At 35.4% G+C, this 72089-nt stretch overlaps 1 protein-coding gene and 1 long non-coding RNA gene across 2 annotated transcripts; one reads left to right on the top strand and one right to left on the bottom strand.

Moving 5' to 3' along the window:
- The first annotated feature begins 44276 nt into the window (after window positions 1–44276).
- Window positions 44277–44837, top strand: LOC131614017 (uncharacterized). The gene has a single exon (XM_058885647.1). It carries the CDS (start codon window positions 44277–44279, stop codon window positions 44835–44837), a length of 561 nt encoding a protein of 186 aa, XP_058741630.1.
- Window positions 44838–60679: 15842 nt separating this feature from the next.
- On the bottom strand, window positions 60680–61165 carry LOC131611786 (uncharacterized). Its single transcript, XR_009287136.1, has 2 exons — window positions 61061–61165; window positions 60680–60912 (listed from the first exon to the last, which is right to left on the bottom strand). It is a non-coding gene; the product is annotated as an uncharacterized LOC131611786 (long non-coding RNA).
- Between the last annotated feature and the right edge of the window lie 10924 nt (window positions 61166–72089).

The raw sequence follows: 72089 nt of genomic DNA, 5'->3' as shown, positions 1-72089 counted from the left end.
CTTAGTCGCGGACTAAGTGGAAAACCATTGTAATCTGTTGCAATTAGTGGATTAAATCCTCAGGTTAGGTAAATCACTCAGTGAGGGTGGACTGGAGTAGTTTAGTTAACAGCGAACCAGGATAAAAATAATTGTGCATATTGTTTTTATCGTTCAAGTTTTTAGACTACACTTATTCAAACCCCCCGTTTCTAAGTGTTTTTCTATCCTTCAATTGGCATCAGAGCGCCGGTTCTAAGGTGCAAGCACTTAACCGTGTTTAGAAAAGATTCAGGAAGAGAAAAACGCTTCAGTAAATGATGGTCGGTGAAGATCCATCAAATCCAACTCCATCTACATCTGGCTCTGCTGAGCAATACAATGGTAACAATGGTTATACTAGACCACCAATATTCGATGGTGAAAACTTTGAATATTGGAAAAATAAACTGGAAAGTTACTTTCTTGGTCTAGATGCTGATCTATGGGATCTTCTGCTGGATGGTTACAAACATCCTATTAAAGCTACTGGTGTAAGGCTCACAAGAAGCGAAATGACTGATGATCAAAAGAAAGATTTCAAGAATCATCACAAATGCAGGACTGTTTTGCTGAATGCTATCTCTCATGCTGAGTATGAGAAGATATCTAACAGGGAAACTGCCCATGATATATATGAGTCATTGAAAATGACCCATGAGGGAAATGCTCAAGTCAAGGAGACTAAAGCTCTTGCTCTAATCCAGAAGTATGAAGCCTTCAAGATGGAGGATGATGAAGACATTGAAAAGATGTTTTCAAGATTTCAAACTCTGACTGCTGGATTGAGAGTTCTGGATAAAGGCTACACCAAGGATGATCATGTAAAGAAGATTATCAGAAGCTTACCTAGAAGATGGGGCCCAATGGTGACTGCATTCGAGATTGCGAAGAATCTGAATGAAGTTTCTTTGGAAGAGCTTATCAGTGCGTTGAGAAGCCATGAAATAGAGCTGGATGCAAACGAGCCTCAGAAGAAAGGTAAGTCTATTGCATTAAAATCTAATGTTAAAAAATGCACTAACGCTTTTCAGGCTAGAGAAGAAGATCCTGAAGAATCAGAATCTGAAGAAGAAGATGAACTGTCCATGATCTCCAGAAGGGTGAACCAACTCTGGAAGAGCAAGCAAAGGAAGTTCAGAGGCTTCAGAAGTTCAAAGAGATTTGAACGTGGAGAATCTTCTGGTGACAAAAGATCTGACAAGAAGAAGGCTGTCTGCTATGAGTGCAATGAGCCTAGACATTACAAGAATGAGTGTCCGAAACTTCAGAAGGAGAATCCCAAGAAGAAGTTTCATAAGAAGAAAGGTCTTATGGCAACATGGGATGATTCTGAATCAGAATCAGGATCAGACTCTGAAGGAGAGCAGGCAAACTTTGCGCTGATGGCGACAGAAGATGATGGATCAGAATCTACATCAGAATCAGATTCTGAAGAGGTATTTTCTGAACTATCTAGAGAAGAGTTAGTTTCCAGTCTAACAGAACTTCTTGAATTAAAAGCTCATCTCAGTATCAAATACAAAAAGCTGAAAAAGCAATTTGAATTTGAAACTAAGAAGCTTGAGTTGGAAAATTCTGAATTAAAAGAAAAAGTTTTAAAATTATCCAATAATGTTGGATCTCCTTCTGATTCAGAAAAATCCACTCCCAGTCTGAATCATATTCTGAAAGAATATGATTTAAGTTTCAGGAAGTTCTTATCTAGAAGTATTGGCAGAAGTCAGCTAGCTTCTATGATATATGCTGTGTCTGGAAACAAGAGAGTTGGCATTGGTTATGAGGTTGAAATCCCATACAAGCTTGAATCTGTGGATGATATGAAAGTATCATACAAGCCTCTATATAACCAATTTAAATTTGGCCACTCCCATGATATTAGGCACACATCACATGCTCAAAGCTTTCACATAACACACACCAAGAAGCATGTGACACAACCTAAGAAATATCATGGAACTCAGAATAAGGAATATCATGCTGTTCCTCCCGTTAAATATTTTGCTAAACCCAAGTTCAATCAGAACTTGAGGAGAACTAACAAGAAAGGACCCAAGAAATTGTGGGTACCTAAGGAAAAGATTATTCCTATTGCAGATATCCTTGGCGGCAAAGAGGACAGAAAGCAAAATGTCATGGTACCTGGACTCTGGGTGCTCGCGACACATGACGGGAATAAGGTCTACATTCCAAGACCTGGTGCTTAAACCAGGTGGAGAAGTCAAGTTTGGAGGAGATCAGAAGGGCAAAATCATTGGCTCTGGAACCATAAGTCTTGGTAACTCTCCTTCCATAACTAATGTACTTCTTGTAGAAGGATTAGCTCATAACTTATTATCCATAAGTCAATTAAGTGACAATGGTTATGACATAATCTTCAATCAAAAGTCTTGCAAGGCTGTAAGTCAGAAGGATGGCTCAATCCTATTTACAGGCAAGAGGAAGAACAACATTTATAAGATTGATCTTTCTGATCTTGAGATGCAGAAGGTGACTTGTCTTATGTCTGTTTCTGAAGAGCAATGGGTCTGGCATAGAAGATTAGGTCATGCTAGTTTGAGAAAGATTTCTCAGATTAACAAACTAAATCTGGTCAGAGGACTCCCAAATCTGAAATTCAAATCAGATGCTCTTTGTGAAGCATGTCAGAAGGGAAAGTTCTCCAGAACTGCATTCAAGTCTAAGAATGTTGTTTCTTCCTCAAGGCCGTTAGAACTCTTGCACATTGATCTGTTTGGTCCAGTCAAAACATCATCTGTCAGAGGGAAGAAATATGGATTAGTTACCGTTGATGATTATAGCCGCTGGACATGGGTAAAGTTCTTGAAACACAAGGATGAGTCTCATTCAGTGTTCTTTGAATTCTGCACTCAGATCCAATCTGAGAAGGAGTGCAAAATCATAAAGGTCAGAAGTGATCATGGTGGCGAATTTGAGAACAGATTCTTTGAGAAGTTCTTCAAAGAAAATGGTATTGCCCATGATTTCTCTTGTCCTAGAACTCCACAGCAAAATGGAGTTGTAGAGCGAAAGAATAGGACTCTACAAGAAATGGCCAGAACCATGATCAATGAAACCAATATGGCTAAGCACTTCTGGGCAGAAGCAATTAACACTGCATGTTATATTCAGAATAGAATCTCTATCAGACCTGTTCTAAATAAGACTCCTTATGAATTGTGGAAGAACAGAAATCCCAACATTTCATATTTCCATCCTTTTGGATGTGTATGTTTTATTCTGAATACTAAAGATCATCTTGGTAAGTTTGATTCTAAAGCACAAAAGTGTTTCCTTCTTGGATATTCTGAACGCTCTAAAGGCTACAGAGTATACAATACTGAAACATTGACTGTAGAAGAGTCAATCAATATCAGGTTTGATGATAAGCTTGGTCTTGAAAAACCAAAGCAGTTTGAGAATTTTGCAGATTTTGATATTGATATATCAGAAGCAGTAGAACCAAGAAGCAAAGCTGCAGAAGCTGGCAGTCTCAGGAGCAATGGATCAGAAGATCAAGTTGCTGCATCTTTAGAGAATCTCAGGATTTCTGAAGAACCAACTATCAGAAGATCACCTAGACTTGCTTCAGCTCATTCAGAAGATGTGATTCTTGGAAAGAAAGATGATCCTATCAGAACCAGACCATTTCTTAAGAATGACAATCAAAAGCAATGATCAGAATCAGAGGGCGTAAAGTCTATTGAATATTTTACAGCTGTCATCTATTATCTGATGGTAAACACGTGTCTGTGCAGTTAGTACAAAGCGTGCAGTTGAAAAGACGCCGACCTAGGTAACTGTGTTAAATCATTTCATTTACCATGTTCTCTCTCCTAATGTCATTTCTCATTAAATGCATATTGATTTCTTTATTTTCAAATCTTTTAAATAACGCGCTTCATCTTCATTCCCTCTTTTTCTCTTTTTCTCTCTCTCTTGTGCATCCCCTTCGTTGCATTTTTTTTCAAACCCTAGTTTTTGATTTGATCTCAAAGCATCATCATCATGAACTCATCTCCCTGTTCATCGAACTCAAAAGAAAAGCTCACCTCTACACAGATCCTTCTAAGCAAATATGAGTATGCTCCATTGAAAACATGCTTAATACCCACGAAAGAACTGGAAGTTCTATGTGAATCTGCTGTGGACATCAACAACCTAAAAGCAAATGGCTTTAAGTGTGATGCAAGAATCTTTGAGCAAGGATGGTCTAAGTATCTTGGTAGATTGGTTGGTCCAATTTATCCTGAACTTGTGAAGGATTTCTGGGTACATGCAACGGTTACCCCAACTGCCATCATTTCATTCGTGCTAGGGCATGAAGTGGTTATCACTGAAAAGCTCATCAGGAAGTTGTACAATTTGAATGATGAAGAAGGCTGGACTGGTTTTCGACATGCATCAGTTGATTGGTCTAAAGTTGAACAACAAATATCTCAGACTTTTGGAATTGACTCTAATAACACAGGCACCTTAAGGCCATTTTATAAAGTATGGGCTGAGATTATTCTGGGTTCCCTTCACCATAGAAAGAGGATGCTCTCCTCCTCCTACATCAGTCCAGATCACAAGTATACTCTTTTCTGCATTGGCAAAAAGACTGAGATCAACATCTCCCATATTTTGTTTGAAAATCTGAAGACTTCTATCTTTGAGTCAAGAGAAGACGAAAGGGCGAAGTACCCTCATATTTCAAGAACGACTATTCCTTTTGGAAGAATGATTTCAGACATTCTGATTGAAAGCAAAGTGCTGGACTCCATCAGAAAACTCAATGCGTCCCACTTTCTTGGAGTAGTTCAAGGTCCCATTTTCAATGGTGTGGATTTGTTCAGACTGGAACTCATTCAAAATGTACCTTCTGTGTGCACAAGCTTTCTTGACATTCTGTCAAGAAGAGTTGCTGTTGAAAGTTTTGCATCTTTGTTTCAAAAAGAACTGCATCAGGTGGTCAAGCTTTACCTGGAAGATTGTGTTAGGAAGCAATCAGATATTGATCCTACTTGGATCCGTGGCAGAGTACTTCCGTCCAAAGCTGATCTTCTGAAGAAGGATCAAAAGGAACTAAAGGCTAGGCTAAAAAGAAAAGCACAAGAAGATGAGGCTAAGAAAGCCAAGAAGTTGAGAGTCACCTATGATCCTGACAAGGTGGATTCTGAAGAACGAAGAGATAAAAGGATCAGAGATTCCTTTCGCAGAACCAGATCTTCTTCTGTACAAACCTCCAGACAGGTTTTTACTCCACCTCCTTCTGTCCCTAAACCATATTTCCAATCACCTCCATCTGAACCTAAAGTAAACTTCACCTTACCTAATCCTTCTCCATCATCCTTCTCCTCACCCATTCTAAACCCCACACCTTTAAGTATTCTTCCCCCAACTCCTTCTGATAAATCTTTCTCACCAATTCCCTTTACAAATACTCCATCCTCTTCTCAATCTATCATTTCTGATGTTCCATCTTCATCAATCATTCTCTCAGATATCCCTTCTTCCTCATCCACCGCACCTCCACCTTCTATATCCCATCCCTTACCTACCAGAAAATCCAAACCTTAATGTCTTCTCTACCCTGACTACAAATTCACCTTCAATCCGCCTGAACCTGAACCCTATACCTACCTGGAACTTTTCAGACATGAGGTGATTAGCAGTCTAGACCTTCTGAAGGATGCAGTTCTAAATGGTCTGGATGATGTTTCTATAAGAAATCTCTGGAGAAGATTTCGCAAGGATTTTCGAGTAGAAGCAATGGGAGTACAGAAAAGACTAGTGGCTGCTGCTCCTGGTTACCCTGGTTACCTTCTGGAGGGTGATAATGGTATATACTACCATCCTCTCAGAAATTGTGTTGCTGTTGAGGAGAAGCCCTTTGTGGATGAATTGGAACAAGCAAGACTTGTTGCTGCAATGGAAGCTAACCCTTGCAGGGATATTGTTATCTGGATTCCTGATTATCCAGTTCTGCTCGGGGATTTCAAGACCCTCTTTGACTTTTTGAGGGAAAACCCTTCTGAGAAAGACCCAAGCCTGGTCATTCCAGAAGTTGTTGACCCACCAGAAGTTGAAGGTCCTTCTGCTCCCAGGAATCTTGCTGCCATTCTTCAGGCTCTTGAGAATGGAGATTCTGAGATTCCAGCTGCAGATTATGGAGATGCTTCTATGCAAGAAGCAGATGTAGAAGATCATGTTGCTAAATCAGTTCTTGTTGAGGAAATCCCTGCAAATGATCTATCTATGGAAGCTACAGATCACAATGCTATTCCTGTGGTTAGAAGCGGTGAAGCTTCTTCTGATGAATCTTCACGTCTTGCAAGAACTCTGGAAGATATTCAGAAGAACCAGGATGAGTTTAGAACTTTCATAGAGAAGCAGAATGAGTACAACAATGGGGTTCAAGAGATGCTGGCCAAGATCCTGTCAAGGCTAGGGCCGTCTTAGATTGAGTCTATGTTGTTGTTGTTTTTGCTGCATCTGTTTTGTGCATCTTGTCTTACTTCTCTTCGAGTACTTCTGTACCTGTTGTTTGAACTTCAATGAAATCATCGTTTTCCTCCGTGTGTCTCCTTTTGTTTTTATCTGAATCTTTTATGTTTTTGATGATATGACAAAAAGGGGGAGAAATATGTGATAAATGATTTGATTTAATCAGTTGCTTTACTAACAGAACTTGCAAAGTTCTATGTTTTTAAGTTGTGTTGTTGCAGGAATCGAAGATTGCAGGAATCAAAGATTCAAGATCAACATAAGAAGCAACAAGATAAATCAATCTCTTGGATTCTTGAAGCAAGCTGAGTGCTATGAGGCTTCAGAATCAGAAGCAAAAAGCAAAAATGATCAGAAATTTTGATAATAGAATATGATCCAAATCATTGTCTATTTGCTCTGATACATTGTCTATTGGATCTGATATATTCTATGTGGCTTATATGGCTCTGATACATATTTTGTGTTCTGATACACACTTTATGTTCTAACTCATTCATGCTGACTTTTGTCGTTTAGTTTTGTTCTGTAACATTTCAGGATGTAGAGATGCTCTGATGATGCTCTGGTACATTCAACAATGTTCTGATACAATCTAGCATGAAGTGATGTAAGAAGAAATTCAAAGCTCTGAAGCTATCCGAGGGAAGCAGAAATCAGAAGCTGTGAATGTTCTAAAGATCCAGAAAACTCAAGTTCTGAAGTTGTCCTTAATGGAAGCAGGAATCAGAAGCTGTGAATGTTCTGAAGATCAAAGAAATTCAAGTTCTGAAGCTGTCCTAAATGGAAGCAGGAATCAGAAGCTGTGAATGTTCTGAAGATCAAAGAAATTCAAGTTCTGAAGCTGTCCTAAATGGAAGCAGCAATCATAAGCTGTGAGTGTTCTAGGGATCTAAAGAAATTCAAGTTCTGAAGCTGTCCAATGGAAGCAGAAGTCAGAAGCTATGAATTATCAGAAGCAAAAAGCTTATGTGAACGTCTCTACCGAAATAATCAGGGAAGTCTTTTATTATTAAAGTTCTTCGAGTATTTATTTCAGGGGGAGATTATTCATCTCAGGGGGAGATAGTTAATCTCAGGGGGAGACATATTCACATGCTTATGCTATAGCTGTGTAATTTGTCTTTAGCCGTCTGCTCTTTCTGATCGCAAATTCATATCATTTATATATGTTTTTGTCATCATCAAAAAGGGGGAGATTGTTAGAACAAGATTTGTTCTGATCAATATTCTTAGTTTTGATGATAACAAGGATATGAATTTTGTGTGAGATAATGTGGTACTCTAATACATTGCAATTTCCCTTTCAGGAAATATATAAAGAGTATGCACAAATCAACGCTCAGAAGCTTTGTCTCAGAAGGTTCAGCATGCAACATTAGAACATGGTCTGGCAAGACATCAGAAGATGGTCAAGGCAGAATCAGAACATGGGTCTATGGATGCATCAGAAGAACTTGAGGTCAGAAGCAGAAGCACTGAAGTTCTCATGGTATCACGCTCAGAAGTACTTCAAGGTCAGAAGACAAGAAGATGCTATGCACCAAGCTGTTTGACTCTGATGATATTCAAATATTTTATTCAAACATCAGATCAGAAGAAAGTACAAGTGGCAGGCTACGCTGACTGACAAAAGGAACGTTGGAAGCTATTAAAGGCAACGTCAGTAGACACAGCGTGAACAAGGCTCGAGGTAGTTGACAAAAGCGTGAAACATTAAATGCAAAGCTGTACGGAACACGCAATGCATTAAATGCGCTCAACGGTCATCTTCTCAAACGCCTATAAATATGAAGTTCTGATGAGAAGCAAGGTTAACCAATTCTGAACGAAATTATTCTGAAAGACTTGCTGAAACGCTGTTCAATTCAAAGCTCAGAAACTTCATCTTCATCAAAGCTCACTACATTGCTGTTGTAATATATTAGTGAGATTAAGCTTAAACGTTAAGAGAAATATCACTGTTGTGATTATAGCTTTTCAGAAGCATTTGTAATACTCTTAGAATTGATTACATTAATTTGTAAGTAACTAGAGTGATCAAGTATTGATCAGGATACTCTAGGAAGTCTTAGCTTGTGTCTAAGCAGTTGTAATTAGAGTGATCACGTGGTGGTCAGGATACTCTAAGAAAGTCTTAGCTTGTGTCTAAGCATTTGTTCCTGGAGTGATCAGGTTGTGATCAGGAGACTCTAGAAGACTTAGTCGCGGACTAAGTGGAAAACCATTGTAATCTGTTGCGATTAGTGGATTAAATCCTCAGGTGAGGTAAATCACTCCGTGGGGGTGGACTGGAGTAGTTTAGTTAACAACGAACCAGGATAAAAATAACTGTGCATATTGTTTTTATCGTTCAAGTTTTTAGACTACACTTATTCAAACCCCCCCTTTCTAAGTGTTTTTCTATCCTTCATCACTTAGCGAAGATGTCAGTCCAAAGTGAGTCATTTCGAATCGATTTTTTGACAAAGTTTTATTTTGGAAAATGTTTAGTACTATTAGATACCGATTAGCACTGTTTGGCTGTGTTTAATATTGATTGAGGAGTTTTAATTATTTTACATAATTTTACTAATTAATGTTGAGTTTCATAGTGAGTGGCCGTAAACGGGTGAATTATTGAGATGTGTTGAGTCTAGTTCAAAGAGGAATCAGTAGTGGTTATTACACATGTATGGTGTTGTTGTATAACGTGCATCGTGTGTGTCGGTGATCGATTTACAAACTTCGGTCCGGTGACAAGTCACTGGTTTAGAAGGCGAATCAGTAATGCGTTTGAGTTCGAAGAGGAACCATTGGTGAGTGGACGGAATCAATAATATAAAATTGATGTCCATGATTGGTACCACATGCATTAGAGTCGAGATTTTTACCGCATTCCACGCATATTTGCATTGTGAATTGATTGTTGTTCTAGGGATGATTCATACATTGATGATTAATATTAATGATGTCACCCTTGCTATCTTTTACACCGCTAACATATTTTGATCTTATTCTCACCCATGTTTGATTTATTTGTGGTGACCATACTCTCTTGGCTTACATATAACCAGGTAAAGGAGTAGTTGATGTTTGAGCTGGAGGATGGCGTTGAGTCCTCTTTATTTATTTAAAATTTTCGGTGTTACTTAGTATCGTTGAAGCTTTGATCTATAATATTGGAATATGAATACTTGTTATTTAATTTATGTTTTTCATAAATGAGTTATTAAATTATATGAAGAACTTTATTTTATTAATTAAAATATGACTAATCTTTAAATTCCGCTGCTATTTCATATGGTGATGTGTTGAAAATGTATGTTGAACATGTGTAACATCTTAATGAAAAAAATATTTCGCATGATTTAGACATATGACATGCATTCAAAAATTACTGGTAGATATTAGGTAGCATCCCACAGGTTATGTCAAATTTGATGATCGTTTAAAGGTGAAATCTAGAGAGTAGGAAAGTTTATGTGTATTGGATATCCAAAGTTAGAAGATGTTCTACTTGTAAAAGGACTATCATCTAATCTTATTAGCATTAGTCAGCTATGTGATCAACGGTTGTTGGTAAATTTCTCCAAATCAAAATGCTTAGTCAAAGATGAGAAAGATGTCGTTTTTATGAAGGGTATCAAAACATTTTTCATCAAAATTAACTAATAAACAAACCGTTGCTACAAATAACTATGTAGCTTCGAGTTCCCCATCGCACCAAGGGGTACGTAGGAGCCAGATTCTTCATCTTGTTAAGCACCCTAAAAAAAGTCTTTATTAAGTCGTTTCTTATTTTTTTCTTGTTAATACTTTTAATGATGAAAAAAACCAAATACTGTAAGCTAACATTTCTTCCAAAACTCATTAAGCAGTTCCCATTGATTACAACGGATGTCACGGGATGCTAATATCTTTTACGTGCATAATTGACCCTTGAATCTAAATTTGGTTGCCATGAACTTATTTAAGTTGTTCAAGGGTTTTATCGAAGTTTTCCTTTAAAAAAAAATCGGTGGCGACTTTATGACTTTTGAGTGTTTATTCGCTTAGGTATTTTTCGCGTTGTGACAACTGCTTCAATTAAAGTTGTATTGTCTCAAAATTGTTAGATTTTCTAATTGCTTGTCAAAGCAACTTAAAATTCCCTTGTTGTCCATGACATTAAATTATAAATATGTTAACCAACATTTACACTTCATTAACCAACTTTATTTTAGTATTTAATATTTTTTTATCTTTGATAACTCATTAACCAAATTATGAATTGTATTAATCAATTTTATAAATATGATTAACCAAATTATATACCGTGTATTTTAATTTTTTATGTCAAAATATATATTAATCAAACTTTGAACAGTATTAACCAAGTTTTAACATTTCATTAACAAAACTAGTTTCAGAAAAATATATACTAAAAGAAAATATTAAAATTAAAATATTATTCACGTATTTGTGAACAGTATTTAAGATGTAGGTGTAGGATTTAGTGTAAGAATAACATTTTTCTAAACTTAATTAACTAGCTATATTTCAAACATCTATTTTATTGATTTATTTTAGATTTAAATGCAATATTTCCCTATTTTTATTTGTTTTAATTTTTAAATTTTGATCTCCTATTTTTAAAACTCAATGTTTGGTTCCTCTGTTTTTTTTATAGGCAAATATTATTGAAGGGAATACATCTCTTTTTACTCTTACTTACTTGCCTCTCCATCTTTGTTCCGTCTATATTAATTTTGTAAGGATAATGTGTCATGACTTAAATGGCATAGTTATATTAATTATATTTTTCAAAAAAAAATTGAAACCTATTCGAAAAATATTTGAAACAATTCACTAACCACTGCTTCACCAAAGAAAAATATTCTCCAACGTTTTATGCTTGATAGAGTCGTAAATTTTTTGTGCAATATCCCAAGCCATTGCACCGATGAACTCGTGTGAATATTGAGATGTTAAATTTTTTGTGCATTAATTTGATAAGGATGTGGAGATGTATAAAAACTAAATAATAGAATTAGATTGATATGTCTATGATAAATGTTCATAAATAAATGAGGTTTTGTTTTTTTTTAATGTGAGTGATAAATAATTTTTGAATTTTTTTTACATATATTGAAGAATGAAGACTGTTGATCTATATTGAAGAATGAAGATTCAAAAACTAGAATGAAGAATTAAGACTTGTCAATATATTGTTCATGGATTGATGATTGTTGAATATCAGTAATTTTTGACTCGGGTACATATTATTTTTATTTGAAACAACTTTTACTAACACTTTTTGCTTGCATAATTTCTTTTTTTAGCTTCTCATAGATCCTGGCTCTTTGAAGTATTCTTCAATACTTTGTTTGTCTTAATTGCATAATATCTATAACTTGTCACAACAACATATCGTTCCATAACAATGTCCACCAAAATATCCCTTAAGCTTGCACATATCGTTACAATTTGCAGTACATATAATCCCAATGCATAAAAAACCCCTACTAGTAGGATCCTTCAAATCTCGTGTTGCTCCTGCTACAAAAAGTTAAATTCACAAAATTAAAACTTCTTTTATGCTATATATTTATATGTTAACAGTGATGTACAGAATTATAAAAAACTTTTGAGCTATGCTAATATTTTCCTTAAGACATGTAAAAAAACTTAAAATATACAAGGAAAATAAAATAAAAAATAATTTTCTTAAAGATTAATTTTTGTTAATTTTCATACCCGAAGCTAGAACTAACATAATGCATAAAAGTCCCAATAGAAGAGATTGACAAATCAGCATTGCCATTTTTCTTTTAAGATTTTCTTACAACTCTAGCAATCTGCATAACAATCTTCGAGTTCTTTATATAGTTCTTATTTGGCAAGAATATTGAAAATTAAATGGTATTTTTTATTTATATATTACGTAATACTTTAATATAGATATTATAATTTGTTAACTTATACTTCTTTGGAATATACATATCACATAAAAACCCCAAAAGTAGAGAAAGAAGATGGAAAAAGATAGAGGCAGATTTTTAAACTACATGTCTAGAAGAAGTATTATTATCCCTCAATGGATGATATTATAAGTAATGTAATTTACTTAACATAGAAAAGTGACAATATCATTACTGCAAGTGTATGGTTTTTCATTTTTTTTAGAAGTAAAAAGTAATCGCTACAGAAATAAATATTTTTGACATAAAAAAGTCATACTCGTACACTTTTTTTTTTATATTCAAATAACTTTATTCTTTGTCTAAAACAAAAAATATAAATATTTATTATTTTAATAATGAAAAATATAACTATTCTTATTTGCTGTATTATATAACTAGTGATGGTGCTATATGGAAGTTAGACAATAATAATGGATTTCTATCTATACTTGTTATATATATATATATATATATATATATATATATATATATATATATATATATATATATATATATATATATATATATATATATATATATATATATATATATATATATATATATATATATATATATATATATATATATATATATATATATATATATATATATATATATATATATATATATATATGAAGTTAATCCATTGAGTCATACTAGCAAGATCAAACTTTTCTTCTTTTTATAATTAATGATAATTTCTTATATAACAAAGAGAAACTTTTGCCCAATTGGATTGGATTGTGTTTCATCTCGAAACGAGAGATTGATCAAATGAAGGGACTCCATCCGATCGATATGGTGACAAGAATCTTCGATGTAGTAAAGTGTGGCAAATTTGCAAAGTATTCTAACGTCCAAGTAAGTGAGGTAATAGCAGACTAACTTGTGCTTTCAACTTTGAAGACAAGGTTTTGACTCTCAAGACTCTGTTACTCTTGGATCTCTCATATAACGTGATCTCTTATATACTCTAACTATTTCAAATCATAAGTATATCATTAAAAAGAAAAGATCAGAAGCTTACAGAAGAAGATAATAGTACAATAGTACAATACCCATTCCCCTATTGTGATAACGTATGTACGAATTGTGTGCACTTGTCTCCCACGATCTCTTGAAGTTGTTATGGCAGCTGGCATGAAAGTGACGTTTTGTCCTTCTCAACGGTCTACTTTTTGAGCATATATAAAGGAGCTTTACCTCATGAAGAAAAAAGATGAACAACATTGAATATATCAACGTGAAATAAAAACCAAGAGAAAGAATTTTGAGAGTTACTGTGCAAAAAACTCACAAAAAGAAATATTCATTCTAGAGAATCTCAAACACAAAGAATTGTTGCTCATTATTTGTGTAAACATTTGTTCTTAAACTTTATTTCATTTGTTTATCTAGAAGCGCTATTTGTAAACACTTTTTAATGTAAATATTGAGATTTATTTTTTCCTCAAGTGACTAGGTTGCTAGTCTGTATATTTGAGAGGGCTAAGATGTCTTTCTAGACTCTTAGACGTTTGTTTGTAATATTTCAAGATTAGTGGATTAACACCTTTTCGAATGCGAAATCACGTTGGCGGGTTGACAAGATTAGCCTTGTTTAAGGTGAACTTATATAAACTGAAAGTGTCATTCTTTCTTCCTATCCTATCTATCTTGTGAATAGTTTTTCTAAGCAAAAAGTTTTTAAAAACCTAATTGATCAAACTCTTTCTTATGTTTTTCTCAACCTTCAAAAAGTGCAGGAGAAGATGGTCTAAAGTCACACTCCAATTATACCGCACTAGGCTTGGGGAAAATTGTTACCTCTTGGACTAAGACATTGATCATGGTCCAATAACATGTGAGGCTAAAAAAAATGTATGACCAAATAACAAGATATGGATAAAGTTTGTGAGCTATTACTAATTTGTTTTTGATAATTGTAAAGTATCAATATACAAGTATAAATTTATTAAATATTATTAAAATATTACTTAGCAACTTAGGGAAAAGAAAAACTATAGTGTAAGTTAACAAATTCTATGACAATGATTTTTAATTTATTATTTTTTATAAAAAAAGTGTTAAAATTTAACATACCTTAAATTTTATTTTTTTAATGTAATTAAATATTTTATGATAATTTCTTCCATATCAATGAGATTTAAATAGGTAAGTGTATCTAGGAAAAATTTATAAAAAATTTTAATTTATTGAAATAAATTATTATAAAAAAATAAGAGAATATCTCAATCCACCCCATAATATTTTTATGTATCCTGCGAAATTTCATTTTTACCCCGTTTTCGTATATATATCTACGAAAGCATTTTTTTTGTTTTATGTTGAATTTTTCTGTAAATACATATACAGAATCATTTAAAAAACGTTAAAAAAAATTTCATAGATGCATCTACGGAATAAATCAACATAAAATTAAAAAAAAAAAATTCGAAAATACACCTTCGAAAACAGATAATAATTTTGAAAACGCACATGGTGCGTTAGAGATCTACGGGGTGGAATGGCAAATTTCCAAAAATACATGACATTAAATAAATGGATGAAGGCTAGGCACTCAACCTAATTCTATTCTCGACGGCTCCACCTAATATATTGGGCAGGATCTGCCAATGCTTTTATCTATCTAGCTCACACTGATAGTCACTTACTTACATAAATTTTTCAAGCTGCCTTCCATAGGATTTCCGCAAGTATCAAATACTATTAAACTTTTCTCAATATTGAATTCTTCTATAGAAGAAAATTTTATTTAATTCACATTAAAATTAAATGTAGATACCCTTCTAATCTGAATACAAACTGAGATATGTTGATCCCTTTATTGATATTTGAATTTTTGGAGACATGCATTTAACTCTTATCTGAATACAAACCCAATTTATTGTTGCATAATTGCTTGTTAATTTTAGCTTCCCATAGATTTTATTTATTTGAGAATAATAGAATGCTCCATTGCTTTGGATTACATGCAATTCTACATGCCTTAATTTGCACAACAACATAACAATCCAATACAAGTTCCACTAAGATATCCCTTAAGCCTGCACTTTACGGGACAATCATTATCGCACACCGCAACACAACGATAAACTGGATTGAAATCTGGTGTTGCTCCTGCTTCAAAAAATTATATTCACAAATTAATAATCTCTTCTTTATACTATAGATTACATGTTAACAATTATGTACAAAAACTAACATACATGAAAAATGAAAAATAAAATATTTTCAAGAACAAAATTTTTTTGTTAATTTTCTTACCTGAAGTCATGACCAACACAATGCAAAAAAGTCCTAATAAAAGAGATTGGCAATTGAGCTTTACCATTTTTTTTGAAGATTTTCTTACAACTCTATTTTCTTTTGTTCAAGTTCAAGTTCTTTAATTTATATTCATTTGGTAAGAACTTTGAGAATTAAAACATATCATAATAGTTTAATTCGTAAACTACACGACCACTCTATATACTAATTTAAAGTAAGATTGAAAAAGATAGAGGCATATATTATAACTCATGCAATTTATTTAATATATGAAAAAGTGACAAGAGGATTACTGCAAGTGTATAGTTATCCCTTTTCATTTTTTTGTTAAACGTCTCAACTAACATCGAGAAAATAGGTGACAATGACTCTTCACATATATTTCTTTAGAAATAAAATATATTTGCTACATAAAAAAGTCACACTCACTCACCATAATTTTTATGTTCAAATATCTCTTCTTTTTTATTTTGGCCTTCATTAAAAAATATAACTATTTATTTATTTTCACAATAAAAAAATATAATTATTTTCAATTGTTGTACGGTAATTGGGATAGGATTCAGTAACTTTACTGTGTATGTAACTTTGTGACTTTAGGCAAAATTGAAGAGAAATGAAGGATTAAAATAAATTATATCTTGAGAGAGAAAAATTAGTTTAGAGAGAGATAGAGAGAAAGTCACAAAGTCACCACATCACCAGGGTCACCCAAACCTTCTCCACGGTAATTCGATTACATAACTAGTGATGGAACAATATAGAAGTTAGACATTTCTATTGATATTTGTCATATAATGGAACTATAAGAAAGTTATACATTTCTATTGATACTTGTCATATAATGGAAGTTAATCCACTGAGTCATATTAGCTAGATCAAGCTTTTCTTCTTTTGATAATTGTGATAATTCTCATATAACAAAATGAAATTTTATTCAATTGGGTTGGATTATGATTCGATCATGGAACGAAAGATTGATCAGATGAAGCAAAATAGTTCTTTTGCACTACGCCAAATTTGTCTTTTAGCAGCGCATCTACGAAAGCGCTTTTAGGAAAAGCGCTGCTATAGGGCTCGCTAAAAACAAAATAAAAAAACAAGTGAAAAAAGCACTGGTAAAGGGGGGGTTATGAAAGCGCTTTTAGAAAGCGCTGTTATAGGGGGATGTATGAAAGCGCTGGTAAAGGGGGGGGGGTATGAAAGCGCTTTAATAAATACCCTAGTAAAGGGGGGTATGAAAGCGCTTTAGTAAAAGCGCTGCTATAGGGGGGTATGAAAGCCCTTTACTAAAAGCGCTGGCGTAGCCCATTGAAAATTAAAATTTTTAAACAAAACAAACAGAACACACGCGTTCTATGCCTCTCTCTCTCAGAACCCTAAATCACGAACAGAACCACACCACCACCTCTACCACCACTAGCTATCACCTCTGCGACGACTCCACCACCACCACGTCTTCAATCGGAAAAAAACTGTTACTCCCTCTTCGACTAAACTCCGACCGATACTCCCTTCCATCTTTCCTCTGCGTCTGCAAGTTTGTTCCGGCCACCACGAAGCTTTCCGGCCACCACGAAGACGTGGAGATTTCCGGCCACCACGAAGCGTGCTCACATTATCCTCCTCGCTCCAAGTTTGTTCCTGAGGAGTTTCACTGCATTTTAGTGAGTTTACATGTTATCGATACGATTTAGGTATTATGTTGTGATTATAAATTGATGACATGAACTGGATGTGGTGACAGTATTGTTCTTGCTGCTAATTTGAATTGTTATCGATAATGAAACTTAGTTTAGTATAGTTTAGTTGATTATTTGAATTGGTGAATATAATTGTGGAAATGTGATAGTTCTTTGATGATTGTGGATGATGCTAAGAATTAATTGATAGAAAAGAGTAGCATTGGTAGTTAGCATACTAGGTGTTTGTGTAATTTCTTGTGAAAGTTTTCAAAGTTGATTTGGTTGTTTTAATATGGTTGGGAGTTAATGTAGGTGTTGAATGTTAATTGCGATAATGCGGAAAATTTGTTTGGTTTTAATGCGGAGAGTTTGTGTAAGACGAGAATTGATGTTCACGGTGGATGCAAGTTGTTGTTAATCATGGTTAAAAATTAATTGTCAAGTTTGAATGTTAATGATAACGCTTGGTGTTAGGATGTTATCAATCTCATGGCTATAATTCTTAAGAGTGATAGCAAACTTTTATTTTGTGTTGTTGTGAAGTGTTTAGAATTTTTATTGTTTGGTTCATGAATATTGATGCTAGTTTTTTTGAGAGTAATTCACTTGTCAAACGTGTGTGTTGATGTTTAAATGTGCGAATTAAGGCGAGAGCTTGTTTTTGCTAATTTTGTAAGTGGTATTTGAAAATCCTTTCATAAAAAGTGAGTTGGTGTTGATTATACTTGGTTATTTTACCACTTGAAATCATGTTTTGTGCTTAAATTTCAACCATGCATAAGTGTTCTTTCTTGCTAAATGCCTTGATCCATTCTATTGTGTTCATGTGTGTTTTAAACAACTTTGTGGGACTGTTTTAGCAGCATCTTAAGTGTAGTATTTTAGACTTAGCATTTGTTGTTATTTTCACTACTTTCAATTCATAAAATAAAGACTTAGTCTTGGAAAGAGATTTTGGCCTAAACATCCGGTAATCCGATGAATATATTATTTAATTAGTTGAACAATTTATTTATACATTTCAATGAAAATAGTCTAATGTTTATTATGTTTTTATTTAAGGTTGTTGTATGACAAAGTGTTGCGCGGGACTGAATTGTCAAACAGATTCCATTTTGTGTCTTCCTCTCATTATAGCGGACCGACAATTGCTACGGGACCAGATTCAGTTAGACAGTGCTTAGACGATAGATTCATGACCACCGGCAATACAGAAAGCTTGTATCTTTGGGCGTATAATACGTGACCAGTAGGGTTAGTTTTTCATTTTTGGTTCATCTAATCTTTGTTTCTTTTCCGTAGAAATTTTTTCATATAAACAGCTTGTTTTATTTTATAGAGCACACTGGTTGTTGCTTGCTATCAATCATATAAAAGAAGTGGTATATTTTATGAATTCGGTAGATGGTGAGTGGACCAATTATCCGGCTATAAAGTCAACGATTGATAGGTAAGTGAGATATTTCTAAATATTCGTGTATATTTATTTATTTAATTATTTGTGAGATTGATCTAAATATATGCTTTTATATTTTTGTTAGATCAATACAAGTATTCCGATGTCAAAGTGACGCACAGGTATCACGGACTAAATCAAACAACATTACTTGGATCAAAGTGCAGGTACATTAATTTTCACAATTTTGCTCATAATAGTTATGCTACTTGATAAAACAAAACAGCTATAAAATCTTATTTGTTTTTCTATGTAGTTTCCGCAACAGCGAAACAATACAGATTGCAGATACTTTGTTTTGAGGTTTTTGAAAGAAATCCTTCAAACGAATCAATTAGAGATTCCAATCATGGTATGGATTTATAACTTAGGATAATTTCTTATAATTTATTTATATTTAACTAAATCATGCATAATATGTTTTTGTTATGTAGTACTTTGATGACTCCTATTCTGCTTCTTACACGAGACTTAAGTTGGAAGAAATCAAAGAGGAATTGTGTCAATTTTATATTCAGCGACTATTCATATAGGTATGAATACATTATTGTGTGAAAAGTGTTATGAATACATTACTGTGTGACGGATTTTGATAATGACTTTGTGTTTGTGTTCCTTTGGTGGATGTTGGTTCATTTTGCTTAATATTAATTGACGATGATGACGTTGTTATATGAATCAAGTTTGTTGTTTGCTGAATAAGAGTGCTGCACTTTGTTTCTGTTGTTATTGAGTTTGATTCTTAAATAAGTGGTGCTGATATTTTAATTTGAGACTAGATTGATGACACATTACATTGGTGGATTGAGTTGCAAATCACATGAAATTGTTGCTAATAATATTGTTGATGTTTCTGAATGACAATTTGTTTTCTTGGAAAATTTGAGTATAGATGTTGTTGTGGGGTCTGTTTTGAAACTTTGCTGTGATATAGAATTTTTGTGTTGTTTTCATATTGAGGAAATACTATTAGTGCAGAATTTTATATGAGGGGATTGGGTCGTTCTGTGTTGCTTGCTCATTATTGTGTGACGGATTTTGATAATGACTTTGTGTTGGAGCCTTTAATTGTGTTTGAGCAATGTTAGTATGATTTTGATAATGACCGTGTTGTTCTGTTCATACTTTGCAGGACCAGGACCGTGCGCTCATCGGATTTTGAGAATTTCGGGCTTATATTCTGATTTAGTTATTGTTAGAGATGATTTAGTTACATGTATCTGTTGTAAACATGTGAATTGAACTATAATGGTGTATATATTTTATTTTGGATTATAATGGTATTATATTGGTATATAATGGTATATAATGGTATATAATGTCCTACCTATGGGTTTTTTTTGAAATAATGGTGTATATATTTATATATATATATATATATATATATATATATATATATATATATATATATATATATATATATATATATATATATATATATATATATATATATATATATATATATATATATATATATAAGGCTTGAGTTACATGTTTAGTGATTATTTTCAAAAATATTACAGGTTGAAAATAAATATAAATTACAGGTCGAACTGGGAGGCTTAAATTACAGGTTGCACTTTAAAATACTGCGTTTAGCAACGATAGCGCTTTTAAAAACGCTCTTATATGCCTACCTACGAAAGCGCTTTCTACTTAAAAGCGTTGCCTAAGATAATAAAAAAAGCATAAAAGATAAAAAAATGCTACCTACGAGAGCGCTTTCTGTAAAAAGCGCTGCTATAGGGGTTGCTACGAGAGCGCTTTTCTAGGCAAAGCGCTGCTATAGAGATGCTACGAGAGCGCTTTTCTAGAAAAAGCGCTGCTATAGGGGATACTATGAGAGCGCTTTTCTGGAAAAAGCGCTTCTATAGGGGATGCTAGGAGAGCGCTTTTCTAGGAAAAGCACTGCTATAGGGTATGCTACGAGAGCACTTTTGGCGTACCAAAAAGCGCTGTCTTTACCTACGGCAGCGCTGGTTATGGCAGCGCTTTTAAGCGCTCTAAAGGCCTGAAAAAAGCGCTCTAGAAGCTCTTGTACGGCGTAGTGTTGATACTGTGGATAGAATTTATAACTGAGTAAATTGCAATATTAAGAATGAAATAATGCTTGTCATGGCACGTGATAGAATTTAGGAAAAATACCCTTTTTAGCTCCTGAACTTTTTCTCGGGATCCATTTTAGTCCTTTAACTTTTAAAAAGACCAATGTAGATCCTTATGTCTTCAAACGACGTCATTTAGGTCATTTCCGTATAATTCTCACTAACAGTGTTAATTTCTACACGCGTGGCTTCTGACGTGGCATATGTTGATCACCAAAGACACCATATTTTCAAAAATAAATTTCAAAATTATGTCTTCATCAAGAATCGAACCATGGTCTCAATGGTTATTTTGAAAAACAATGTAACACTAGGATACACAGTGTTTGCCTGTTTACTCTACTAATCATAAATATATTAACCTATTAAGTTTTCAACCATGTGAAGACAGGAAGTAAAAACAAATTAAATAATCACAAGTAATTGTTGAAGTTTTTATTCATTTTCGACGGAGCATGGGTGAATTCATGGCATTATCAACACTGTTAACCACTAAATTACCACCCCAATGAATCATGAAACAAACTATATTTCTTCTTTGAAGATTATTTAGCTATTGGGATATTTTATATGAAAAATTTTTCTTTGAATTAAATCATTATATATATTTGATATTTCTTTTCTTTCTATATTTTGATTAACATTATTATTAAATCAGTTTTAATGACAAATGACCTACTTAACCAATATTCATTTTTTGTATAACTTGTTAAAATAAGATGAGAATAATATTAAAGCATAAATAAGAAATATATAGAAATTAATATTAAATAGATATTTAAATAATGTGGTCCCTATTATGTCAACTAGAGGAAGACGTGGCCTTGGTTGCTGGGAAAGTAGCCATGCTTCCATGTTGGTGAAATCATATGATGCAGACTCCAATTGTCAGCTCGGTAGTGTTTATTGCAAACCATAAACAACGCAGTAGTAAATAAATGAAGTGAAGACAATGTAGCTTAGTGGTTTAGACCTGGGTTCAAATCTTATTGAAGGCTGAATTTTGAGAAATCCTTTTTGGAAATTTGGTGTACTTGGTAATCAACATATGTCATGTCAGAAGCCACATGTATGGACATATGCCACGTCAGAAGCCACGCGTGTAGAAATAAACACCGTTAGTGAGAATTGGACGGAAAGGACCTAAATGACGCCGTTTGAAGATATAAGGGACTACATTGGTCTTTTTAAAATTTAAAGGATTAAAATGGACCCCGAGATAAAGTTCAGGGACTAAAAAGGGTATTTTGCCTAGAACTTATACATGATAAATGGTTAAAATTGTCCCTACTTGATCTGGCGTGTCATGAGGAACTGTCTAACCAGATCTGATGGTGGTTGATGCATCGTCAACATGGATCAGGTGCATAGTGTTAGACGCTGGCCTTGGGATCTAGAGGGGGGGTGAATAGATCGTTCACAGTTTTACGGAGTTAAACGACTTTTCAGCGGAAGTGATTCTGAATCGACTCGCGTCTATTCCGAACCACTATCGAAACGATTATATATGTGTTTAAAACCAGTCAAAGACTTGAGATAAGTGATAAGAGTATACGTTGCAGAATCAAAGCGTTGCTCTTATTGAAAATTAGATTAACTTCTTGTATGATGGACAATGTTTGCAATGCAGTAAGAGTGATAGAAACAAATATACAAACACTTGGTGATAATGATCAAATTGAAGGTGATTCAATGTGTGGTGGATTGTGATGTTTATGTAAGTTCTTAATTCACAATCTTAACACTCGAATCGTTGATCAATTTGCTATTATAACAAAATATGAACAGAATGTAAATGAAAAAGTAAAAGCGACAAGAACACGATATTTGTTTAGGCAGTTCGTCGATCGTCCTCGCTACGACTACGTCTGCCCCCAATTCCAAACTGAAATTGGGTAATCTTTCATTAATGTTGAAAGTAGTATATACAAAGAAGATAACAAAGCGATAAACCATAAACCAATTATGTCGATCCTTTGAATCTTCTTCCCCCTTAATCTTGAGTCAGATCAAGGTTATCCAAGAGCTTCACTTTGATCCCTTTCTGCAGTGTCTTCAATTCCCTCGAACCCTTGTTCTTCAATCTTCACACTCAGCCGGATCCTCGATGAAGCCTCTTGATAAAAACCCCCAAGAAACACCTATCTTGGAGGACAAAACCCGCAGATTTTATTCACCAAAAACCCCACAAATCTTCACCCACTAGGAATCTTCAATTCCGTTCCATGGATGTTATCGAACTCGATCACTAACCCTCAACGCAAGAATGATTATGTGTAATTGTGTTGGAGATGACGAAGAACGAAGATGAGAAGCCTTTGTGTATCTTTCAGTCGTTGGTGTTTTTTTGAATAATGAACCTTGGACAATATATATGATAGCTTAACAGTTGGAGATGAGAGAAACAGAATTTTTGGCATTCTTGATCAGTTAGGTCGACCTCTTGTAGTGCTTAGGTCGACCTAGCAGAGCTTGCAGAATTTTGCTCCCAGTTAGGTCGACCTGTTTAAGGAGTAGGTCAACCAGAATCCTCTTCAAATGCATTCTGGGGACATTTTCTCAGATTAGGTCGACCTAGTTGTTGTGTAGGCCGACCTAGCAGGCTAGTATGCAAATTTCATCAATTTAGGTCGACCTAGATGATGTGTGAGTCGACCTAGCAGAAGTATATGGATTTTTCTCCATTTTAGGTCGACCTGGGTTGACAGTAGGTCGACCTAACTGCTGGTTTTCTACATTCTTCTTGATCTGCTTGTGTTGAGTCGACCTATAAGTATAATAGATCAACCTGTACTATCATTAGTGATCAATGCTTGCTTTTCTTTGAGTTTTCTGCTTCCGCCTTGTTGTTTGAATGCTTATTTGATTTTGCCATGAATCAAAAACATCTTTGAGTGTAATCATGTATTCACATGCTCCCCCTTTTTGATGATGGCAAACCATTAGTCGAAGCTTTGGTAGTAAGTGATAAAGACTCAACAAAGCTCCCCCGTACATCCAGCATCTATCTCTCAACAAGGCAATCTCTCAACAAAGCTCCCCCGTACACTCAGCATCTATCTCCCCCTTTGACAACATCAAAAAAAAAGATACGACGAAAATAGAAGAGTAACAAGAGAAACATAGATAAAATGCTAGCATTCATAAAAAGGTAGCCAGTGATAGCATGAGAATCAAATGAGCAAGAGCGATATATGCATGAAGTCACTATAAGCATGTTAATTGATAGCATATTATAGTATCAATAATATTTTTGGAAGTGAACAACAATAACGTTACCGCTTTCTCAACTTTAATGGCAGCCTTTAATCAATGTGGAATGACGCCTGGCTAGATGATGAACTACCTTTACGCTAAGAAAAATGTTAGCAAAAAAAAAGAACATATATATATATATATATATATATATATAAAGTAAAGGAATAATATTAAGAGAGAACAAACGTAATTAGCCCAAATTAGAGATATCGAGTATCCCTAATTCCCTACGAATGTTGAAGTATTGCTCCGTTGCTAGAGGTTTGGTGAAGATGTCAGCTAGTTGCTTCTTGCTTTCTACATGTTCAAATGTAACGTCTCCTTTCTCTACATGATCTCGTAGAAAGTGATGTCTTATTTCAATATGCTTGGTACGTGAGTGTAAGACAGGATTTTTACTCAAGTTTATGGCACTTGTGTTATCGCACATGATAGGTATGCGATCAAGCTTAATACCAAAGTCAAGAAGTTGTTGCTTGAGCCATAATATTTGTGCACAGCAGCTTCCAGCAGCTACATATTCTGCCTCAGCAGTAGATAATGCAACCGATACTTGTTTCTTGCTATGCCAACTTATCAATGAATTTGAGAATAGATGACACGTTCCACTGGTGCTTTTTCTATTGGATTTGCAGCCAGCAAAATCTGAATCGGAGAATCCTACCAAATGACACTCATTAACCTTTGGATACCATAGGCCATATGTAGTAGTTCCACGTAAGTATCGCAGAATTCTTTTGACAGCTTTCAAGTGAGATTCTTTTGGACAAGATTGATATCTTGCACACATACACACACTAAACATAATGTCTGGTCTCGAGGCAGTAAGATACAATAGTGAACCTATCATACCTCGGTATAATTTCACGTCAACCTCTTTACCTTTCTCATCTTTGTCTAGATTAGTATTTGTTGCCATAGGTGTGTCAATTTCTTTTGCTTCACTCATTCCAAATCTTTTGAGCAGCTCCGTACAGTATTTAGTTTGATTCACAAACGTTCCATGACTGAGTTGCTTGATTTGTAGGCCAAGGAAGAAATTTAGCTCACCCATGAGACTCATCTCAAATTCACTCTGCATAAGCTTAGAAAAATCTTTGACAAGTTTTGCATTAGTCGACCCAAATATAATGTCATCTACATAAATTTGGACTAAGAGAATATCTTTATCTTTTCTTTTAATAAAGAGGGTAGTGTCAACTTTACCCCTAGAGTACCCTTGACTAAGGAGAAATTTGCTCAAACGTTCGTACCAAGCCCGAGGGGCTTCTTTAAGACCGTATAGAGCACGTTTCAGCTTATAGACATGAGTTGGATACATGTAATTCTCAAAGCCGGGTGGCTGAGCAACATAGACTTCTTCATTTATATAGCCATTTAGAAAGGCACTTTTAACATCCATTTGGAATAGTTTGAAGTCTTTAGAACAAGCATAAGCAAGTAAGAGACGAATAGCTTCGAGACGTGCTACAGGAGCGTATGTCTCTTCATAATCAATACCTTCCTCTTGATTATAACCTTGGGCAACTAATCTAGCTTTGTTTCTAGTAATAACGTCGTTTTCATCAAGTTTGTTACGAAAAACCCATCTAGTGCCTATTACTTGGTGATCTCCCGGATGAGGGACTAAGTCCCAAACATCATTCCGTTTAAATTGGTTTAATTCTTCTTGCATGGCCATTAGCCAATGCTCATCAAGTAATGCATCCTTAGCGTTTTTCGGCTCAACTTGTGAAACAAAAGCAAAATGATGACAGAAGTTACTTATCTTTGAGCGTGTTGTAACTCCCCTTGAGATGTCTCCTATTATATTGTCAATTGGATGGTCTTTCACATTTGTCCAGGCCTTGGGAAGTTCTTCATTGTTTGAGATGCTTTCTTTTTAATTTTCATTGTGAGACTCATCTTTCTCTCTCTCAGCATCTTTCTTTACAATACTTTCATTCTCGTCTTCCTTATCCTTGACAATGTCTTCAGTGGATGGACCTGCACCATTAAATGAAAGACCTTTCTCGACATATTTTGCATAAGATTCATCAAAAGACACGTGTACTGACTCTTCTACTATAAGTAATCTCTTATTATATATCCGATATGCTTTGCTAGATTGTGAGTAACCAAGGAATATGCCCTCATCAGCTTTAGCATCGAATTTACCAAGATTATCCTTACCATTGTTCAAAACAAAACACTTGCAACCGAATACATGGAGATGAGATACATTTGGTTTTCTACCTTTTAGTAATTCATAGGGAGTTTTGTTCAGTATAGGACGTATTATTATCTTATTCAAAACATAACATGCTGTACTAATCGCGACAGCCCATAAATACTTTGGTAGATTACCCTCATTCAGCATTGTTCTTGCCAGCTCCTCTAGAACCCGATTTTTACGTTCAACTACTCCGTTTTGTTGAGGTGTTCTAGGAGCTGAAAAGTTATGCTCAATTCCATGTTTATCACAGTATTTTTCAAAAAGAATGTTTTCAAACTCTCCACTGTGATCACTTCGAATTGCAACTATTTTGTTGTTCATTTTGTTTTGACATAATCTTGCAAATTGTGTGAAAGCTGGAAAAGTTTGATCCTTACTAGGTAGAAAGATTGTCCAACAAAATCTAGAGTAATCATCGACTCGCGTCTATTCCGAACCACTATCGAAACGATTATATATGTGTTTAAAACCAGTCAAAGACTTGAGATAAGTGATAAGAGTATACGTTGCAGAATCAAAGCGTTGCTCTTATTGAAAATTAGATTAACTTCTTGTATGATGGACAATGTTTGCAATGCAGTAAGAGTGATAGAAACAAATATACAAACACTTGGTGATAATGATCAAATTGAAGGTGATTCAATGTGTGGTGGATTGTGATGTTTATGTAAGTTCTTAATTCACAATCTTAACACTCGAATCGTTGATCAATTTGCTATTATAACCAAATATGAACAGAATGTAAATGCAAAAGTAAAAGCGACAAGAACACGATATTTGTTTAGGCAGTTCGTCGATCGTCCTCGCTACGACTACGTCTGCCCCCAATTCCAAACTGAAATTGGGTAATCTTTCATTAATGTTGAAAGTAGTATATACAAAGAAGATAACAAAGCGATAAACCATAAACCAATTATGTCGATCCTTTGAATCTTCTTCCCCCTTAATCTTGAGTCAGATCAAGGTTATCCAAGAGCTTCACTTTGATCCCTTTCTGCAGTGTCTTCAATTCCCTCGAACCCTTGTTCTTCAATCTTCACACTCAGCCGGATCCTCGATGAAGCCTCTTGATAAAAACCCCCAAGAAACACCTATCTTGGAGGACAAAACCCGCAGATTTTATTCACCAAAAACCCCACAAATCTTCACCCACTAGGAATCTTCAATTCCGTTCCATGGATGTTATCGAACTCGATCACTAACCCTCAACGCAAGAATGATTATGTGTAATTGTGTTGGAGATGACGAAGAACGAAGATGAGAAGCCTTTGTGTATCTTTCAGTCGTTGGTGTTTTTTTGAATAATGAACCTTGGACAATATATATGATAGCTTAACAGTTGGAGATGAGAGAAACAGAATTTTTGGCATTCTTGATCAGTTAGGTCGACCTCTTGTAGTGCTTAGGTCGACCTAGCAGAGCTTGCAGAATTTTGCTCCCAGTTAGGTCGACCTGTTTAAGGAGTAGGTCAACCAGAATCCTCTTCAAATGCATTCTGGGGACATTTTCTCAGATTAGGTCGACCTAGTTGTTGTGTAGGCCGACCTAGCAGGCTAGTATGCAAATTTCATCAATTTAGGTCGACCTAGATGATGTGTGAGTCGACCTAGCAGAAGTATATGGATTTTTCTCCATTTTAGGTCGACCTGGGTTGACAGTAGGTCGACCTAACTGCTGGTTTTCTACATTCTTCTTGATCTGCTTGTGTTGAGTCGACCTATAAGTATAATAGATCAACCTGTACTATCATTAGTGATCAATGCTTGCTTTTCTTTGAGTTTTCTGCTTCCGCCTTGTTGTTTGAATGCTTATTTGATTTTGCCATGAATCAAAAACATCTTTGAGTGTAATCTTGTATTCACATGCTCCCCCTTTTTGATGATGGCAAACCATTAGTCGAAGCTTTGGTAGTAAGTGATAAAGACTCAACAAAGCTCCCCCGTACATCCAGCATCTATCTCTCAACAAGGCAATCTCTCAACAAAGCTCCCCCGTACACTCAGCATCTATCTCCCCCTTTGACAACATCAAAAAAAAAGATACGACGAAAATAGAAGAGTAACAAGAGAAACATAGATAAAATGCTAGCATTCATAAAAAGGTAGCCAGTGATAGCATGAGAATCAAATGAGCAAGAGCGATATATGCATGAAGTCACTATAAGCATGTTAATTGATAGCATATTATAGTATCAATAATATTTTTGGAAGTGAACAACAATAACGTTACCGCTTTCTCAACTTTAATGGCAGCCTTTAATCAATGTGGAATGACGCCTGGCTAGATGATGAACTACCTTTACGCTAAGAAAAATGTTAGCAAAAAAAAAGAACATATATATATATATATATATATATATATATATATATATATATATATAAAGTAAAGGAATAATATTAAGAGAGAACAGACGTAATTAGCCCAAATTAGAGATATCGAGTATCCCTAATTCCCTACGAATGTTGAAGTATTGCTCCGTTGCTAGAGGTTTGGTGAAGATGTCAGCTAGTTGCTTCTTGCTTTCTACATGTTCAAATGTAACGTCTCCTTTCTCTACATGATCTCGTAGAAAGTGATGTCTTATTTCAATATGCTTGGTACGTGAGTGTAAGACAGGATTTTTACTCAAGTTTATGGCACTTGTGTTATCGCACATGATAGGTATGCGATCAAGCTTAATACCAAAGTCAAGAAGTTGTTGCTTGAGCCATAATATTTGTGCACAGCAGCTTCCAGCAGCTACATATTCTGCCTCAGCAGTAGATAATGCAACCGATACTTGTTTCTTGCTATGCCAACTTATCAATGAATTTGAGAATAGATGACACGTTCCACTGGTGCTTTTTCGATTGGATTTGCAGCCAGCAAAATCTGAATCGGAGAATCCTACCAAATGACACCCATTTCCCTTTGGATACCATAGGCCATATGTAGTAGTTCCACGTAAGTATCGCAGAATTCTTTTGACAGCTTTCAAGTGAGATTCTTTTGGACAAGATTGATATCTTGCACACATACACACACTAAACATAATGTCTGGTCTTGAGGCAGTAAGATACAATAGTGAACCTATCATACCTCGGTATAATTTCACGTCAACCTCTTTGCCTTTCTCGTCTTTGTCTAGATTAGTATTTGTTGCCATAGGTGTGTCAATTTCTTTTGCTTCACTCATTCCAAATCTTTTGAGCAGCTCCGTACAGTATTTAGTTTGATTCACAAACGTTCCATGACTGAGTTGCTTGATTTGTAGGCCAAGGAAGAAATTTAGCTCACCCATGAGACTCATCTCAAATTCACTATGCATAAGCTTAGAAAAATCTTTGACAAGTTTTGCATTAGTCGACCCAAATATAATGTCATCTACATAAATTTGGACTAAGAGAATATCTTTATCTTTTCTTTTAATAAAGAGAGTAGTGTCAACTTTACCCCTAGAGTACCCTTGACTAAGGAGAAATTTGCTCAAACGTTCGTACCAAGCCCGAGGGGCTTCTTTAAGACCGTATAGAGCACGTTTCAGCTTATAGACATGAGTTGGATACATGTAATTCTCAAAGCCGGGTGGCTGAGCAACATAGACTTCTTCATTTATATAGCCATTTAGAAAGGCACTTTTAACATCCATTTGGAATAGTTTGAAGTCTTTAGAACAAGCATAAGCAAGTAAGAGACGAATAGCTTCGAGACGTGCTACAGGAGCGTATGTCTCTTCATAATCAATACCTTCCTCTTGATTATAACCTTGGGCAACTAATCTAGCTTTGTTTCTAGTAATAACGTCGTTTTCATCAAGTTTGTTACGAAAAACCCATCTAGTGCCTATTACTTGATGATCTCCCGGATGAGGGACTAAGTCCCAAACATCATTCCGTTTAAATTGGTTTAATTCTTCTTGCATGGCCATTAGCCAATGCTCATCAAGTAATGCATCCTTAGCGTTTTTCGGCTCAACTTGTGAAACAAAAGCAAAATGATGACAGAAGTTACTTATCTTTGAGCGTGTTGTAACTCCCCTTGAGATGTCTCCTATTATATTGTCAATTGGATGGTCTTTCACATTTGTCCAGGCCTTGGGAAGTTCTTCATTGTTTGAGATGCTTTCTTTTTAATTTTCATTGTGAGACTCATCTTTCTCTCTCTCAGCATCTTTCTTTACAATACTTTCATTCTCGTCTTCCTTATCCTTGAAAATGTCTTCAGTGGATGGACCTGCACCATTAAATGAAAGACCTTTCTCGACATATTTTGCATAAGATTCATCAAAAGACACGTGTACTGACTCTTCTACTATAAGTAATCTCTTATTATATATCCGATATGCTTTGCTAGATTGTGAGTAACCAAGGAATATGCCCTCATCAGCTTTAGCATCGAATTTACCAAGATTATCTTTACCATTGTTCAAAACAAAACACTTGCAACCGAATACATGGAGATGAGATACATTTGGTTTTCTACCTTTTAGTAATTCATAGGGAGTTTTGTTCAGTATAGGACGTATTATTATCCTATTCAAAACATAACATGCTGTACTAATCGCGACAGCCCATAAATACTTTGGTAGATTACCCTCATTCAGCATTGTTCTTGCCAGCTCCTCTAGAACCCGATTTTTACGTTCAACTACTCCGTTTTGTTGAGGTGTTCTAGGAGCTGAAAAGTTATGCTCAATTCCATGTTATCACAGTATTTTTCAAAAAGAATGTTTTCAAACTCTCCACTGTGATCACTTCGAATTGCAACTATTTTGTTGTTCATTTTGTTTTGACATAATCTTGCAAATTGTGTGAAAGCTGGAAAAGTTTGATCCTTACTAGGTAGAAAGATTGTCCAACAAAATCTAGAGTAATCATCGACAATGACAAAATCATAGGTGTTTCCACCTATGCTTTTAGTCCTTGAAGGGCCAAAGAGATCCATGTGAAGTAGTTCAAGAGGGCGTGATGTTGAAACCACGTTCTTTGATTTAAAAGAGATTTTTGTTTGTTTTCCCTTTTGACAAGCATCACATAGATGATCTTTTGAAAACTTCATTTTAGGTAAGCCGATTACTAAATCTTTTGAGACAACTTTATTAAGTAAGTCAAAATTTATGTGGGCGAGACGTCTATGCCAAAGCCATGAGTCTTCGCCCAGAGCAACTAGACACTTGGTACTAGACTTAGATACCTCATCCAAGTTTAGCATGTAGATGTTGTTTACTCTTAAGCCCTTAAACATAATGTCTCTTTTCTTAGTATGTTCTATTGTGCAGCCAGAATTTGTAAACATTACTTTAAAATCTTTGTCACACAATTGACTTATACTTAAAAGATTATGTTTAAGACCTTCTACTAGCAGCACATCAGTTATAGTAGTGGTAGAAGGGTTACCTACACTTCCTTTACCAAGTATGGCTCCCCGATTGTTATCTCCATAGGTGACATACCCCTTTTTCTTTGCTTGAAACTCAACAAAAAGAGATAGGTCTCCAGTCATGTGTCTTGAACATCCGCTATCAAGGAACCACAACCTTTCGGCAATGTCAAGACACTTTTCCTGCAAGATTAATTTAAAGAGGGAGGTCCCCAATTTTCATTGGGTCCTTGGTAGTGAGTACACAATTTGTTGCACTTGGGCAACCATTGAAATACTCCTTTAGGAACTAAAATTCTCCTAAATTTGCATTTTTCAATGGTATGTCCCTTTTTGCAACAATAATGACAGGTAATATGATGAGAATATGGAGTTTTGCTAGTTGATATTTTTGGTACAAAAGTGTATTTACTATATAAAGGAGTATACGATCTTTTGAACTTATTTGGATCAACCGCAAAAGTCACTTTTGGTTGTAGAGCCTTGTCTAACTTGGCTTTTAGATCTCTTACTTCTTTTTGCCAAATGTGACATGTCTCACAACCAAACCATGATGTAGGATCTATTTCAACTTTATCCTTTTGAATGTCTAGCATAGATTGTTTTAAAGCTTCCATATCCTTTTTGGTTTTCTCAACTTTTGATTCAAGATATGAAAATATTTTCTTATTTGAGGCCAAAAGTTTGAAAGCTTTAATTGCATCTCTATGTAATTCTTCAAAAGCAAGTTTTAGTTGAGAATGAGATACCTTATCTACGAGTTCAGGTTTAAGATGACTTACAGCTTTCTTTTTCTTGTGTTGATGAGCCATGAAACATAGGTTTGCTGATTCTTCTTCATCGCTTGATGAGCTTTCACTAGATGAATCACTTTCCCATGCTATGTAGGCTCTTTTAGATTTGTTATGACCTTTGCTTTGGTTCTTCTCCTTTTCTTTCTTAAGGTATGGACAGTCCGGTTTGTAGTGACCGGCTTTCCCACAATTGAAGCAAAGACCTTTGATTTTTCCTTTGTTGTCGTCATCTTGTTTGAACTTGTTTGATTGCTTTCTATAGTTGATCAAGCCTTTGTCAGAATGTTTTGCTCCATTTTTCTTTAGATATTTGTTGTATCTTCGCACAAACAGTCCCATTTCCTCATCATCGGAGTCTTCGTCATCACTTGTATCACTATCCTTTAGCTCTTGTCTTGAGGTCTTGGAGCTTGAAGCTTTTAGAGCTATTGACTTCTTCTCTACCTCTTTCTCCATGTTCTTTTCTTTCTTTGCCCTTTTCTCATGCATGTCAAGGCATTTAAGGTGTTGTTCATGTTCCTCTAGTTTACCAAAGAGAGTGGTAATGTCTAAGGTGTTTAGATCATTTGCTTCCTTTATTGCTGTAACTTTGGGTTGCCATTCCCTGTTCAAGCATCTTAAGATTTTGTTAGTAGCAACTGCATTGGAAACAGGTCTATCAAGAGAATTTAACCGATTTTTCAGGTGAACGAATCTCTTCTGCATGTTTTCGATGGATTCACCATCTTCCATGTGGAAGAGTTCGAACTCTTGAGTTAACGTATTGATTCTAGCTAGTTTGACATCATCCGTTCCCTCGTGGGCAACTTGCAATGTGTCCCACATAGCTTTAGCTGATCTACAATGGGAAACGCGATAGTATTCATCAACTCCTAGAGCTGAGATTAGAATGTTTCTCGCTTTCCAATCGTATGCATATCTCTTTTCATCTTCAGCATCCCAAGTATTTTCTGGTTTTGGAACAACTGCACCAGCTGCATTTGTCATGGTGATCTGAAAGGGACCATTGACAATAGCTGTCCAGATGTTCCTATCAATTGCATTGATGTGGACACACATACAATCCTTCCAATAGCCATAGTTTTCACCGTTGAAAACTGGAGCTCTATTGTGAGCCCCTTTAGGTCCGGAAGCCATCTTTCCAATAAGTGTTTCACGTAGCACGGAATAAACCAGAGCTCTGATACCACTTGTTAGACGCTGGCCTTGGGATCTAGAGGGGGGGTGAATAGATCGTTCACAGTTTTACGGAGTTAAACGACTTTTCAGCGGAAGTGATTCTGAATCGACTCGCGTCTATTCCGAACCACTATCGAAACGATTATATATGTGTTTAAAACCAGTCAAAGACTTGAGATAAGTGATAAGAGTATACGTTGCAGAATCAAAGCGTTGCTCTTATTGAAAATCAGATTAACTTCTTGTATGATGGACAATGTTTGCAATGCAGTAAGAGTGATAGAAACAAATATACAAACACTTGGTGATAATGATCAAATTGAAGGTGATTCAATGTGTGGTGGATTGTGATGTTTATGTAAGTTCTTAATTCACAATCTTAACACTCGAATCGTTGATCAATTTGCTATTATAACCAAATATGAACAGAATGTAAATGAAAAAGTAAAAGCGACAAGAACACGATATTTGTTTAGGCAGTTCGTCGATCGTCCTCGCTACGACTACGTCTGCCCCCAATTCCAAACTGAAATTGGGTAATCTTTCATTAATGTTGGAAGTAGTATATACAAAGAAGATAACAAAGCGATAAACCATAAACCAATTATGTCGATCCTTTGAATCTTCTTCCCCCTTAATCTTGAGTCAGATCAAGGTTATCCAAGAGCTTCACTTTGATCCCTTTCTGCAGTGTCTTCAATTCCCTCGAACCCTTGTTCTTCAATCTTCACACTCAGCCGGATCCTCGATGAAGCCTCTTGATAAAAACCCCCAAGAAACACCTATCTTGGAGGACAAAACCCGCAGATTTTATTCACCAAAAACCCCACAAATCTTCACCCACTAGGAATCTTCAATTCCGTTCCATGGATGTTATCGAACTCGATCACTAACCCTCAACGCAAGAATGATTATGTGTAATTGTGTTGGAGATGACGAAGAACGAAGATGAGAAGCCTTTGTGTATCTTTCAGTCGTTGGTGTTTTTTTGAATAATGAACCTTGGACAATATATATGATAGCTTAACAGTTGGAGATGAGAGAAACAGAATTTTTGGCATTCTTGATCAGTTAGGTCGACCTCTTGTAGTGCTTAGGTCGACCTAGCAGAGCTTGCAGAATTTTGCTCCCAGTTAGGTCGACCTGTTTAAGGAGTAGGTCGACCAGAATCCTCTTCAAATGCATTCTGGGGACATTTTCTCAGATTAGGTCGACCTAGTTGTTGTGTAGGTCGACCTAGCAGGCTGGTATGCAAATTTCATCAATTTAGGTCGACCTAGATGATGTGTGAGTCGACCTAGCATAAGTATATGGATTTTTCTCCATTTTAGGTCGACCTGGGTTGGCAGTAGGTCGACCTAACTGCTGGTTTTCTGCATTCTTCTTGATCTGCTTGTGTTGAGTCGACCTATAAGTATAATAGATCAACCTGTACTATCATGAGTGATCAATGCTTGCTTTTCTTTGAGTTTTCTGCTTCCGCCTTGTTGTTTGAATGCTTATTTGGGTTTGCCATGAATCAAAAACATCTTTGAGTGTAATCTTGTATTCACACATAGTTCTCTAATGAAGTTCCACCTGTTCATAGGTTTTTTTTATGATGCTTTGAGTTAGGCCCTTGTAATTGGGCATGTTTTACTAGGCCTTTGGGAAGGGCTTCTAGTTTGTTCTTGTAGTCGTGCAATTTAATTGAAACATAAAAAAATAACACCACCAACCATTTTCTCTCCTGAAATTCTAGTGTGACAGATCCAGACGTCGAGAAAGATGTCGAGATATCCGTTCTGTCAAGGAAGACTACAACAAGATACAGACACAAAATTATGCAGTACTAAAATATAAAGAACACAAGTTATTGTTTACCTAGTTTGGAGCAACCTCTCCTACATTTGGGGGCATACCAAGCCAGGAACAAGATCCAATATCAGCAGTATTAATTCGAACCTAAACTCCCCGTCTACAACTTCTCACTTAATCTCTACCCAATTACCTTAGAAGATCCATCTAAGACACGAGGAACCCACCTTAATTTCCTAATCTTTTACCTGTACTAATTAACCTTTTAGAAGACATACTTCCATAACAATACCTAGCCAAGCCCCCTTGACTAAGAACACTAACTTAGAGTTGCTTAAAAGCTTCCTCCAAGAACAATACACCTTTTGCCTACAGGCTTCAAGGTGAACAACATGTCTCTTTCTTAACAGCTTCGAGACCTACACGGTGACCTTCCCACAACCCGGGAGGTTCATGTAACCTAGCCCTAATGATTTAATCTTTTCAATACTCGGCTGGCTTACAAAACCTAGGTTATAATGCTTTTAATCGTAGCTTATTTTCTGTTACTCATATGTAGTTATTTATGCTACAAGCAAGGTCTTCAATCTTTAGCTTCCTATAATATCTCAATATTTAGAAACTTTATATTCTTCATATTCTGCCATGATTCTTCTGATTGATTCTTCGAATATTCTTATTGATTCTTCAGACCTGTTTCGCAAATCACACCTTGATTGATTGCATTATATCCTTGAATATTCTACAATACTCTATAGTAATTAAATCACATAGATTTAAATAAAACTCTTCATTTCATCTCAGGCATGACGTTGTGACATCCCATGTGACATGTTATTCCAGATGTTGAATTGTTTCAACATAACATGTTCATGGCATTCCATTGTGACTCTTGCTGTACATGTTCTTTTTATATATTACAATATTGACACTATTATTTGTTTTACAAAATTTATGCCAACTCTAAAAATAGAGAACTAACAGTCTCCCCCTTTGGAAAATTTTTGGCTAAAACAAATAAGTTACATATTACAACACTTCAATCAAACACTGTCTACCAGTATCCCTCAGCAGTTGGATGGAGTCCGTCTTTAGTTAAGATGTCCTAGCATCTTGTTCATCATCTTCATCTTCAATACAATAGATCAAGAATACCGTCTTCAGATTGATGTCTTCCTTCAGTCTTCTGAGTTAGTTCCAATACAACACAGACCTTAACACCTACTGCACCACTTATAGTGCTACGAAGATTTCGAGATCATCTGATGTACACGAGGAAGAAGATGACCAACACTCCCCTTTAACCTAGACACCAATTCTTATCATAGAAGACCATAAGAGGAAAATAAAGAAGTATCCACATGCTCCTCCGGGTATCTCAGAACACAAGTCACAATTGTGTTCATAACTCAGATCACAAGTCACAAAGACATACTCTTCAACAAATGACACGACTTTCTTTTTGACATGTTCAGCAATGGAAAATCAAGTTCCATATTTATTTGGATTAAACCTACACTTTTCTCCCCCTTTTTGGCCAAAAATTTACAAAGATGGCCCTCACAATACCATAGATGGATTCAGCTTAGCCAAACGCAAATGAATCTCATGTTTGATATGAACCAATAGCTCACAATATGATAGAGGCAAGAAGAAATCTCTATAAATAGCAGAACCTGAGTCTCGAGGATAACGATTCTTGAGCGTTTTTCAATAGTTTAGGTCAAAAAGAAACGCTATACTAGGAAAACTCTCATCCATTCAATGTATGCCTTGAATACCTTTTCTAGATTTTGACTATTTCTGCTGAAAAGGAACTATTCTCAATGCATGCATATGGACAGATCTCTGCACATATCTGACACGTGTGTGATCTTATCAAACCAATTCTTCTGCTATTTGTTCAACAAACATGTCTGGCAAGATGTCCTGACATTCTGTCAGACATTGTCTTCTCTTTCTAACTAAAAACAGTTTGTGAAGGTGAATCTCCAAAAGAACCAAGGCTGTCCATTACACGGTTCTTAAAAAGAAAGTGTGACAAAGCTTTTGAACAAAAACAATGAAAGCCCCAAGAAACAAAGAGTAAGTATAAGTTTCTTCCCAAAGAAAATAACCCAAAGAATCAAGATTAAGTCTAAGATTCCAGCAAAAGATACAAGACAAGAGTGATAAGCCAGACTTATATAGCTAAGCCCATGTTGGTCAGTGACCCTGTTTCGAGTACTTTTATGTTTTGTCACCATTTGGGACCTAGAGGGGTGTTTTTGGTATTTCCAACTGCCCTAAGTGAGTCTGCACTATTTAAAAAAGTTCTCACGATGAATTAGGAGACTTTTTGCAAGCGAAGAATATCATGAGAGAAGATTGGAGAAGACAAGGGTTTCAGTAAGAAGGAGATTTTCATGAACGGAAGCGATTGAAGATCAATTTCATCTTCAACACTTGTAATGTCTATAATTTATATTTTGAATTCTGTAAACAGTATGAGTAGCTAAACCCTCCAATGCTAGGGGGTGTCCCTGATTAACATCTGTGATGATTTTGAATTCCGAATTTCAATAATATATTTATCTTTCATGTTCAATTTGATGGTATAATATTTTTAAAGCTATCCTCGTCGGACCAACAGGATTGATGTATGACTAACAATTAGGAAGGACCTCTATTTTAGGGCTTTTATACACTTATACTATAGTAGACACCGCCTAGGAATAGAGATACCCTATAGTACCGAAACATTCTTGATAACTCGACTGCTTAATTTCATCATAATTCGCTAAGGAATTAGGATTTAGGATGAATGATTAAAGGTTTGCTTGCTAAGGAATTAGGGGTAAACATTCTTGAGAACTGGTAATTGATGATTGATAAATTGTAATTGAAATAAGGATTCAGAGTTGTTACATGTTAATGCACACACCTATCCTGGCTTGTTATTCATATTTGGCCAAATACATCTTTTACTTTTAGTTGCAATTTAATTCATAATTTCCAAACCAAAACCCCAAGGCTTTTTATTTAATTGAATTGAAACACAACTCTATAGCATCACGCAGTCCTTGAGATCGACATTTGAAAATTTTCCCCTTATTACTACAGAGGAAAAATAGTACACTTGCTATAGAATTGATGTGGTAATTAGAATAGTAAAATAGTCTAATTAGCATTGTTACTATTTAACTAAAATAAAATAATATAAGAGATAATGTGAGGTGGAGTTAGTAAGGGTTTAATTGGACTATCATAATAAGGGTCCTAAGTCTAACTAGGTAAAAAGATGAAAAAGGAGAGATTATTCATTCAACGTAGAGTTTTGCAGAAAACATGAAAGAAGAGATAGTCAGGCAAGAATAGGAGAAGAAGAAGATCTACTGTAGGAATTCTTTTATCATGAGTATTATGTTTGATTTAAGGGGTTGATAATTGTAGGTTGGGATTTTGTGTTGTTCTTGATGATATTGATGATCTATGATGATAGTTTATTTGATTTTATGGTTAACATGTTGTATGATGATGATTGTTGTATTGGTGATTAATAACATGAGTTATATTTAAATCCACCATTGTTAGGGTATGCTTGGTTTGAGAGAAGTTGCTAAGAGAGAATTAGCAGAGAGAGAGAGAGTTTGGAAAGCAATGCACTATTTCTCTCGTTTGGTGAGCAATGAAATAGCAACGAGAGATCCAAATATAATGGGTCCCACTGACATTTCCAAACTTCTCTCTTGAGCGAAGAAATCGGAAAGATACATGTTATATTTTTAATTTTCCATAATTGGTAGACCGATTAATTATTACGTAACATATTTTAAATATATTTACAAAATCCATTATATAAACTAATATAAATTTATTTATAATGAAAATAATAAAATTTTAACTAGGAAATATTAAAATAATAATAAAAGTTAAAAATAAAATCAAGTAATTTTTTTAGCACAGATTATTATTTAAAAATTAATTAATAAAATTAATAAATTTATTTATTTCAACCAGGGACATTTATGTCTTTGTCATAAAATAAAACACTTCTTTCTCTTCTATTTCTCTCTTCTTTTTCTTATACCAAACACTACATCAAAGTATTCTTTTACCAAACACCCTTTATGTTTAAATGTTGCCTCCACGTGGGTAACACGCAGGTACTCAGGAGTAGTCGGTTGAAGTTAGAGGATAACTTCATAGCGTTCTTTTACCGTTGTTAATTTAAGGGAGTCTTGCTATTATAAGTAACATCGGGGTCGGGGCCGTTATGTTTTAGAACTATCATGTTCACTTTGGCTATTTGAATTTTGAATTGCATTTTGATGGATTGCCTTTCAAAGGATTTTGATGTTTTAGTTATAACTCATGAACCATGAAGATTAATTGATGTTTTATGAAGGTTATTAAAAATGTTTTAAATTGTGAATTCTGTTGCGAGATAATCTATTTTGTTTTGTGATGATAAATGAAATATAATTTTAAATAAATGTTGAGATCCCGTGTTAGGGAGAAAGACATGTTATTGTGAAGTTTATATGACGATGTGACACCCATGTTGGTGATTTTGTTTCGATGTAATTCGTATTATATAAGGGTGTTACATTAGTGATATCAGATTAGGTCCTTCCGACCAGGTTATTGAGTCTGTAGGGTGATAGTTGGATTACTGTCGATAGATTATTTTTAATCTTGATGCTAACTTTTTGGTGTGAACAGAGTATGGCTGGAAGGAATGATGCTATAATTGCTGCTACTTTGGAGGTTGTTGCTCCTGAGCCTAATGCTGGAATGATTGACGAGTCGCGTATCTTGTATACATTCTAGAGGGAGAATCCGCCTACTTTCCATGGTCGGTATGATCTAGATGGTGCACAAGAGTGGCTTAAGGAGATCGGGAGGATCTTCCAGGTGATGGATTTTTGTGTAGCCCAAAAGGTACGCTATGGTACTCATGTGCTAGCTGGTGAAGCTGTCGACTCATGGGTTGACACTCGTTAGATATTGGAAGGTATTGGTGAAGTGATTACTTGGGCTAGGTCCACGAGGGAGTTTCTGAGGAAGTATTTTCCCAAAGATGTCCAAGGAAAGGAAGAGATGGAGTTCCTTGCGTTGTAACAATGGAACTTAATTGTTATTGAGTATGCTGCTGAGTTCATGGAACTCGTGAAGTTCTATCCCCACTATAGCGCAGAGAAAGTGGAGTTTTCAAAATGTATCAAGTTTGAGAGTGGGCTGCGTCCGGAGATTAAACGGGCGATTGGATATCAATAGATCCGTAAATTTGCAGAATTGGTGAATGGTTGTCGAATTTATGAAGAAGACAATATTGCTCATTCGGCTCATTATAAGAGCCCGAACGAGAAGAAAGGAAAACCTCATCATGATCGTAAGAAGCATTATGATGCTCTTGCTGGCAAAGGGAAGCAGAAAGTTGCTAAGGGGAAGAAGCCAAGTGGGGGAGGAGCTTCTGCTTCTGTCTGGTGTTATAGGGGTGGTGAACAAGGTCACCGTTCCAATGAGTGTGAGAACAAGGTGCTTAGATGTTACATATGTGGTAAGACTGATCATCATGTTCCTGACTGCAAAGACGATGGTCCGACTTGTTTTAATTACGGTAAACATGGTCATATCAGCACCCCGTGCCAGAAACCGAAGAAGGATGCTAAAGCTGCCAAGACCAATGGTAGCGTGTTTGCTTTGAGTGAAGCAGAGAATTACAAGACGAATAACTTGATTCGAGGTACTTGTTTTATTAACAACTAGCGGGATACTCGTGCGTTCGCACGGATATCGGTGTTTTACACACATTTGTTTCTAAAATAAAATAATAATGAAAAAAAGAAAAATAAATTGTCTAACCAAAATAGTTTATTATTTTAAAACAAAAACATAATGTTATTTATATTTGAATCATATATATATTTTCAATATATACAAATATTTGGATCAACCAAATATTTTCTCTTATATAAATGTTAATTTTGTTTTAATGATATTTATAAAAATATTGAGATATCCATGCATTTGCATGGGTACAAGTGGGTATACATTATTGTGAGAAGAAATGCAAAATACTAAGAAGAATGAAAATAGCGTAGAAAAAGAAAATATATTGTTGAAAGAAAATGGAAAAAAAGAAAGAGAAATATGCACAGATTCTTAGGGGTCAGGTTTATGTGCATAAGGTATATCCTTATGCATGGTGCATAAGTCTCGTACGAGTAATATTTAAATTGTTCCGAGTAACATTTTAGTTAGAAACGAGTAATAATATCATAATCCATGAATAATATATGCATTATTTGTACACATCTATTAATTATGAGTAATTATTAATTGTGAGTAATGAGTACACTATTCTGAGTAATATTTACACCATTCTAAGTAATATCAAATTTTAACTATTTTGAATAATATATTCATTGTTCTGAGTAATATTTATACTATTTTGAGTAATCTGTATATTATTTTGAGTAATAAATATAATACTTTGAATAATATAAATAATATTTGAGTATTTATGCACCGTGCATAAGGATATACCTTATGCACATCAACACATCCCGATTCTTAGTGATAAGCGCATTTATTCACATATATTATTTTTGTTATAAATATTATTTTCCTGTCTATTAATATTATGAAAAAAGAGATATAATAATAATTGTTTTCCTGTCTATTAATATTATAATAAAGACACTTCTTTCCTCTCCCTTCTCTCTTGAGTTCGTTTTTTACTGTTTCATCGGAGGTGGTTCTACGGTAATGGAGTCTGTTGTTCATACTGGTTGGAAAGAGGTGGGTAAGGGTAAACGGAAGAATGGTGGTTTGCACCAGTCTGTTCGTTGGGACATCTGGAGGAATATTGAAAGCAAAGGAGAAGGCGAGAGGACGACTTTCTTTGTTTCAGACTTTGGAGATAGGTTGAGGGCAAAGGATCTTTTCTTCGAGTTTAAAGAGTTGGGATTGGTGGAAGAGGTGGTCATACCTCCTAAGAGAGACAGGAGGGGTCAGAAATATGGCTTTGTGAGGTTCCTCGCTGTTGAAGATGTGAGGACCCTAGAGGTTAAGCTGGATAATATCTGGCTGGAGGGTAGGAAGCTGTGTGCCAATATTGCTAAATTCGTAAGAAAGAAGGTGGAGCAAGTTGTGCTAGGTACAGATTCGGGAGTGGCTAGGTCAGGTCCTCGGAAGGAGGTCTCCAAGGGAGGTATTAAGGATGCAGTTTTTCCCTCTAAGAGTTTCGCTGAAGTTGTTGGAAGGTCCGGTCCTTCTGTGTTCAAGGGAGTGAAGGAGGCTTGCAAAGCTTTTGTTTTCAACTCGGAGGAGGAAGACCTGAGGAGGTTTGAGAATTCTATGGTGGGCATTGTGAGAACACCTGGGTTAGCCTATGGAGTGGGGAAGAGTCTATTGGAAGAAGGTTTTCTCTCGGTTCGTGTAACTCCGCTAGGCCCCAACATGTGCTTATTGGAGGAAACGCACGAAGGCTTTATGGATACGCTGCTATCCGGTGGAGGCAAGTGGTTAGAAAGGTGGTTCAAAGAGGTTAGGAAGTGGAAGCCGTCGGATGCGGAGTGCTTTAGAGCGGTTTGGATCTCTGTCTATGGAGTTCCTTGCCATGCTAGGAATGCCAAGTTCCTTGAGGCGTTATTAAATGATATTGGGTGTGTAGCAAATTTGGACTTTCTAGAGGACATTCCGACAAGGCTGGATGTGTTGACTTTCATGGTATTTTCTAAGTCTGTGGAAACTATCAGAAGCAACGTGGAGGTGTGTCTAGATGGTGCCTGGCATAGGCTGATGATTATAGAGGATCCTTCGTACTCGTTGGTTAACGATGAGGATGTCTCTGGTTCCGGTTGCCTTAACAGCATCTCCGATTCATTCTCTATGGCGTCGGAGAGAAGTTTTGAAGAGGAGGAACTAGAGAAGTTGAATGGACTGGGTTTTGGCGCTTCTTTCGATAAGTCGGCTGCGCATGTTGGTGTTTCAGCGGCAAAGGGGGACGAAGCCAGGGAAGTTTCTGAGGGCATTAATTGCAATTGCATGGGAATAGATCTTTCTTCTCTGAAAAGCTTCTGTCCCGAAAGTCAATCGATTAATACCCCTATTTTAATGAAACGTCGTGAGGATCCTACACTTAGGCCTAGTAACCTAGGTGTTGTGGCTAAGAAGGTGGGCCCAGGGGGGTTACTTATTAACTCTTTTCTTAATAATGATGAGGCAGCATCTGGTTTGGAAAAAAGGGTTAGGCCTAGTGAAGGTATTGGGCCGAAGATTGTGTGCAGTGCAGCAACAAATTTTTTGGATCCAAAAGCAAGGGCTTCTTTTCCATTAGTCCAATTGCAAAGAGAGAGGATAGGAAACACTGTGTCTTTTGACGAACAATGCTGTAAAGTTAAGAATTCAAAGAAGGCTAGGCGTAAGATCAGGGAAGTTCTGGATCTTGGAGAAAAGGTGGCCGACTTTACGATGCCGGTGGGAAATAGGACGTGTCTCTATCATGAACCGCCGGTGCAAGTTCCAGGTGCGATTTCTACGATTCAGACATTAGGAACTGTAATGGTAGAATTCTGAACGATGAAAGGGGTACAAATGCGGAGGGTTTATGGAGTTCAATGAAATTGCTGGGGATATCGGCGAAAGGACGGGAGAGTGATACGGTGGCCAGGTTGGATGAATTGGAAAAAAGGAAATCCAAAGGCAAGGTGGTTCTGAAGGAGGCTGGAAGTGGTTTGAAATGATTGTAGTTTCTTATAACATTAGAGGTGGAGGCAGTAGGATCAAAAGAAAAAGGGTAGGTTTTTTGATTCAAAAAGAAGACACAGATGTTTGCTTCATTCAGGAGTCTAAGTTAAAGGAGGTGGATATAGGAGTGGTCAAGGAGTTATGGGGTAAGGACAACGTTGAGTGGTCCTCGTCTGATGCAATTGGGGCCTCGGGGGGCATGCTGATTATGTGGAGAAAGGATTTGTTCTGTCTGATTTTTAGTTTCAAAGGCATAGGTTTCATTGGGATGGGAGTCTCGTGGAAAGGCTCTTTGATCTATTTTGTGAATGTTTACGCGTCGTGTGATCTCTCTATCAGAAGAAGGACTTGGAGGCGCCTTGTTGAGATCAAAAACTCTTTTCCTGTCGGTTCGTGGTGTGTGGGAGGCGATTTTAATTCTGTTACCCACGTTGATGAGAGGGTTGGGTGCTGTAATAGGAATTACAGTAACGACATCAACTGCTTTAGGAGTTTTGTGGAGAACTTGGACTTGGTGGAACCTCCTACTTCGGGGGCAAGTTCACTTGGATGAATAGCAATGGAAGAGCCATGAGCAGAATCGATAGATTCTTGCTGTCCGAGAATCTTATGAGGGATTGGAATGTGGGTTCTCAAGTGATAGGTAGTAGAGATCTGTCTGATCATTCTCCGATTTGGATTAAAGGTAATAGGAAAGATTGGGGGCCCAAACCGTTTAAATTCAACAACAATTGGTTGAAGCATAAAGATTTTGCATCCTTTGTGGAGAAGGAGTGGAGTTTGATTAAAGTGAAAGGGAGAGGTGATTTTTGCCTGGCGGAGAAGCTGAAAGTGCTAAAACAAAGACTCATTTGGTGGAACAAAGTGGTGTATGGTTGGATCGACATGAGGATTAATGAAGCTAGCAAGGAGATCCATTTGTTAGATAACGAGTTTGTTCTTTGTGCAGGTAACGCTTCGGAGGATACTATAAAAAACAGGGCTAAAGAGGTGGAATTGTTTTGGGACGGTCTTAAAAGGAAAGAAGGGTTTCTTCGCCTTAAGTCAAGACAATTATGGCTTAGTGAAGGAGATAGTAATACTCGGTTTTTTCATAATTTCTTGCGAGGTAGAAGAGGATCTAACTCTTTGTGCTCTATTAAGACCAACTAGGGCTATGTTGAAGAGGTGAAAGAGGTCAAGGAGTTTGTGTTCAACCATTTCAGTAGGTTTTTCAATTCGGAGGAAGGAGGAAGACCGATTCCTGTGGAGCTTGGTTTTGCTAAGTTGTCTTGTTTGGATAGGGAGATGCTGGAGAGTCCGTTTAGGGAAGAGGAAGTGAAGGAGGCTTTATGGGAATGTGATGGTAATAAGAGCCCCGGACCGGATGGGTTTTCCTTAGAGTTTTTCAAGTCTTTTTGGAGTATTTTGAAGAGTGACATCATGAGATTTTTTGTGGACTTCCATTCAAAAAGTAAGCTAGTGAAATCTTTCAAGTCGTCTTTTATAGCTCTCATTCCCAAATCCAAAAATCCGCAAGATTTGAGTGAGTATCGCCCGATTTGTTTGGTGGGGAGTATCTATAAATTGCTAGCTAAAGTTTTGGCTTCTAGGATCAAGAAGGTGATAGGTAAATTGGTCTCTAATAACCAAACCGCTTTTGTCCCGGATAGAAATATGATGGATGGAGTGGTTATGGTGAATGAAATTCTTGATTGGTCCAAAAGGTTCAAAAAGAGTTGCTTTCTTCTTAAGGTGGATTTCGAGAAGGCGTATGATTCCGTTTCTTGGGAGTACTTGATTTTTGTGCTTAAGGAAATGGGGTTCGGGGACTTATGGCTTAAGTGGTTGGAAGAAAGTGTTTTTTTCTAGTTATATGTCCATCTTAGTGAACGGGAGCCCGACGAAAGATTTCAAGGTTAATAAGGGCCTTAGGCAAGGGGATCCCTTATCTCCCTTTCTCTTTGTGCTTGCTATGGAAGGCTTAACCGCCTTAGTGAGGAAATCGGTGGTGCAAGGGGCTTTTAAACCCTTTAAGTACGGTGAAGGGAAATATGTCGACATTTTGCAATTTGCGGATGACACTATTGTGCTAGGGGAGCCGTCGATCGATAATCTTTGGTGTTTGAAAGTTGTGTTGAGAGGGTTTGAGCTAGTGTCGGGCTTGAGAATAAACTTTACCAAGAGTAACGTTTATGGTGTAAATGTGGGAGGGTGGTTCTTGAACTCGGCGACTTACTTTCTTGGTTGTAAAAAATGTGAGATTCCTTTTTTATTTCTTGGAATCTTGGTTGGGGGCAATCATAGAAGAAGGATTGCTTGGGCCAAAGTTATTCAACATATAAAAAATAGACTTTCATCGTGGAAGGGGAAGACTATTTCCATTGGTGGTAGGGCGACGCTTATTAATGCGGTGATTAATGCTATTGCTTTATTTACGTTTTCTTTCTTCAAAGCTCCTAGTTTGGTTATCAAATAAATTAGAGGTATAGCTAGCAATTTCCTTTGGGGGGGAAGCAAAAACAAAAGGTGTATCCATTGGGTGGATTGGAAGACGGTGTGCAAATCCAAAGATAAGGGAGGCTTATGAATAAGGGATGTAGGAGAAGCTAACAAGGTGCTCCTTCTTAAATGGAAGTGGAGATTGCTTAGGGAGGATAAGGCCATTTGGAGCGATTTTATCAAAGAGAGGTATATAGTGCCGAAACTAATAGTTCAAGGTTATGAGGTAGGCGGAACAAAGTCGAAAGATTCCTTGTGGTGGAGGGATGTGATTGATAATAAGGTTAAGCTGGATGTTGAGGAAGATGGTTTCAAGAGCAATGTGAGGTGTATGGTAAACATAGGCGATAATACCATGTTCTGGACGAGCCTTTGGTGTGGGGATGGTATCTTTTGCGAGGCTTTCCCGAACCTGTTCGCTGTTTCGACAAATAAATTCTGTATTGTTGGTGATTCTTTTTCCAGGTCTGGTGATCAAACCATTTGGCAGCCAGCGGTCTTCATGGGAGCGGTAGGGGTCGCGGATGGGACGGCGTTGGGTTCTGTTACCGCTTCTCAGCTGCTGCAACTTATGGCTAAGCTGGAGACAGCACGGCTAGGCGACGGTGCAATGGATGTTTTCGTTTGGAAGCTGGAGGCGACAGGGATATTCTCGGTGGGAAGCCTTGCGGCTGCTGTTTCGAATTCTAAGCAAGGTGCTTGGCAGCCCATAATGCACAGTAAGTTAAAGATTATTTGGAATTTGGATTTACCACTTAGGATTGCTATATTTGCTTGGAGATTGATTATCTTAAGGCTGCCCACTATTGATTCTTTGCTTGCTAGAGGAGTTGTAAACATACAGAATCTGTGTTGTGTGTTTTGTGGGCTTTACCCGGAATCTATAGGTCATCTTTTTTTTTTATTGTAATGTGGTGAAGGATATGTGGGAGAGGGTTTACTCATGGTTAGGCGAGGATGTTCAATTTTCTCTAAATCAATTTAAGGATCTGTTGGATGTTCAAGAGGTGGTCAAGAAAGCTAACGAGAGGGAGAAGGTGTCTATCATTTGGATTGCTTTAGTTTGGAGTTTATGGACTATGCGAAACTCTATCATTTTTGAGCAAGCTTCTTTTAGTTTTGAATTGGTGTTTGGTAATGTGGTGCAATTATCGTGGAGTTGGTTAGCTAGATCTAGTGAGCCAAAACTTTGTTCTTCTTATTATGAGTGGTATAAGTTACCGCTTAGGTGTTTTATTTCCTTGTAATTCTGTAAAAGGGTTGCACCCCTAGTGCGATTTCTTTAATCAATTGCCTATTGAAAAAAAAAAATATTATAATAAAAAAATAAAGTTGTTTTCCTGTTCATACATATATATTAGAATAGCATGAGTATGGCTATGTGAAATCCGGATATGAAGTTATTAGTGATGTTTACTTTTAGTTTAAAGTTTGAAAACTAAAAAAAAAAAAAAAAAGAGCATTTGTGTTATTTTTACTTTTAATTAATATAGTATTATATAACTATGTTTATATTAATAATTGATAATAGGATACAGTTATGAAACACTCCAACGAAAAATTGTCTACCAGAATTTGTAAAGATGAAAATACTAAGTTTGTAACAAAATATTAGCAAGCAACCATGAGTTATGGTTTACTTCTCCCCGTGCACTGTCATCTAGTGTTAGACACAATATTATATGATATACGGCTATCCTACTCTAATAAAAGGATAGGTTGGAAAAAACACACATCTAATTTGTACTTGATATAGTTCTAACGGTTGATATTAGAGTATCAATATACAAAGTCAACTTGCTTTAGGTTGATATGATGTATGAACAGAAATTAAAATTAATATTTATTATTAGACATTTGAAAAATATGGAGTGAAAATGGGGATATAAACTGAAAAAAGTGTGAAGGAAGTTGTAATTGGCAAGGAAGGAGATTCTCTCCCCCTTTTCTTTTAATTTTTCCTCTGATATAATCTTAATCATGGATTGAAAAGAGATTAAAAGACAAAAATATTAAAATTAAAAACTACAAAATTTTAATGGTGCAGATTGCAATGCACACTCTCCAGCTTACTTTTGATCTTCTTTTGAAATAGAAACTAAAGATAGATTTATCAAATTTTTAAAGTATACATATTTTATAAATTATAAAAAATAATTATAAATTGAACATAATCTAGTATAATTAAAATTAACTATACAATATAATTAAATATAATATTTGTATTAAAAATAATTATACAGAGTAATTAAAAATTGTTATAAATCATTGTTTTAAAATGAATAGTAAAAAATACCATAATATTTCTTAATTGCATACAAATAATTATTTATTTAACAAAAAAATACCATAATTGTCAGGATATAATAAATTTATAGAAATAATTACTTACTAATAACATTTTGAAAAGATGTAAACATTTTGAAAAGATGTAAACATTTTGAAAAGATGTAAATAGTAAAACAGAGTAAATTTGTATCAATAATACATAAATTTATAACCATAACTGTATATATATTTTTTTTGACAAAAGAATTTCATGATTGTAACCATAATTGTATTTTTTTTTAAAATCATAATTGTATGGTGGGAATGGTACAAAATAATACTACCTTCTTTCCATACATATAATTTAATATGGTTAAATATATTTTAATATGTATTAGAGATGAGTTTGAGAGGAGTGAGAGATGAATGATTTGATGGGAGAAAGATAAGAGAAATGAGAGAGGTTGGAAGTAGGAGACAATAGTCATTATGAAACATTTAGAATTATGTTGCAGTATAATTAAATAGATTGGTGTTTTAAAAATGAAAAGTAAGTTGAAGATAATAAAGCAAACAATGCATGCTTTGAAATCAGTTTTTGCAAGTTGCATTGGGAAGATGTGAAAGTTAACATTTGGTTCCATTAGAAATGTTTTTATCAAACGAAGTACAACATTTGAAGATTTTAAGGACAAAAGACAGAAGATATATTTCATATTGGACTATGTCTGCTACTAGTCACAAAGCATTATTTGGACTAAGATTAACCCTTATTTCAATAGTTGGCAGATTTTGAGCAAAGGGCAGTAATGACTATTCCAGGTACATTTCTTTTCTTATTTGATAGATATTGAATTGGTTTCTATTATTGATACTGGTGCTACACATTCGTTTATTTCGCTTGATTGTGCTACTATGTTGGGATCGAATTTATCTTCTATGGAAGGTAGTATGGTAATAGACACTCCTGCTAGTGGTTGTATTACTATTACTAATTTTGTTTGTTAGGGATGTCTTTTGACTATCTTTGGTAAGACTTTTGTGATGGATTTGGTGTGTCTACCCTTGCACAAAATCGATGTGATTCTTGGGATGAATTGGTTGGAGTTCAACTATGTTCATATCAATTGTTACAATAAGACATTGAGGTTTCCCAAGTTTGGCGATGGTGGAGAGCTGATGTTGTTTAATGCTAAGCAAGTGATTGAATGCCTTAGAGATGAAGTCGTGATGTTTGCAATGTTTTCATCTTTGCAGAGTGACTGTGAAACTACAACTGTTGAAATTCCGATTGTTTGTGAGTTCGTGAGGTATTTCCAGATGATATAAGTGATTTGCCTCCAGAACATGAAGTAGATTTTTTTATAGAATTGGTGCCAGGTACAAGTCCCGTGTCGATGGCTTCTTATAGAATGTCGGCTTTCAAGCTGAATGAGTTGAAGAAGCAATTGGAAGAGATGCTCGAGAAGAAGTTTGTTTGAACGAGTGTTTCTCTATGGGGTGCGCCTGTGTTGTTAGTTAAGAAGAAAGACATAAGTATGAGATTGTGTGTGAGCAACAAGCAATTGAATAAAGTGACTATCAACAATAAGTATCCACTTCCAAAAATTGATGATTTGATGGATCCTTTGGTGGGTGCTAATGTTTTTAGTAAGATTTATTTGAGGTCGGGTTACCATCAGATTCACGTTAAATCATATGATATTCCTAAGACGGCTTTTCGAACGAGGTATGGTCATTACGAATACACTATGATGTCGTTTGGTGCGTTGAATGCTCCAGGTGTTTTTATGGAATATATGAATCGTTCTTTCCATTCCTTTTTGGATAAGTTTGTGGTGGTGTTCATCGATGATATTTTGATTTATTCCAAATTGGAAGAGGAGCATGCGGAACATGTGCGAGTTGTGTTGCAAGTATTGAAAGGGAAGTTGTATGTAAAGCTGTCAAAGTGTGAGTTTTTGTTGAAGGAAGTGATTTTTCTTGGCCATGTGATTCCTAGTGGTGGAATTGCGGTGGATCCTTCTAAGGTTGATATTATATTGCAATGGGAGACTACGAAGTCTTCGACTGAGATTTAAAGTTTTCTTGGTTTTGATGGTTACTATAGAAGGTTTATTGAAGGATTTTCTAATTTAGCATTATCGTTGACTCAAAAAGGTCAAGCTTATGTGTGTGATGTTGCGTACGAGGAAAGTTTTGTTGAGATGAAGAAGAAGTTGATGACGGCTCTGGTATTAATTTTTCCTAATTCGAGTGAATCTTTTGTGGTGTATTGCGATGCGTCGAAGATGGGTCTTGGTGGTGAATTTATGCAAAATGGAAAAGTGGTTTCCTATGCTTCAAGACAACTTAAAGTTCATGGGAGGAATTATTGATGCATGATTTGGAGTTGGCCGATGTGGTGTTTGTTTTGAAAATTTGGAGACATTATCTTTTTGCCTCTAAATTTGACGTGTTTAGTGATCATAAGAGTTTGAAGTGGAAGAGGAAAAAAAGCAGTATATGCTCGATTAAATGATGCTTGGAGACGTTACAAATAGTGTATCAAGAAATATTATTTTGGAAAGTACTAATATGAAGGATAGGTTAAAGCACCGTCCAAAGAGAATATCTGAAGATCATTTCAAGAAATTGTTAGTATATTGGAAAGATGATCATATTCAAGTAAGTTATTTATTTTGCTCAATAGTTATTTTACTTCTTTGTGTTTAGTGCATGTTTGATATCATAGTAGATTTATCGAAACAATCGTAAGCCATTAGATGTGATTTTGTGAAACTAAAAAAGATAAAATACTAGTCAGTTAGGGAATAAAATACTTATTATTTAAGGAAATGACCTTGGTAGTTTATTATATACCAATAATGCTTGTTGAATAAAAAATTGAATAGACACCATTCATCTTCTTCATTCATTTCAATTTTCAACTCAAAGACTATCACATCTAGATGTGATTTTGTGAAATTCAATAGGATAAAATACTATTGTTTCTCATATGGTAGTATGATGCTTTTCATATCAAAATTTTCATGCAGCAATAAGGAAATAACCTTGGTAGTTTATTATATATTACGATTATGCGTATAAATTTTCTTCAAACATAATAGCTTCCATTTAAACTTCTTGTTTCATTTTTATATTTTAATTTATTTTTTGTATTGTAGGATATTAGCCAAAAGAATGCAGCTAATAGGAGCAAGCAAAAGTTTATACATCGCGTAGGATTGACAAGTTTTGCTAGAATTTGTGCAAAAATTGTATGGTATTTGTGTGTGATTCTCAATAGAATAATGTGTTTTTTCAATATTTTATTAAGTAGTATTTGTTTTTTAATATATGAATAATAATATAGTGGGAAAACAAGGATGGACAGGAAGTTACTCAAGCTGAGATGTTTATTGAAACTCGAAAAAGTCGCAAGGGAAAACAAGTGGATGAGGAAACCCAATTCGCAATTGTAAGATAAATTATAATATCCATTTTAGTTGAACATGATATTTTTTAACTTTGTTCAAAACTAATAGTTTGATGTAATAGGATAAAATTCAAGATAATATTGAAAATTCAATTGAAGTTGGAACACAAACATTTCAATCAATGTTTGAAAAAGAAATGTCCGGTAGAGTGACATGTTATGGAAGAACTTTTACACCATCATTGTTGAAAAAAATGAAGAAATTTCTTTAATGAAAGAGCAATATATTGGTTTTCAGCCACAACACAAAAGATGGGAGCAATGGAGGCACTTTTGAAAAGCATGTATATGAAACAAAATCCACATTTAATTGAACAAGAAGTAGATGATAAGATGAGAAAACTTTTGCAAAATGATAATATTCCAACACCACGCTCATCGACATCAACCTATGCTCCTATTCATCAAAAGGTACTACAGATATTAATTAAAATCAGCATTTATTTTATTAAATTTTGAGTTACTATTTCTTTAATGTTTTGATGGATAAAATTTATGTCTAAATTTCATAAAGATTTGAGTTCAATCGCGCTTTAAGCTTTTGGAACATGAAAGTTTTCTCAAGATATTGTATATCATGAGTTGGCTCAACGAAATCTACTTGCATGATACCTATGACAAGGTTAACATAGTTAGGACCTCTTATAGATTTAATATATCTATAACGGTTCTATTAGTTTGATACAATGAACATAATGGACAAGGTTAACATAGTTAGAACCATATATATATATATATATATATATATATATATATATATATATATATATATGTATGAAAATAATTTGCAAACTTATAATGGATATAACGGACATCATGGCTATACTTTGAAATACTTACAGATTTGTAATTAATGATGTTTAAAAGTGTGATTAATTATGCTCAATGCATGTCTAGTAAATTATTGCACTTTGAATAGAAATAAGGTGAATTCTTATCTACCCAACTCAAAAAGTTGGGTAAGGTTACCTCCTTTGTAAAATACTTTGAAAATAACAAATATTTATAGTATTTTAATATTTAATTAAATGTGTTAACTGAGATGGATTCATGTGATTGATTGGAGGTATACTACCCAACTTATTGTGATGGGTAGAGAAGTTGTCCCCTAGAAATAATTTTGCTTCTTTGTTGTCATTGGTTTTAAAAGGGTGATCTTTTTAGTGTTTATATTAATTTAAAATTTTTTTTCTTTATAATTACTGGTTACATAGAAGATGATCCTCAAGATGAAGATCTTCTAGATGACGAAGATCTCCAAGATGATGACGATCTTCATTATGATCAAGATGACGTTTTTCAATATGATCCAGATGACGATCTTCAATATGATGAATACCGTCATTGATTCAAACATGAATAATTATGTTTTGTTTTATGGAGTTACACAAGTCAAGTAATTTGTTTATTACATTTCAAAGAATTTGGATTTATTTTGAAAATATTTATTTTAATATTTCAAAGAGTTTATTATACTTCATCTTATGAATACTTCATATTGATATGTTTTGATCAATTTATACATGTGTTTCTGGTAATTTAATTAATAATATTGGCTTATAATCTATTAGAATAAAATGAAGGTTTATGGCAGAATTGTATCACCATATAAATTAATAGGAAATTATTTACTAATTATATCTTCAATTTTAAATTTCAATGTAGAAGTTGCAAGATTTTGTTAGTTGGAGATTTCGACAAAGAAATAAATGGTGCTTTAATATTATGTTTCGAATGGTGCTTTAATATTATGTTTCGAAGAGAAATATTAGAAATGGTTTCTAAGACCATTTGTTAGTCCTTTTTAATAAAGGATGTCTTATTAAATCGAAGTGGAACCTAAATTAAGTAACTTCGAGGTCGAAAGAATAAAAAGACTTAGAATATTTTTAGACATTTTGGAGAAAAGCACTTCAACGGTCACATTGGTTGCATTTTGAAACTTCGGGTGGGAAAGATTTGAATTTGAAAGTAATTTGTTTAACCAGAAGGACGCGTGGAAGCTTTAGAAGATCAAAGCATTCAAAACGTCGAACGTGGCATATTTCTGTAAAGAGACCGTTAGGGTCAAATTAATATAAATAGGGATCTTAGTGTTAGGATTCAGGGGTGTTCAATTTGTACAAAATCACTCAAAAAATACTCAAGTATCAAGCGTCAGAGAAATGATTTGTTGAGAATGTACGTGTAACACCAGTTTCATTTTCAATATTATTTTCACTTTATCTATACAAATCATTTACATATCTCTGTCAAGTAATTTTATATTTCAATTTAAGTCTTTAAGTTTTTGCTTCTTTTTACATGTCTTTTGCTTTCGTGTAAACTTTAAAACTTAAAACCTTTTCATTTTGCTCATTCAGAGTTCGTAGTCGAGATCATTTTTTACTTTTTATATATATATATATATATATATATATATATATATATATATATATATATATATACCTTTTAAAAAAACCTTGAATACCTTTGTCAAACAAGGTAAATTCAAAATATGAATCTAATCATAAAGATAGCATCACTTCGGTATATGTCCTATGTCAATCTTGTCGATACTGTAAGTTATCAAACATATAAAATTTGGAGGACTAGCAGTTGCTTACAAGAAATCACTGTAAACAGATTTATCATTCTTTTTTCAATTCATAGGCAACGAGTTTTATATGTTGCTTATTGAAAAACCGTGGACTTTTCCTAAGTTTAAGGCGCGGTTCGTTTAAATGAAACGTACACTAGCTACGGTTTTCATTTGTTGCTTCTTACTAATGGTTGCATTTTCTTGTTTTGGGGACGGTTATTTTGTGTTACTAAAAAACTGCGGCTTAAAACTATAACTAAAACTGCGGACTTTTGATGTTTCAGGCGACAGTATTTTGAATTCGTGGGTAAAAATAAAAAACCGCGGACTTTTGATGTTTCAGGCGATGGTATTTTGAATTCGTGGGTAAAAATAAAAAAAACCGCACTCTAAACGAATAGGCGACGGCCGTTTATTCCAATAAACCGACCCCTAAAGCCTTTGGATGCAGTTATTGTACTTTAGGCTGTGGTTTTGCATTGTTGCCAGAAGTAATTTTTGTTGTAGTGAATCAAAATATTAGAATCCTAAAACTCAATTTACTTATGTAATAAGAAAACAACATTAAGTATTTTCTAATTTTGTATTTCAAACACTTTCTTATAAAAATTCACATTGCAACGGCCGCAATTTGCATCGCAACAACCGCAATGACTACTATTCCAATACCTGCCATCATATCCACAACCGTATTTTAGAATCATGCTCTCTATGATATAGCTAATATATCTCTAACATAACCTAGCTCCCCCATTGTACTTCACATCACAATATCTTACTGGAAGTATCAAATATACTCTTTTGTAAAATATGCTACACCAAAAACCTTTTGAAGCTTTATTAAAAGGAAGATGGCCCTTTTAAAAAAAATTCTATTGATTTCGTGTTTCACTATATATTTTTTTATAGAGAGTAATTGCTATTAAACACTCTTTTTTCTAATATTGAAAAATTATATATAGAAGACTATTTAATTCTCAATAAAATTATTTGTAGATACTCGTTCTAATCTGATTACAAACTCAAACTCTCATATGTCGATCACTTCATTGATATTTCACTTTTAGAGACATGCAAATTAACTCTTATTTACTACTAGTACAATACATAATATTTGAAGGTAACAGATCAAACTACTCTCTTCTGATATATATTGACTTGCAAAGGATTTGTTACAAAAGTTAAAAATTAGGTTACAAAGAGAGGGTCTTTATATAGAGACCAGGGAAACATAAATAGACATAACATTTAATGATTAACTATTTCCTATGAAAGTTTGTCTGCCCTAGAGAATCTGTCTTTTGGCTTTCCAAGACTGCATTTAAATTTATCCAACAAAACTCCCCCATAAATTAAATGCTCCTTCGGTCAATTAATCCCAACATTATCTTGCCTCTGTCGAATATCTCCTTCGACAATGGTTTTGTGAAAATATCTGCAGCTTGATCCTTGCTTGCCACATGCTTCAGTTCGACGCTTCCATTTTTCACATGTTCTCGAATGAAATGAAAACGTACGTCGATGTGTTTACTTCTTTCATGATTCACTGGATTCTTCGCCAGTTCGATTGTTGATTTGTTGTCGACTTGTACTATGGTTGCATTTTCCTGCTTCTGCTCTAACTCACATAACAATCTTCTAAGCCATATAGCATGGCATACACACCATGATGCAGCCACGTATTCTGCTTCGCATGTTGACAGTGTTACAATTGGTTGCTTCCTTGAGAGCCATGTGAAAGCAGTGTTTCCCATAAAGAACACATATCCTGATGTACTTTTTCGATCGTCTATATCTCCACACCAATCGCTGTCGGAGTAACCTGTTAGCTTGTAATCTTCTGCTTTTGAGTAAAACATTCCAAGCGACACAGTTCCTTGGATATAACGAAGAATTCTCTTCAAAGCTTTCCAGTGTGAGTGAACTGGTTCTTCCATAAATCGACTCAAGATTCCGACACTTAGAGAAAGATCTGGTCTAGTACATGTGAGATATCGAAGACTTCCGACCAAGCTTCGAAATTTGTTTGCTTCGACACGTTCCCCCCCCCCCCCCATCAAATTTTGAAAGCTTGGCTCCTGGCTCCATTGGTGTCGAGATTGGATTGCAACCTTCCATTTTGAACCTCTTCAGAATGTCCTTTGCATATTTTTCTTGTGAGACAAAAATTCCAGTTTCTTCTTGTCGAACTTCCAGACCAAGAAAGAAGCTCATTCGACCTAAGTCTGTCATTTCAAATTCTCGTGTCATTCGACCTTTGAATTCTTCGATCATTTGATCACTGTTGCCCAGGAAAATCAAGTCGTCGACATAGAGTGCAACGAGCAGTATATCTCCTTTATACTTCTTTACATATAGGGCATGTTCATAAGGACATTGTTGGAAACCATTCCTTTTGAAGTAAGTATCAATACGTGTATTCCATGCACGAGGTGCCTGCTTTAATCCATAAAGTGCTTTCTTGAGTCTTAGCACTTTTCCTTCGCTTCCGTCTTTCATGTATCCTGGTGGTTGTCCGACATAGACTTCTTCTTCGAGCACACCATTAAAAAATGCTGATTTGACATCCATTTGAAATATTGGCCATTTGAGCTGAGCAGCTTGAGAAATCAGCAGTCGAATTGTCTCCATTCTTGCAACTGGTGCGAATACTTCGTCATAATCTATTCCTTTCGACTTTTCCTTGAGCATTCATCTTTTTCTTAAACACCCACTTCACACTAATGGTTCGACTTCCTTTTGTTGTGTTCGATAGCTTTAATTTCTTCATCCATGGCATTCTTCCACTTCTCATCTCTCCATGCTTCTTCGAAACTAATGTTTTCAGAATCTGCCAGTAGACACACAAGATGTACTTCTTCTGTATTATCATACAACTCTTGCAAGTTTCTCATTCTGGGCTGTGAGGATTCGTCTTCACTGTCAGAGTATTCAAACCATGGCAATTGATTTTGGGTTGTTGGTATACCGACTGAGGGTTCTTTAGTTTCGACTATGTCTTCTGTCGAATTGTTCCAGTCCCACCTACTTGCTTCATTCACTTGAACATCTCTACTTACTACCACCTTTTTGTTTATGGGGTCGAATAACCTGTATCCTTTTGTTTTCTCATCATACCCAATTAATATATATTTTTGACTCTTGTCTTCAAGCTTCGTTCTTCGTTGATCTGGTACATGTGCATAAGCAACACTACCAAATACTTTAAAATGAGATACAGTCGGTTTATGTCCACTCCACGCTTCTTGTGGTGTTCGATCTCCCAACTTTGAATGCGGACATCTATTTTGAACGTAGATTGAACATTGCACAGCTTCTGCCCAAAATTCCTTCGACATGTTCTTACTTTTGAGCATTGAACGAACCATGTCAAGGACTGTTCGATTTTTCCTTTCAGCAACCCCATTTTGTTGAGGTGAGTATGCTGCAGTTAGAAATCTCCTTATACCCTGCTCCTCGCAATACTTCATGAAAGCTGTCGAAGTATATTCTCCTCCTCTGTCAGAACGAAGTGCTTTGATGTGTCGATCAGTCGATTTTTCAACCATTACCTTGAACCCTTTGAATGCTTCGAATGCTTCAGATTTTTCTCTCAGGAAGTAGACCCAAGTCTTTCTTGAGAAATCATCGATGAAGGAAATGAAATACTTCTTGCCACTAAAGGATTCTGGAGTGATTGGTCCACAGATATCAGTGTGAATTAATTCAAGGATGTGCTTAGCATGATATTCTGCCTTCTTTTGAAAAGAAGTTCTCGTCTGTTTGCCAAAAACACAATTTTCACAAAATTTTCCTTCAAACTCCATGTTAGGCAATCCAGGTACCATGTTTCTTCCCGCTAATCTCTTTAACCCAACATGATGTAAGTGACCAAAATGTAGATGCCACAGAGTTGCTTGGTCTTCAGTGTCGATTTTCAAACATTTTTCTCGATCGCTTCTCAGATTCAGCTTGTACATTCGATTCCTTCCCATCTCAACTTGAGCAATTTGGTGCCCTGATTTATCCTTCAAATGCAGTATTCGATCCTTCATAAATATCGAATATCCCTTCTCTGTAAGTTGCCCCAGACTTAGAATATTTGCTTTTAGATCTGGTACATAATAAACATCTTGTATTTTTCCAGGTACGTCGTCTTTCTGCAAATAACAAATTGTTCCTTTGCCTTCGACCTTTACCTTCGACGCATCTCCAAAAGATACATGACCATCTTCAATTTTCTTTATTTCTTTGAATAGATGTTTGTGACCACACATATGATTACTTGCTCCTGAGTCAAGGTACCATATAGTGTCATCTTCTGTGTTTGTCTCCTTTTGAGTCATTAATAGGAATCCTTCGTTTGATTCTGTTTCTAGTGCGAAATTTGTTGTCTCTTCGACTTTCCTCCTGAATCGACAGTCTTTGGCAAGGTGTCCCCCTTTTCCACAATTGTAGCAACTGTATGAGTTGCAATCCTTCGCAAAATGTCCATGTTTATTGCATTTGTAGCATTCGATGTTGGAGTTTGACCTGCCACCTCTATGACCACGTCCTCGACCACGCCAATTTTGTTGACTTGCCTGTCCTCTTTCGAAATTGTTGTTCTGATAGCTTCGACCACCATCTCGACCTCTATGACCACGTCCTCGACCACGCCAGTTTTGAGATAAAAGTGCCCTTTCATCTCTAGTGGATTCCTTTGTTTGTTCTGCATTATCAAGTGTCTCCTCCTTCTTTTGTATTTTGTGTTGTTCGTGTGCCTCAAGTGAACCAGCTACTTCTTCGACAGTGATTGTCGCAAGGTCCTTCGACTCCTCTATTGCACATACTATATTTTCGAATTTTTCAGTCAAAGATCTTAAAATCTCTTCGACAACTCGAGCATCGGTCATTGCTTCTCCATTTCGTTTCAGTTGATTTACAACTGTTTGCACACGCGTGATGTAGTCCGACACGGGCTCCGTCTCCTTCATCTTCATCCTTTCTAATTCTCCTCGAAGAGTTTGCAAACGAACTTGCTTGACTCTATTTGCTCCTCTGAATACCGTCTCTAGTGTATCCCACGCGTGCTTCGAAGTAGTTGAACCAGCAATCTTCTCAAAACCAGATTCGTCTACTGCTCTAAACAACATGTATAATGCCGTTTTGTCTTTCGACCGCGTCTCTTTCAACGCCTTGTTCTGGGCTGCTGTATTTCCCGTCGTGGTTTCTGGTTCTTCAAACCCTTCTTCTACAACCTCCCACACATCTAACGATCCAAGCAGCGCCTTCATCTGGATGCTCCAGTTCTCATAGTTTGATTTTGACAGTTGGGGCAATGGCATCTGGTTCATCATGTTTGCCATGCGCTCTGATACCAATTTGAAGGTAACAGATCAAACTACTCTCTTGTGATATATATTGACTTGCAAAGGATTTGTTGCAAAAGTTAAAAATTAGGTTACAAAGAGAGGGTCTTTATATAGAGACCAGGGAAACATAAATAGACATAACATTTAATGATTAACTATTTCCTATGAAAGTTTGTCTGCCCTAGAGAATCTGTCTTTTGGCTTTCCAAAACTGCATTTAAATTTATCCAACAATATTCAAATAGAAACAACTCTTTCTCCCAATTTATTATTGCATAATTGCTTATTTATCTTAGCTTCCCATTGATTCTATTTATTTGAGACTTGGTTTTGATTACATAATTCTACATTGTACAACAACATACTTTTGGATTAATACAAACTCCAGTACGATAGTGCAAGTTCATGCATGTTTTGATACAGATATTCATATCATCACATACCCCAAGGCAAGCATAACTTGGACTGTTGAAATCCGGAGTTGCTCCTGCTTCAAAAAAATTAAATTCACAAATTAACAAAAAACACCTTTATACTATAGGTTTACATGTTAACAATGATGAACAAAAACTAACATACATGAAAAATTAATTATAGAATATTTTTCTTTAAAAACAAAAAACTCTTATTAATACCTGAAGTCATGATAAACGCAATGCAAAAAAGTCCCAATAGAAGATATTGGCAAATGAGCTTTATCATTTTTGTGTGAAGATTTTCTTTCAACTTTATTTTCTTTTGTTTTTGCAATATGCATAACAATGTTCAAGTTCTTTATATAGTACTCATTTGCTAAAAACTTTCAGAATTGAATCGTATTTTTTATTTATGTATTAAATAATAATTTAATATATATATCCTAATAATTTAACTCATCTACTGCACGACTACTCTATATACCAATTTGAAATATACATATAATATAAATACTCAAAAAGTAGGGAAAGAAGATTGAAAAAGACAGAGGCATATATTATAAATCATGCAATTTATTTGATATATGGAAAAGTGACAATAGGATTACTACAAGTGTATAGATCTCCATTTTCTTGTTAAACGTCTCAACTATCATCAAAAAATTAATTGCTACATAAATTATTATTATTTTAGATAAAAAGTCACACTCACACATCGTATTTGTTTAGTTCAAATACATTGAATGGTTTTTACTGGAGTATAGTAGAAACTCTTTATATTAAAATTTGGTAAATTAATAAATTCTCTAAAATAATAAATTTATTCTGTCCCGACTTTGGTCAATATAAAAAATTGAAAACCTCGATATAATAATAAGATAATAATTTTTTGGGAATTTTTTTTATAATTTTCGGTCCCAAAAAAATCATAAATTAATAATTCATAGAAACTGAAAAAAATATATTACACTCTATTGAAATATGATTCAATAATTGTCTATTTTCTTTTAAGAATACAATGAACACATTTGTTCCTCTTGTTTATATTTACTGTATTTCAAAAATCATTATTGATTTTCAATGCATATGAACACAGTAGTTACTAATTTACGTTGAGTCCCAAAGTTCGCTGCAACATAATTCTAAGAGCCATAGACTAATTTATCTTTTTGTTTGGTATGTACAGTATATATATCCTAAAAAACTCTTTAAATTAATAATTATTAATTTATCAATAAATTAATAACTTTCTTTTTTTTTTAATAAGCAATTGATTATAAGATATCGCACTAGGGGTGCAACCCTTACATCGAAGAAACACTAGATTGTTTTGATACAAAGTAAAGGAAATTTATACCAATCATAAAAGTTTATCCTACTAGGGAGCTCTTTGTTGCTAGCCCATCTCCAAGAGAAAAACATAATGTTTGATATCACCTCTTCGAAGCTAAAAGTTCCATCTTCAAAAACCATATTATTCCTCATATTCCAAAGGCACCAAATTAATGCTATCCAAATAGAATTTAGAACAACTTTAATGTTGGTGTTTTTCACCTTTTGTTGGATACTCCCAAAACTCTTGAACTCCTCCAAAGAAAGCTTCAAATCATTCCCCAACCACAAATAAATTTTAACCCATACCGCCTTTGTAACTTGGCAATGGAAAAAAAGATGATCCAACGTTTCCGGGTGATTTTGACAAAAAACGCAATCAATGGAAGAAAGAGACACACCTCTATTGACGAGTTGGTTTTTTAGAGGTAACCTATTGATAAAGAATCTCCAAGCAAAAATCTTTATCTTTTCCGGAATGTTGGTCTTCCAAATGACTTCCAACAACTTAGTGGTTGTGGTTGTCCAAGCTAACTCCTTTGCATTTGAGACCAAATGCGACACACTAGAAACCGAAAAGATCCCGTTGGAAGATAACTTCCAATGGAAATCATCCGAAGCCAACAAGTCTGGCGCCTTCCCTTGAAGAATCATTTTCAAATCCCTAAGCTCCTCACCAACAATCAAGTCCGAAGCGGAGGTGGTGGTATAAGAAGCCATCGGAACCGAAGAATTCAACACATCCGCCCCAAAAATGTCTTCTAATTTCCAAGTGATCTCACCTTGGTTAGAAGAGTAGATATCACTCACCGAGCAAAGGTTATTGGTAGTTCTAGCAAACAAGAACGGAAAAGTGACTCTAAGCGGATGTTCATCCACCCAACAACTATACCAAAAGAGAATATTGTTTCCTTGCTTAAACTCACATTTAATCCATTCATTAAATCCTTGGTCCAAATCGTCCTCTTTGAAGTTATTAAGAACTATGTCTCTCCACCAACGAGAATCATCCCCATTTAAAAGATCCTTGCTTGAAGCCAACACTTTACTCTTAGGGTTATGGTATCTCAAGAGTAAGAATTTGCTCCAAATTGCATTATCTTCCTTTAAAATTCTCCACTTCCATTTAAGAAGAAGGGATTTGTTCATTTCTCCCACATATCTAATTCCTAAACCTCCTTTCTCTTTAGGCTTGCACACATTCTCCCACTTCACCCAATGTATACATCTAGATTTAGAATTCCCGCACCACAAAAAGTTGCTAAGGAGGCTTCTTATGGCTTGAATGATTTTACTCGGCGCTTTGTAAAACGAAAGAGTAAAGATAGGAATAGCATTAAGCACGGAGCCAATAAGAGTACCCTCCCACCAATGGATATGTTTCTTCCTCTCCATTTAGAAAGTCTTGTATTAATGTTGTCTATCACCTCTTGCCACACCTTCTTCTTGTGTGCACCTTCACCCACCCAAATACCAAGGAATTTAAAGGGGAAACAACCTTTTCTACATGCAAGAAAGGTGGTTGCCGAATTAAAAAACCAATCTCCAATGTGCTTCCAATACAAGTTACTTTTATGGAAATTGATTTTCAAACCGGATACCAATTCAAAACCTCTCAATAACACTTTTAAACTCCAAAGGTTGTCAAAGGTAGGTTCTCCTAGAATGATGGTATCATCCGCGAATTGAAGAATGTCCACAAAGTCATCGACCCCGTACTTGAAAGGTTTAAAGTCACCCACCTCCACGGATTTTTTAGTTAAAGTCGTCAATCCTTCCATAGCAAGAACAAACAAGAAGGGAGACATAGGATCTCCTTGACGCAAACCTCTTTGAACCTTGAATTCTCTCGTTGCACTTCCATTTACCATCACGGACATGTAATTGGTAAAGATACTAGCTTCCATCCATTTCATCCATCTTTTGCCAAAACCCATTTTCACCAAAATCCACCTTAAATAATTCCAAGATATTGAGTCATATGTCTTTTCGAAGTCCACTTTAAGGAGTAAACACCCCTTCTTCTTCCTCTTCGCCCAATCAAGAATTTCATTAACCATTAGCACTCCATCCATCATACTTCTACCCGGAACAAAAGCGGTTTGGTTGTTGGATACCAATTTATCCACCACACATCTCATTCTAGCCGCTAGCATCTTTGCAATGATCTTGTAAATACTCCCCACTAAGCAAATGGGACGATATTCAAACAAGTCTTGCGGATTCTTCTTCTTAGGAATTAAAGCAAGAAAAGAAGAGGTAATGGATTTAACAAGGGTACCTTTGTGATAAAAATCGTTGCAACACTTCATAAAGTCTTCTTTAATGATGTTCCAATTCCTTTTGTAGAACTCCAAAGAAAAACCATCCGGCCCCGGACTCTTGTTGCCATCACAAGACCAAATAGCTTCCTTCACTTCATCTTCTTCAAACGGTCTCTCTAAAGCCGAAGCTTCATCCGAAGACAAAGTGTTTAGATTGATCCCTCTAAGTTCTGGTCTTAACAAACAATCTTCTTTAAACAACTTCTCAAAGTGCTTGAATGTGTGCTCTTTAATTTCATCAACCCCCTCTAACCTTCCCTCCGTAGCTTCAATAGAACAAATGGCATTCCTTCTTCTCCTTTCCTTTAAAGAATTGTGAAAAAAACGGGTGTTGTCGTCACCTTCGGAAAGCCAAAGTTGTCTCGACTTTAATCTAAGAAAGCCTTCACGCTTATTAATGTTGTCCCAAAAATCCTCCGCTACTTTAAATCTTTTTGCAACTACGTCATCCGGAACGTTACCTGCAAAATGAACAAACATGTTATCTAAAGAGTGCATCTCCCTCACATCACTATTGATTTTGAGATCAATCCACCCATAGACACTCTTGTTCCACCAAACAATCCGGTTTTTAAGAGTTTTCAACTTTTCGACCAAGCAATAATCGCCTCTTCCTTTAACAACTAACTTCTCCCATTCCTCCTTCACAAAGGTGTCAAAATCTTCATGTTTGAACCACATATTATTGAACTTGAAAGGTTTGGGACCCCAATTCTTTCTATTGTCTTTCAACCAAATGGGCGTGTGATCGGACACATCCCTCTCACCTATGTATTGTCCCTCCACCTTCCAATCCTCAACGAAACAATCCGATAGAAGAAATCTATCAATCCTACTCATAGACTTTCCATTACTTCTAATCCAAGTGAACTTGCCTCCTATAGTAGGAAGATCCACCAACTCCATTTCCTCTATGAATTCTTTAAAAACCATTATCTCCCTCCTATAGTTATGACTTGAACTCCCGATTCTTTCTTCTACCGAAGTAATAGAATTAAAATCTCCTCCTATACACCACGAGCCTCTAATGTTACTGTTTTTGAACTCACAAATCCTCTCCCACGATCTCTTCCTCGCGTTCAAATCACAAGAAGCATAGACATTCACAAAGTAAATGAGTTTACCTTCCTTTTCCGTATAAAGGCCTAAGAAGCCCTCACCACGAAAACTAAAGACAAGCTTGAGGAAATCCTTCTTCCACATAGTGAGGATGCCTCCCGACGCACCATTAGCATCCAAATAAGACCACTCCACTTGATTATCACCCCACAATTCTTTCACAACATTACTCTCCAAACCACTTAGTTTCGTCTCTTGTATAAAACAAATATCAACGTCTCCTTTTTGTATGTGGTAGCCTACTTTCTTCCTCTTGGCCCGACTTCCTCCTCCTCTTAAGTTTAGAGAGAAAATAATCATTGGATAGGTTGGTTTTTAGTCCCCTTCAATTCCTCTCCCCCTTTGGTATCTCTTACTTCCATCTCCTTTAGTTTTACAATTGGATCAAAACTGTCTGAAATGTTCTTAATGCCTAGCTTGACCATAGAATTCCACAGCCCCTCTGCCGCCTTAATCAACACTCCATTGGAAATTCTTCTGTTGCAATTTGATATGTCGGCACTAGAGATAGAGTCACAAGTTAAAGGTAATCCTCCGGACAAAAAATTCGGCTTTAAGAAAAGACTTTTCTTATTGGAATGATGAGCTTCTCCATGATGTTCACCCACTGGCTCCTTCCCATTTTGCATTCGAACTCCCACTGGGTAAATGAAATGTTGAGTTTGCTCCCCTAGGTCTAAAACCTCTCTTATTTTCTTTCTAGATTTTTTGCAATTTTTAATCCTCTTGCAATGGTCATCAAAACATAAGCCTTGTTTCCCTTTGCTGTTTGTGTCTTTTATCTTGGTGTGCTTGAGTGCTTTCCTTATCGGCACCGCATAAATCTTTGGAGGTTTAGAGATTTTTCTGTTGGAGTTGTTTCGCCCATGCATGCATGAATTTGCCAAACTCTCCTCTTTTTGGTCAGCGTGTCCACCTTTGCCCAATGATGTAGGAGTAAGTATATCCACATGGCCCACTTTGTTAAAAAAACACATTCTCACCTTGGCCCACTAATCTGGCTGAATTTTCCTCCCTCCACGTCATCTTTGTTTCTTCATTGACTAAAGAAATTGAGGCACCCACATGGGTGGGGACCACCATACTCACTTTCCTCATGGGGTCCTCGTGACATCTCTCATCTTTCTCTTTCTCAAAGAATAAATTGTTTCTTCATTGACTAAAGAATTTGAGGCACCCACATGCCAATTTCCTCTTCCTTGTTGTTTTAGGAATTGTTCTAAGTGATCGGGGTCTTCCACATTATTATCCTCAATATAGGCATGGATGACATCTCAATCAAGTGGGTTGATTCTTCCCCTAAATAAAAAGAGTCTTATAAGAAGTGATTCTTTAGTGGGTTTAGCATTACCATAAATTTCTTGCACGATAGTTCCTTATTTAGATGTCGAAGTGTTTACAAGTATCTCTCTCCCTCTAAGACAACATGTCATGATAGAGAGTATTTAGTTATATTTTAATATTTTTAGTTTAATTAGAATTATTAACTTAAGGTTTTATATTAGTTGGTATTTTAGTTCAATTGTTATTGAATTGGGTTTCCACTAGTATTTGGGCATTTTAGTTATTGGCCCATTAGTAACATTATATATGTAGTGTCATTGACACATTACAAATCAATCAAAGAAATCAAAGTTATCTTTTATTTTAATTTCCTTTACTTTTAATGTTCTTCCCCTTTTAGTTAGAAAACCCTAATTTTATAGTCTTGATAGGAATCTTCCTATCAATTGGTGCTTTCATCCATGTACTCAAATCCTCCTATGGATTATCCTTATCATACACCTTCATTTCCATACCACTCCACCATAGACACCACTCCTACCATACCCTCCTTTCCATCTTTTCCATGGGAAATTTTTACACCTTCTTACACTCATGTTGCATCTTCATCACCAAATTTGTATTTCAATCATTGCTTTTCACCACATACTCATTACTCATATCCATGGAACACTCCTCTAATTCCCCCACAATCATACATTTATCATACACCACCCTCAACACTGTACCCAGCTCATTCACCCATTTCAAATCCAACATATCTAGGGAAGAAGAAATCATGTCGGTTATCTATTAAGAACAACAAACAAAAATGCAGAAATAGAAGGATGATGAAAAAGGTAATGAAATTTATTTTACCACCTTATTCTTTGGGTTCTTTCACTCTGTTCGATCCCATTTCCGATGACTCTGTATGCGTGAAACGTGATTTACTATCTCAATCTTCTGACTCAACCTCAAATTTCACCTCCGATATGGACACTATTACTGACTCTAATTGGGATTCTTCATAAGGGATGCTTAACTCCACCGCAACACAGCCATTACTAATTTTGGATGACGAAGAGGAATTGATTGAAGAAGAGGAGGAGCCAGATCTGGATTCAATGAATTTCATCAAGAAAATTTCCGTTCATGAAGATTTTGCTGCTGAATCTCGAGTTGTTAGTGAAAGGGTTCAAAATCCTTTACCAAATTTGAAGCAACAACTCATTTCAGATTCGATTGCAACTCAAACCCTTGTTCCAATCTTAGCCCCATCCAACATGAATTCAGAGCTCCTTGTCGTCGACGTCGATATCGTGAAATCTGAGTTCCTTTTTCCTGAACAAGTTGTTGGTGAAGAACAAAGAGCAACAACAGCTTCGTCGTTTCCACCTCCAAAGCCACCAGATCTTACTTCCAACATCAACAATTACATCACTCTTCCACAACTTCCATCAGGTAATGATTATGTTTACAAGATTAAAGTCTGGAATTATAAGATGCATAGGTGTTTGTTCACTCTTCTAGGACACCTTGATTATACTCGGACAGTAAAAATTCATCATGAGAAACCATGGATTGTGAGTGCCAGTGACGATCAAACCATTCACATCTGGAACTGGCAGTCACACACCAGTATATCTGTTTTAACAGGGCTCAACCATTATGTTATGTGCGCTTCATTCCATCCAAAAGAGGATATTATTGTGTCAGCCTCCTTGGATCAGATTGATCGTGTTTGGGATATTGGTTTCCTTAAAAGAAAGGTTGTACCTCTTTCAGATGATATTTTGCGATTGAGTCAAAGGAACACGGATTTTTTTTGTGGCATTGATGCTGTTGTTAAGTATGTATTGGAAGGTCATGACCAAGGCGTTAACTGCGCTGCTTTTCATCCTACACTGCCTCTTATTTGCATCATTGGTGGACCTAACTCCAATGATTATGGAACTAACAGGATTCTTCATCATACCATTGGGTTGCCTCTTTCAAGGAAGGCCTTATTTGTAGAAGGAGACCTTCTCATGAATACTGTAGGTTACACAGTGAAAAATATGAAGGAAAAATGTAGAGAGAGTATTGCAGAATTTGAATTTCAAAGCTTTATGCAGTTACTGCATTATTTCTTAGTCGAGATGATCGATATACTTCGTGAACTAATGTCGTCTATTGTATGTTACATAGATTCTTGGCATGTGATTAAGATGGAGCTAAAATATTTCTCTTACATTTCTATGTCCACATTTGAGATTGCAAAATATTCTACCACTTTGATCTCCAATTCTAGCCATACATTTGGAATTATATACTCTAACCAATTCAACTGGAGAAGAGGGTTGTTTCTCAAGAGTTATAGTACTTCAGCTGAATTTTATTTGATAGATAAAGGTGTTGTTTATTCAGTTGGTTTAGAGGATTTTGCAGCAAGAAAAACAAGCTCTCATAGTGTTGATGCAATTAATGGCTCTATTCCAATATCACATGATATAAACGCAGGCAGTCCTAGTTATTTATTCGTAGAAAAGCTAGTGCATGTACTAGTAGATCTATTCCTGCCGGAACCTACAGCTAAAAGACTGTGGATTGGTATACTTGTTGGTGCCTGTCTTATTTGTCAATGTTCCTTTGACGATTACTCTTCACGTTGTCGATGTACTTATTGTCGACTGCTTGTCTTGGTTTGTGAGAATTGCCAGAATGAATCTGCACAACAAGAAAAGCTAAAAGATGAATTTATATGGGCTGCTGCATGGTTGCACCAAACAACCAGCAATGAATACCACCTTAAGTATGCTGGTGTCCAGACCCTTCTATCCAAGATGTGGCCTGATTTGATTGTAAAGACCAAGGAAGGTGGGATAGTTATAATTGAAACTTATGATTTTTGGAATGGAAGCAAAGAGTGCATTAAATGGGCGGCTAACATGGTTCTAAATCTTGTTGAAGACCTTGCATTTGCATGTTTTTTTCCAGCATGGAGGAAGCTTTCAAAATTATTTTTTGTATTATGTTGGAACAAATTTGTGGCCGCACTGCAGGGGGACCTTTGCAAACAAGTTATGATTATGATGCTCGACGAGTATGGTTTGCTGAATGAGACAAAATGAGGTCACTTGAAAGATCTACATGCTGCTTTAAAGCACTGTAAGTCTGCTTTAGTGGCTGTTGACTCACCAACATATATAAAACTTGGTCAAAAGGTGGAGGCACATGTATACCAAGCAGAATGGAAGTTGGCAGTGAAATATTTTGCTAATATCTTTTATTTATTAAGGGTGTTACTTGTCTACAACCTTGAGGACAAGGTTGTTTTGAAGGGGTTGGCAATGATAGAGAGTATTTAGTTATATTTTAATATTTTTAGTTTAATTAGAATTATTAACTTAAGGTTTTATATTAGTTGGTATTTTAGTTCAATTGTTATTGAATTGGGTTTCCACTAGTATTTGGGCATTTTAGTTATTGGCCCATTAGTAACATTATATATGTAGTGTCATTGACACATTACAAATCAATCAAAGAAATCAAAGTTATCTTTTATTTTAATTTCCTTTACTTTTAATGTTCTTCCCCTTTTAGTTAGAAAACCCTAATTTTATAGTCTTGATAGGAATCTTCCTATCATGTCACATACAACATTACTTTCCGGAGCTTCCTATAAAGACTAATTTCACTGAATGATTCCTTATGGACTGTATCAAATACTCTAATATGCTAAGCCAAAAAAATTTTAAGCCTTTATTAAAAGGAAAATGTCCCTTTGTTGCGGCTAAAAAAACCCAAAAGCACAAGCGTTCAAAAATTAACAGAGTTGCCACCAAAATTTATTTTTGAAAGTAAAAACGTCATTAAAAACCTAAAAGAAAAAAATAGGTTCATCGCAACCAAATTTAAATTCGGGAATCAATTATAGATGAGTAATATATTACCCAACACATCTGTTGTATTCAACAACATCCGTTTAGTGAGCATTGTGAATAAGAGCGTTAGCTTAAATTGTTTGCAATTTCTTCTAATTATTTTGCTGTATTTACATCAAGAAAGAAAGGGGTGAAATTGTAGAGTTTTTTATTAGGGTGTTTGACAAGATTGCAAACCTTACTCCTACGTATCCTAGGTGCGATGGGGAACCTAAAACTACGTAATTCTTGATAACAATTTTGTATTTTTTTATTGATTTTGGAAAAAGATGCTTAGGTTGCATTTGAGGGAAAAATATTTATTGCTACCGAAAAATAGAGAAAAAAGATTGAAAAAGACGGAGGCATATATAACTCATGAAATTTATTTAATATATGAAAAAGTGACAAGAGGATTACTGCAAGTGTACAATTTTTTTTTTTTTTTTTTTTTTTAAACGTCTCAACTATAAAAAAATAGGTGACAGTGACTCATTTTCTTTTGAAATAAAAATATTATGTGCTACAGAAAAAAATTGAAATAAAAATGTCACACTCATACACCAAATTTTTATGTTCAAATATCTATATTTTTGGCCTGAATTAAAAAATATAACTATTTATTTATTTACAATAAAAAATATAACTATTCTCAATTGCTGTACGGTTATTTGATTACATAACTAGTGATGGAATAATATAGAAGTTAGAAATTTCTATTGATATTTGTCATATAATGGAAAGGAAGTTGGAAATCTCAATTGATACTTGTCATATAATGGAAGTTAATCCATCGAGTCATATTAGTTGCATCAAGCTTTTCTTTTATTGATAATTAGTGATAATTTTCATATAACAAAATGAACTTCTTATCCAATTGGGTTGGATTCTGATTCGATCACGAAACAAGAGATTTATCCGATGAAGGAAAATAGCCCTTATGATATAGTGAAAAGAACCAGCAACTTCTTAAGCATAAGGTAAACCAGCAACTTCTTTTCGAAATTCACACCATGAAGCTGGACAATCCTAGTTACTTCCTAAGCATAAGGTAAACCAGCAACTTCTTTTGATAGATACATGTTTACTTTCACAAAGTAAGCCCAATTCAGAGGGATGTAGATATGTAGTTTTTTATAGCACATGAAATAATGTACAATATGTTATCCACAGTTAGATTCCCTACGCCCAATATATTCCTAGCATAACCCTCATATAGCCTATGCCGTTTGATATGAGTTTCAAAGTCACGTATTCTACAAAGTGACGGATAAAAATCGTTCTTTGAAAACCCTTCCCATTTAC

Source organism: Vicia villosa, linkage group LG6 (genome assembly GCF_029867415.1).
Source record: "Vicia villosa cultivar HV-30 ecotype Madison, WI linkage group LG6, Vvil1.0, whole genome shotgun sequence".
NCBI classification, from domain to species: Eukaryota; Viridiplantae; Streptophyta; class Magnoliopsida; order Fabales; family Fabaceae; genus Vicia; species Vicia villosa.
Note: the sequence above shows the minus strand (reverse complement) of the source record. Positions and strands in the feature narration are given on the sequence as shown.

Excerpts from the sequence above, each read along its gene's own strand:
- LOC131614017 (XM_058885647.1), top strand. The coding sequence starts at position 44,277 with ATGATTGTAGTTTCTTATAACATTAGAGGTGGAGGCAGTAGGATCAAA.